Genomic DNA, 72,089 nt, shown 5'->3' with positions numbered 1-72,089 from the left:
CCCCTAGTGAAGCTCTGACATGTCTGATGCTCTACCGTGCCTAATCCCGGTAGACACCCTTGTCGTTTATTTATACAAACATGGGTAGCTATTGACGGGCACATTTAATACACATGCACACCAAGCCATTCAAAGGGGATTCGACAAAAATTCGACCAAAACTATGCAAGAAACCCCCCTCACAGTTAATAAAACACACATCCACTGCCGGATGTGTAATACTTTTTATTTTACTCTCTGGAAAGGGGACGAACATCACTTGCGAATCACAGCGCGCTCCTGACAGAGCCCAATGCTGTGTTACACCCACCATTGCCTGCCGAGTGCCACACACCTCTGTATTGTATTCCACTAGCTAGTGCATATGCTATGACACTCTCTAGCCCATGTGCACTGTAACACCACCCCGTGAAAATGTCATGCCACACTTGTCTTCGCACGGGTTATATTGCCCCATCTAACGTGCCTTCCTCGATGCCTATGTTATAACGCACAGTGCTATGCCATAGATATTACAATTTGGGATCCATATCTTTGTCACAGTGCATATGCAACGTTACACTCCCCAGCACATATTTTATATTACAACTTTAGAGACTAGTTAGGTTACACAACACTGCCCTGTGCATATTACACTCCAAGGCGCATATCGCATAGCACGCGCTAGTGCCTGTGCTATCTCGCGCTCTCCAATGAATCTGTCATTGCGCACAATGTATTGCATATTATATTTCACGCCTGGTTCATCTTATATCACACTTTTTGGTGCATAGTTTATACCATACACTATATCTAGTTTTCATTTTCAATCGTGCTCTCAGGACTATGTTCTATATAACACTGTGTTCACCTACCCTTTTCACGGGCATTACATTTTGCGATAGGGGGTGGAGGGTCAGGGGGTGTTTTTGCCAAGTGAGCCCGGAGTCACAGTCACTAACGTCTTCTTCTTCCTGAATAAAAGTGAGATTATGCTGCATACTTGTTCATATTTTAAGTAGTTTGCACAGACAAAATGTTTTAAAAACAATAAAGTTTCTAATACCCGCCTTCTCTGAACAGTTAGCTTGCTGCCCCATCCCCCTCCTCCCTATCCTCTGTTGTGTGAATCCATGGACTAGCCTCCTCCCTCCTGCCATGCATGGTCTGATGTGCTGCCACTGCCCTCAATTTAGTATGATGTACCAGTCCACTCCTCCTGCCCTCCATTGCCCAATTCTATGCCCCATCATTGACCTCCTGCTTAAACTCTGTGCTTAGCTTGCTGCCCCTATTCTCCTTCCCCCTGCCCTCCGATGTCTTTGTGCATGCCCCTGCTCCATCCTTTTTGCCCACCATGTCCCATGGACCTGCCACTCCTATCTACTCTGAGTGTTCTGTTGAGCTGCCACTCCCCTCCCACCTGCCTAGCATTGTCAGATGACTGTAACCTGTCCCTGCCACCTCCACCCTGCCTGTCCACATGCCATGCCTCTATCCTCTTCCTCCTGTCCTACATGGTCCATTGTACTGCCACACCCTTCTGCCCTCCCTGGTCTGTTGTGCTGCAACTGCTCCTCCTGCCTGCCCCGTGTGGTCTGTTGTGAGGCCCCTTCCCCTGAACTTTCTTGTCTGTGCACAGGTCCTGACCCTCCCTTCTATCCTCCATCGTCCTTTGTGCATGCCCCTGCACCCTCCTTCTTGCCCATCATAGCCATTGTGCTGCCACTAACCCTCCCACTTGCCATGCATGGTCTTCTGTGCTGCCATGGCCCCTCCCACCTTCCCTGTGTGGTCAGTTAGCTGCCCCTGACCCCCTCCCACCTTCCCTCCATGGTCTGTGTGTATGCCATCACAGTCTCACTGTTGCTCTTCATGTTGTGTCTTGCTTCTAGTGCCCATCCTGCCTGACCTCCATGGCTATCTTGCTGCTCCTGCCCTGCCCCCTTGCCCCCAGCCCTCTGTTTACATGTGCAGACCCCTACTCCCTCCCTCCTGGCTTGTCTGTTCCATTGTAATGCCCCTGATCCGTCCCTCCTGCCCTTTATGGTCTGTTATGCTGCAGCCTTCTCTCCTGTCTGTCCATTATGGTCAGCTAGCTACCATTGCCTCTTGCCCCTCTGTTCTCTGTTGTCCATGTGCATGGTCCTGTCCCCTCCCTCTTGCTTTCTATGGATTGTTGTGCTGCACTCCCGTCCTGCATGCCCTGTGTGGTGTATTGTGCTGCTGCAAACCCTGATGCCTGCCCTGCAGGGTCAGTTTGGTGCACCTCTCCATGTCTCTCCTGTCCTCTGTTATCCAAGTCCATGTCCCTATCCCATTTCCTTCCATGATCCAATGTACCATACTTGCGAACATTTTGAACTTGGTAAGAGGGAGATTTTGAAAAAAAACTGGGGTATTGATTTTCCCCTTTGAGTTACATTGAAAAAGAGGATATTGTAGACAGGAGACAGATCAAATAAAGCCCATTTGAGCTTAAAAACATTGGACGTTTCCTGGCTGAATTGGGTCTGTTGGCATGTATGGTTGTACTACCATTGCCTCTTCCTTCTGTCCACAATGGTCTATTACATTGCCACAGCCTTGAAGGAGGGTAGATTTTGTATCACAGGGGGCCCCTGGCCCGTTCTGTCCACACCTGAAGTATGAGACCCTTGTCCTTGCCCTGCCAGCCGCATTTGTAGGCCGTATTAAATTGACCAGCGGGTCCTGTGTTGCTATATAATTATCCTGAGACATCCTTACCACTCAGCCAGCATAAAACCCCTGTGTAGGCCCTTCTGTTCAATATGTAGGCCTCTTTGTTAAATTGACCATAGCTCTGCAATTTTAGTGTATAGCAGTCTGAAGGCAGGTCTGCGAGGCCTTCTGCTCCAAACTAGTAGCCTCCACCCTACCCGAGTGCTCCGTGCTCGGTATCAAAGTTCAACATCCCCCTGAAGCTGTCGACATACAGTAGGCTGCATCCTGGACTGGTACTTGCTTCCTGGGCAGGTTTCCCGCTTTTAAGGAAGTGGCAACCGCAGAGCGTCAAGTTAGGAGAACTGAGGAGATTTTATACATGAATATATTGAATTCCTGTACAATACCCATTATTTTCTGCTTGCTCTATGGAACTTACGATAAGCGATTGGCCTGAGAGACTGACCTTTTCACCCAGTCCATTGTCAGCATTAAGTGGGTAAATGACGAAATGTCTGGTAAAATCTGCAGACGAAGCTTTTGGGTAGCATACGTAGGTAGATGTAGCGTGCAAAGGAGCCCACAAAATTATATAAAAAGGGAGCACCCACAGATATCGACGGACAACCTCGCCGTCTGTATGTAGGTTAACAGGCTGTGCAGGTTTTCCCCAAGAACTGGGAGCTCTTGTCTTCCTTTGCTTAAAATGTCTTGCTCTGCTTTGCTTGAAGTATCTTATTCTATTTTACCTATATGAAATGTCATGTTATGTTTAACCATTGTTCTCTTTACTTTTGCATTTAAAAGATGTTGTATTGTAATTGCAGGAATGCTTGCTCTAAGAGTAAATGTGAGTGTCCCTAGGTAACATTTTCCTTGGTGTAACTTGTTTCTCATGATGCATTTATAGATGTGTTTTCTCTCTCTCTCTGTCAGTCCATTAATTGAGATACAGAGAATATCATGACAGCTGTATGATTATCTGGATTCTGTATTTTGTACTTTATGTCTCTATTCTGCGGTTTCTTTGAAATTGCATCTTCTCATTAAACTGCCATTGTATTCTGCCTCCAATTCCATGTCTCATATGTCTGTTTTCTTCATTTTTGGAGCAAGCGTTCCTAGGCACCCCGGCTCAAATTAAGGTGCCCCTTTTGTCCCTGACTCACTCTCCTGCTCAGTTCTGTGGTGGCTCCCGGGGCTCTGGGGACCGCCCCTAGCTTCCTTGACCCGTAATAGATCTTCCCTCCAACAGCCTCTCTTGCAAGTCCTGTATTGTTGGTTTGTTGCCCCTGCCCCCCTTTCCACTGCCCTCCATAGTCTGTTGTGCTTCCACGGCCCTTCCTGCCTGCTCAGTGTGGTTATATTGTTGCCTTTGCACCCTCCTACCTGCCTTCAATTTTCAGAGTCCGTGCCCCTGGCCTCTGCCTCTCAACAGTATCCTAATGAACAACTAGATTGCTAACATTCTATATTTATTACAAAAGTGTGGAACGCCTGACATCATCTTGATGTAATCAAAACTGTAATACCTAGAGCATTCCTTTAGAAATTGCATATATGAGAGGGTCTTATTGGCATCAAAATTATGGTTAGTGCTCTAAAACACTAAAATAAGGACATATTTTCTGAGTTTTCAAATAGCGACAAAGCACTTTTAAATTATTTGTTATCTTTATGTTTTTTTATCTAGTTGACAACTTGATTAAATGTTGCACTTAGGGGAGAGGATGTGGTGTTACTTCCAGAACTGCAGACTTTGCAACTGGGGAACCAGGTTGAAGTTTCTGCTTCAGCTCGACATTCTGTGATTCTGGTCAAATAACTTAGTCTCCCCATGTCTACAACCAAAATGAATTTGTTCTTGTGTGATGTAACCAAATGCTCATGTAAAGCACTCCAATACCTGACAAGTCTGCACTATATAACACTGCAAAAACACAAAATAATAAGTGTTTTGCACACTTCTGTCATTGGGCTATATTTGGGCTATATCTGGGTGATTTTGGGCTACATTTGGGCTCTTTTGTCTCCGGTGGCCATCTTGGGAGATTTATTTGTTATGAAGTTTCCTAATTTCCTCATGTACTGCAGTCTCCTCAGTCGGAAATGCTTTCAGTTTTTTACTTTGATTCAATCATGAAGGTATTCAGATATGTCACACATTTGCCATGAATTCTGAATGTTAGCACTCTAGTTGCTCATTAGATCACTGTAGTAAAACTACTGTTCACCATGGAAGTCTGCTCCTGGTATTAAAAGTGCATGTTTCAGTCTGCATGTCAGAATTTTTTAATGAAATAGAAGAGGATTTGAGAAGTCACTCAAAATGTGCCCTCATTTTCTTTCTTCAGCATTAATCATAATTTCTATGGCAAAATGAACCCCCTCATTGCGTTCCTTTTTAAATTAAATGTATTAAGTGTTACCAGTTTATTCCAATCAAGATGGCTTCAGGTGTGCCATACTTTTGTCATAATGAAGACAGTAAGTGCTCTAGTTGTTTTTAAGAACATTCTTGGACATTCTGTCATTGGGCTATACTTGGGCTACATCTGGGTGATATTTGGGCTACATTTGGGCTCTTTTGTCTCTGGTGGCCATCTTGGGAGACTTATTTGTTATGAAGTTTCCTAATTTCCTCATTTACTGCAGTCTCCTCAGTAGGAAATACTTTCAGTTTTTTACTTTGATTCCATCAAGAAGGCATTCAAATGTGTCACACATTTGCCATAAAATCAGAATGTTAGCACTCTTTTTGCTCATTAGATCACTGTAGTAAAGCTACTGCTCACCAGGGAAAACTGCTGCTGGTATTGAAAGTGCATGTTTCAGTCTGCATGTCAGGATTTGAGAAGTCACTCAAAATGTGCCCTAATTTTTCTTTCTGCAGCACTAATCATACTTTTTATGGAAAAATGAACCCCCTCATTTTGTTCCTTTTTAAATTAAATGTTTTAAGAGTTACCACTTTAATCCAAGCAAGATGGCTTCAGGTGTGCCATACATTTATCATAAGTAGGACGGTTAGCGCTCTAGTAGTTCTTTGGAACACTCTGGAAAGCTGCAGTAGAACACAAAGGAATCAACTGACAGTCTCTGCCCTTGTTGGATGTACATGTTTTACTGAGAATGTCAGACTTCATTCTCACATGACTGAGAAAGATAATGTGAATTTACAGAAAATAAGCTCTCAGTTTAGCTTATAGATCACCTTCCAAACCTCTGTGGTAAAAGCATGAGAAAATATTTTTCTCTCAATCATGATATCCCAGCAGAAGGCTTTTTCACATGGTGAAATCACCTTAGAACATACCACAATTCCTAAAATGAGTATGGTACCATCAACAAATGATTTATAATGTAACTAAAGTCTTAAAATCTTCTATTAACTGCAATGCTTTTTAATGAGGTGCTATCATGTATATTGGTCCCAAGATGGCTGCCAACACTTCTTGGATGAAGTGCTGACAGCCAATCAGATCTCAGGATGAGATGTGTGGTTAGGCTCCGCCCACATATATATATTGATTTAAATGCTATTTTCTCAGGAACTACTGAACAGATTTACACCAGACCTACAAAAGGCACTTCCTTGACCTGAGGACTACCTCTCTGCCAAATTTCAAGTAACTCTGTTCAGCCGTTCGGGCTGTAGCTGTGTCTAAAGGTCCTATGGAAAAATGCATGGGAAAAACGCGTTTTGGGACCCCCCTTTTTTCTCAGCCCCCGCTTGACGAATCCCCCCGAGACTTTCAGGGTAGGAGCGGAGCGTAGCGCCCCACCTATTTTGAAAATTTCGCGAGGATTCATCGACCGGCGCCAAAGTTATTCCAAATAGAATGTTGCGGATTTCCTATGGAAACAGGGTCCTAACTATAACTATCTACTGGCGACCGCCAGTAGATAATATATATATATATATATATATATAAAATGTATGGGTTGGGGTAAATAGAGGTATTGGGTGGTAACTGTTTTTAGGGTTTATAAGTGGGAAAGTCGATTGGGTGGTAAGGTGTTTTTACAGATTAGGGGTGGGTGGTAAGGTTATTTTTTGTAGGGTTTAGGGGTCAGTAGGGGTAATGGTTCGTAAAGGTCCCCCAATTTAAAAAAACTTTTTTTATATATATATATATATATATATATATATATATACAAAAAAAATTCAATACCCTTACCCACTCGTAAACCATGAAATCACCCTTACCACACAATGCTTCTACCTACCCCATAACCCTAAAAATACCCTTACCACCCACTACCCTTACCCACCGCTAAACCCTAAAATCCCCCTTACCCTCTATACACCTACCCTACCGACATATATATATATATATATTACCTACTGGCGGTCGCCAGTAGGTAGTTATAGTTAGGACCCCTTTTCCATAGGAAAACCTCAACATTCTATTTTGAATAACTTTGGCGCCGGTCGATGAATCCTCGCGAATTTCTCAAAATAGGTGGGGCGCTACGCTTCGCTCCTACCCTGAAAGTCTCGGGGGGATCCGTCAAGCGGAGGCTGAGATAAAAGGGGGGTCCCAAAACGCGTTTTCCCCATGCATTTTTCCATAGGACCTTTAGAACGAGCTACAGCCCGAACGGCTGAACAGAATTACTCGAAATTTGGCAGAGAGGTAGTCCCTAGGTCAAGGAAGTGCCTTTTGTAGGTTTGGTGTAAATCTGTTCAGTAGATTCTGAGAAAATAGCCTTTAAATCAATATATATATCTGAGCCCGCTTACGGTACGCTTACCGTACGCTTACCGTAAGCGTACGGTGGCGTGCGCGAGCGCGATTCTGATTGGCTCTTAGATCTTAGTAAACATTCGAATCGGCCGAAACCAGGAAGCGGCGGCCGCCATTTTGTGTATTTCACTCAGAAAAAAAAGAGTGAAAACAAGAAAAGGGGGCAATGAGGAGAGTTACAGACCCCCTTACATTTGTGAGGGGGTCAAAGAAGGACTGTAAAGTACAAAGAAAACATTTATTGATTTTAAAAAAAATCACGGGGTACGCGTACGGTAAGCTTACGGTAAGCGTACGGTAGAAAAAAAAAAAAAAAAAAATGAAAATCAGATTTAAGTGTTTAGATATTAGGGGGCTCTAAAAAGAGCCGTTGTGTTTATGAAATGATTTTTTAGTGGTACCTACAAGTAAGTACCGATGCAGAGTCTAAGGTTCAAGAGGAAGACTCTGTTCCCTTCATCATTGAAGTGCACACCATCTCCTCTATAAATGTCTTGCATGTCATAACGCAAGTTGTTGTGGTAAATGGCACCCATACCATAGTCACGGAGGAAAGCAGAAACAGATTTGTTGACGTGCTTTCTTGCTTTGTCATCGCACCGCGTGCCCACCGTGCGTGCACGGCACTAACTGCGTAAAGTGGGCGCGCGGTGCGCGAAGCGCACCGCGCGAAGCGCACCGCGTGCTCAATGTGCGCGCACGGTGCGCGAAGCGCACCGTGCTCGCACGGAACGAACTGCGTTAAGTGGGCGCGCACGCCACGAATGGCGTAAAGTAACTTAGCGTTTAAAAAACCTTGCAAATTCACTGAAAAAACCATAGGTTTCACACATGTTATAGTTAGCGGAAATTTTACTGATAAAAAACCAATGAAATTCCCCCGTTATAGTTAGTGCAGGCAACTATAACTCACGCGACCGCAATCTTCTGCTGATGACATATGTGTCTTTATGAAAAAAAAATATTTGTAATATATGTATAGCTAAAAATGTATGGAAGAAGACATGGGCAAATAAGTGTCTAAATACAGTATTAGCATCAGCAGAGGATTGCGGTCGCGTGAGTTATAGTTGCCTGCACTAACTATAACGGGGGAATTTCATTGGTTTTTTATCAGTAAAATTTCCGCTAACTATAACATGTGTGAAACCTATGGTTTTTTCAGTGAATATATATATATATATATATATATATATATATATATATATATATATATATATATTCATAAACATGGGAAGTCCAAAACGAGATGCACTCGAACACAGATGCGCTTTCCCCACACCTTTATTGCCGAGTGCAACTGTTTTTATCAAATAAAGCTGTGGGGAAAGCGCATCTGTGTTCGAGTGCATCTCGTTTTGGACTTCCCATGTTTATGAATCTATGAGCGGCCGTCCTGCCGCTGAGTTTGCACCGCCTCAGAAGCAGGGGACCACGGAGCCATGAGCACGGAGGTCCGACTGTGGGGCACAGATGATGAATTTTAAACAGCTGCACTTCTCAGGGCTCATGAAGAGCTTACAGCATAAATGGAAGAGCGCATCTATTCAAGATGAAAATACGGACCTCATCTCCCATAAGGCAACGTTTTGCCTCATTCAGAGCAGCCAATCATTGGCATACGATAGAGCCAAATAGGAAGGTGGGGCCTGACATGCGCTTTTAGACTGATAAACCGCCGAAGAAGGGATTTGCCCGAAACATGTCCGGAATACAGTCTGATGCTACATTGACTGTCGAGTGCAACTGTTTTTATCAAATAAAGCTGTGGGGAAAGCGCATCTGTGTTCGAGTGCATCTCGTTTTGGACTTCCCATGTTTATGAATCTATGAGCGGCCGTCCTGCCGCTGAGTTTGCACCGCCTCAGAAGCAGGGGACCACGGAGCCATGAGCACGGAGCTCCAACTGTGGGGCACAGATGATGAATTGTAAACAGCTGCACTTCTCAGGGCTCATGAAGAGCTTACAGCATAAATGGAAGAGCGCATCTATTCAAGATGAAAATACGGACCTCATTTCCCATAAGGCAACGTTTTGCCTCATTCAGAGCAGCCAATCATTGGCATACGATAGAGCCAAATAGGAAGGTGGGGCCTGACATGCGCTTTTAGACTGATAAACCGCCGAAGAAGGGATTTGCCCGAAACATGTCCGGAATACAGTCTGATGCTACATTGACTGTCAAGTGCAACTGTTTTTATCCAATAAAGCTGTGGGGAAAGCGCATCTGTGTTCGAGTGCATCTCGTTTTGGACTTGTTTATGAATATATATATGTATATATATATATTCACTGAAAAAACCAAAGGTTTCAGAGGCGTTATAGTTAGGAATTGGCATTTAAAAAACCTTAGAAATTCACTAAAGAAACCATAGGTTTCAGGGGCGTTATAGTTAGCTGGACATTTCCCTCGTACAAAACCCTAGAAATTCCCGCATTATAGTTAGTTCAACTAACAATAACTCGCGCCCCCGCAATGCACTGCTGATGACGTCACATATTACATCACTCATGACATGGTCAGTGACATCACTGATGACATCACTGATGACATCTCAAATGACATCACTGATGACATCACTGATGATGTCATCCAGTGAGTCTGTGTTTCTGTAAAGTTTTAATATGTTTAATATATATAGGGAAAGGCCTGTTGAAGAATGAGTGGGTGTAAAAGTGTGTGAATGGATGATTTTCTAGGTGCGTAACTGACTCTATAAGTGAGTCATTAAATGTATCTTACTGCAGACTAGTGACTAAACTGTGTGAATGTCTGTATGTGTCTGTGTGTTGGTGTATATGTGGCTGCATGGTTTTGTGAATACCTATATGGGTGTCTATATGGGTTATTGATTGGTTGTCTGAGTATCTGTATGGGTGCCTGAGTGTTTGTGTGGGTAGGGTGTGTGTGACTCTGTGCATAGATGTGTGAGTGGGTGATTCTATGGTGCATGGTTTTAAGAGTGCAACTGTGATGGACTGTTTGGTTGGGTGAGTGTATGTATGAGTTGTTAGTGACTGAATGTATATCTCAGTTGTACATGTGTCAGTAACTACATATGTGAAACGCAGTGTATATGTGTGTAAGAGTATATAACTATCTATATGTGAGAGTGTGTGATTGAGGGAGTGCCTGCATGGATGAGTGTGTGCTCGTATTAGTGATTGTATAAGAGTGTCAGAATTTGTTAGTATTTTTATGAGTAAGTGAACTTGAGTGTGTTTAACTGTATAGGTGAGTAAATTGGACTGTGATTAATTATTTGCATGACTGACTAGGTGTGTCAGTACCTCAATGATTGGCAGTGTGTGTGCATATGATAGTCCTGTACGGAGTGACTGTAAGTATGAGTGACTGTACAGGTGAGTGAGTGGAGATGTATGTAGACCTAAGAGTCAATGAGTGGGTATGTAGTTATTGGTATTGGAGTATCTATGGTTTTCAAAATGGCCTTCTGAAATTTTGAGTCGGTGTATCAAAGGTTATATTAGGGTGTGTGAAGATGCACTAATTTATCACATGGATGACGTCATCAGTGATGTCATCAGTGATGTCATTTGAGATGTCATCAGTTATGTCATCAGTGATGTCACTGACCATGTCATGAGTGATGTAATATGTGACGTCATCAGCAGTGCATTGCGGGGACGCGAGTTATAGTTAGCTGAACTAACTATAACGGGGGAATTCTAGGGTTTTGTACGAGGTAAATGTCCAGCTAACTATAACGCCCCTGAAAACCTATGGTGTTTTTAGTGAATTTCTAAGGTTTTTTAAATGCCAATTCCTAACTATAACGCCCCTGAAATCTTTGGTTTTTTCAGTGAATTTCAAAGGTTTTTTAAATGCCAATTCCTAACTTTAACGTGCATGAAACCTATGGTTTTTTCAGTGAATTTCAAAGGTTTTTTAAATGCTAATTCCTATCTATAACTTATCTCTGAAGATATCATGTTTAATGATTTTGATTGGATTTCTATATTTTTCAAATTCAGTGTGTCAATTTAATTAATTATCTTTTTTTAAAAATACTTTTAAAATCATTTTTTAGACTTATTTTTACAATTAATTCTTTTAAAAATTAACGGTTTTTTCAAACATTTTTTTTATATTTTTCAAAATATTTTTTTAACTATATGTTCAAAACTGTATTTTATATATATTTTTCAATGTTTTTGGGTCCGCGCACCCTATGCGCACCGATCTCGATCCCTACGCGATAGCATCCGTGCCTGGTACGAGTTGGGTTCGTGTTTAGTGTGCGATCGCAATGCGACAGGTACGCAACTCCCAGCCTATACGCGACACGTTCGATGTACATAACGCAACGTTTACGCGCTTCCGCGATGCGTCATGTGCGTCTATGACGCGGTAGGTGCGCGGATCCCGCGAAATATTTAACATTTAAAAAAACATATATATATGTATATCATGTGAATATTAATTGAAGACAAACTCTAAACTAGTCTTAAAAGTAATATATTTTTACATCTAATCCTATATTTCTTTTTAATTCAATTTCGCGGATGCGCGCTGGGTGCGTGCTGCGTACGCACAGGGTGCGCGGATCCCATGTGACCTGCAAAAAACGAGATTTGATTGGTTCATTACACTTCCTCTTCTAACTATTGAAAGACCCCACCCATTTCAATCATTCTTCTTTGACCTTCTTTAGAGCACCATCTCTTTGGAGAGAAGAAGAGTTTTTTAGACTAAGTTTACACTTAGCTCTAACTTTTTTCAACCAAAAATGGTTTCAGTGCAGCAGGCATCACCTGCATCACCTCATACTTCTGAGGATGAATTTTTGCCAGAGGCACCACCCAAAAAACGTTTTTCTTCAGTGGTGTGGAAATTTTGTACTTTTCCGGAGGGGCAGAATAAGACCAATGCCACCTTGGTCACGTGCAAGATTTGCAAAAGAGTCCTATCGAGGGGATCCTAACAAGAAATACTCTTGGGGCACAGCAAGTATGATGAAGCACATGAGGACCCTTCATCCGAATAATCTTGCACAAGAAGAGTGCCGACGGATGAGAAACACTCCTGCTCCTGCGCCATCCACCTCATCGCAGCCGAGCACATCAAGAGTGCATCCATCAGCCCAAACCTTGGACATCCGTATCAATTTCAATTTTTAAAAGTGCTCTGCACTAAGTGCAATAAGACTTTGTGCTATGGTGAGCAGTCGATAGATCTGATCTGCCGCCGGCAAGAAAGTCTCACATTTGCTAGTTTTTTTTTTTTAATTGTTCCCTGAAGTTCATTGTTTGGTTTCTCTTGTTGTTTTTTTTTTTTTGCAGAAAAACCCCAAAAATTAAAAAATTGTTCAGAAAACCCCCCAAAAATTATAAAAGAAGAAAGAAGTACAAAAAAAGTTCTTGTAAGAACTAACTTTCCTGGTTTAAAAAAAGAGCTAAATTTCTTTGTTAGTGTTAGTTTAGATGAATGTATGTGTAGTATGTAATTGACTGAATGAATGCATTAGTAGCGTATGGTGAATGTATAAGTGCAGAACAATGAGGAAGTGCTGCAGCATCACACAGTAACCTCTTTAACTGCAGTGTGATGTAGTACTTCCGAAGCACAGGGATGCAACATATGTACATAAATATGTTGCAAACCTATGCTTCTCTCTGCACGGCTGCTTAAACTGCAGCCATGTGGTGACACAGGCACCCTTGCACCATAGTGCAAGGATATCTGTGTCATGTGCTGTTTGTTTTTCTGCAGGAAGACACACCTTCCTGCACAAAAACAATGAGAAAATGCATTTTTCTTCTTCAATGTATGCTGAACATTTCAGCATGCATTAAAGATATAAAAATGTGGAGAAATTAAAACAATTCTCCTTGTTGTGCTTTCCTACACCAATTTTAGAATGGTGCAGCATTCACACACATATCGATATTTATGATTTCTGATAAATCTAGACATGTGTCTTGTTCTATGAGTATTAAGTGCAATCATGCACAACAACACTTATAGAACACCCTTTCAACACAAAGTGGTGTGCATGATGAGGTTATTATATTTACATGGAGTATAAAAAGTGCACAGAGTGCCTTTTCCTCTCTTTGTAAATATGAAAGAGTATCTTGCACAAAAACTATGTTACAAAAAGTGACATATTTCCGTTTTTAAATTTCCTTGCGAATGATAGAAGGTAAGCACAGAGTTTTGTCTGCAAAGATGTTCAAAGAAGAATGATTGAAATGATTGTGGTCCTTCAACAGCTAAAATGGGAAATATTATGAACCCCTCAAATCTCTTTTTTTGCAGGTCACATGATATCTGATTATGGTCAGATTTCAAAACGACATAAACAGAGGTGCCGATCACGATCCTGTAAAAACCGGGTACGAGCCGTCAGACGGAGCATATTCTCCGTCCGACGCGTACCCGGTCGTAACAATATACAAACATGGAAGTACGATTCGCACGGAAATACTATTTCCGTACGAATCATACAAAACCCCGACCGACGAAAATAAACATACAAATGTGATCCGGGAAAGCGCCGACATGACGTCGGGACGCACGCAGCCTGCCATTCACGAACAAGGAAGTACGATTCGCACCGACATCATCCTGCACGGACAATATTTTCCGGCAGCCAAAAACTGCCGGGAAATCAGGACGACGCGAACAAGGAGTACCTGCACGCGACGGACAGACATGGACCCGAACCTACGTGTCATCCCGGCCCTCATAGCAGTCGACCTCCTCTACAGGTTACGACGCAAACGCCGCAGAAGGTCAGAACAACAAAGGGAGGGGGGAAAGGGGGGGCAGGAGCAGAGGCAGGCCACAAAACCCCCACCAAAGTCACACAGCACACATGCCCTGGACATACCTGACCCCCAGGCCCTGGTCACTACGAGGGGGTGGGGGCGTGTCCAGCAAAGCCAGCGTCCGCCACAACGGAAGTGGTTGATGACGCGAACCGGCAACACAACAATACAGGTACGTCCCGTACCCACGTCTTAAGAGCGTGGGTACGAGTCGTACCACGCCCACACCTACGTCACCCCAACAATAGCGGGACGGCTGTACCCACGTGGCAAAGGCCTGGGGACGGCCCGCACAAGCATTCCATAGCGTGGGTACGGATATGTACGGACCGTACCCCCACCCCCGTATGCATGGAGCGTACCCCCCACCCCAACCGTGTATGTACGACCCGTACCCCCACCCCAACCGTGAATGTACGACCCGTACCCTCACCCGCGTATGTATGGAGCGTACCCCCCACCCCAACAGTGTAAGTACGACCCATACCCTCACCCGTGTACGTATGGAGCGTACCCCCCATGCCAACAGTGTACGTACGGACCGTACCCCCACCCCGTATGCATGGAGCGCACCCCCACCCCAACCGTGTATGTACAACCCATACCCCCACCCCAACCGTGTATGTACGACACGTACCCCCACCCCAACCGTGTATGTACAACCCGTACCCTCACCCGCGTATGTATGGAGCATACCCCCCACCCCAACAGTGTAAGTACGACCCGTACCCTCACCCGCGTACGTATGGAGCGTACCCCCCATGCCAACAGTGTACGTACGGACCGTACCCCCACCTTGTATGCATGGAGCGAACCCACACCCGTGTATGTTCTAAGCGTACATATCCTGAAATAGGAGGGTTGGGTGCAGAGGCCTCCCAGCAGTGCCCAGTCACAAGAGGGGTGTGTGCAGAGTCCTCCCAGCAGTGCCCAGACACAGGAGGGGTGTGTGCAGAGTCCTCCCAGCAGTGCCCAGACACAGGAGGGGTTGGTGCAGAGTCCTCCCAGCAGTGCCCAGTCATAAGAGGGGTATGTGCAGAGTCCTCCCAGCAGTGCCCAGACACAGGAAGGGTGGGTGCAGAGTCCTCCCAGCAGTGCCCAGTCATAAGAGGGGTGTGTGCAGAGTCCTCCCAGCAGTGCCAAGACACAGGAGGGGTGTGTGCAGAGTCCTCCCAGCAGTGCCCAGACACAGGAGGGGTGGGTGCCTAACACTCCCAGCAGTGCCCAGTCACAGGAGGGGTGTGTGCAGAGTCCTCCCAGCAGTGCCCAGACACAGGAGGGGTGTGTGCAGAGTCCTCCCAGCAGTGCCCAGACACAGGAGGGGTGGGTGCAGAGTCCTCCCAGCAGTGCCCAGTCACAAGAGGGGTGTGTGCAGAGGCCTCCCAGCAGTGCCCAGACACAAGAGGGGTGGGTGCAGAGTCCTCCCAGCAGTGCCCAGACACAGGAGGGGTGGGTGCAGAGTCCTCCCAGCAGTGCCCAGACACAGGAGGGGTGGGTGCAGAGTCCTCCCAGCAGTGCCCAGTCATAAGAGGGGTGTGTGCAGAGTCCTCCCAGCAGTGCCCAGTCACAAGAAGGGTGTGTGCAGAGTCCTCCCAGCAGTGCCCAGACACAGGAGGGGTGGGTGCCTAACACTCCCAGCAGTGCCCAGTCACAGGAGGGGTGTGTGCAGAGTCCTCCCAGCAGTGCCCAGACACAGGAGGGGTGGGTGCAGAGTCCTCCCAGCAGTGCCCAGTCATAAGAGGGGTGTGTGCAGAGTCCTCCCAGCAGTGCCCAGACACAGGAGGGGTGTGTGCAGAGTCCTCCCAGCAGTGCCCAGTCACAAGAGGGGTGTATACAGAGTCCTCCCAGCAGTGCCCAGACACAGGAGGGGTGGGTGCCTAACACTCCCAGCAGTGCCCAGTCACAGGAGGGGTGTGTGCAGAGTCCTACCAGCAGTGCCCAGACACAGGAGGGGTGGGTGCAGAGTCCTCCCAGCAGTGCCCAGACACAGGAGGGGTGTGTGCAGAGTCCTCCCAGCAGTGCCCAGACACAGGAGGGGTGGGTGCAGAGTCCTCCCAGCAGTGCCCAGTCACAAGAGGGGTGTGTGCAGAGTCCTCCCAGCAGTGCCCAGACACAGGAGGGGTGTGTGCAGAGTCCTCCCAGCCGTGCCCAGACACAGGAGGGGTGTGTGCAGAGTCCTCCCAGCAGTGCCCAGACACAGGAGGGGTGTGTGCAGAGTCCTCCCAGCAGTGCCCAGACACAGGAGGGGTGGGTGCCTAACACTCCCAGCAGTGCCCAGTCACAGGAGGGGTGTGTGCAGAGTCCTACCAGCAGTGCCCAGACACAGGAGGGGTGGGTGCAGAGTCCTCCCAGCAGTGCCCAGACACAGGAGGGGTGTGTGCAGAGTCCTCCCAGCAGTGCCCAGACACAGGAGGGGTGTGTGCAGAGTCCTCCCAGCAGTGCCCAGACACAGGAGGGGTGGGTGCAGAGTCCTCCCAGCAGTGCCCAGTCACAAGAGGGGTGTGTGCAGAGGCCTCCCAGCAGTGCCCAGACACAGGAGGGGTGGGTGCCTAAGACTCCCAGCAGTGCCCAGTCACAGGAGGGGTGTGTGCAGAGTCCTCCCAGCAGTGCCCAGACACAGGAGGGGTGGGTGCCTAACACTCACAGCAGTGCCCCTGCAAAGAAAAGGGTGGAGTACCCACAGATCCAATGCCCACAAATGTCAGTCAGGTGCACAAAGATCCTGCAGTACATATACCACATGTGTGCGAGGCTGGGAGTATACACATGCATAGCGCCAAAAAGAAAACATGTACACATGAAGTCATGACAACAGTCTACATACACAAGTACAGTGACCACCAAGGACGCCACGAATGATGCAGGTGGAGACATCGCTCAGCATGCATGGCCCAAGTCTAACGAGTCCGTCACACACCCAGCCAATGTAGACACAGCTCAGCACCACATATTGGAAAGACCCTGCAGGGAAGATGTCAGGTTACACAGAGGAAGGAACACACCTTGGGACGATGTCACCATGCAGTAACTGCTTACATGAACAAAGTTATGTAGCCAACAGCTTGTGATGGCACACAGATACCAGGATCCACCCTATGACCCGCACAAGACTACAATTCCCACACACCCAACACATAATCACCACCCAAAATAATGGGGCAGGTCGACCAACAGCAATACCAGACAGACAGTAGTGTACTAAGGAAAAATAAATTGCTTTATTCAGCATCCAAAAATCAGTTTGTCCCTTGAAAGTTCAAAATGTACAATGCCCATAGGGCAATCCAAAGTTCAAATCCAGGTGGGGGACACAGTGGGACGCGTGTCCCCTAGCTTGCCTGCACAGTCAGACTCCTTCGTCTTCCAGAGCGGGGAGGGCATCATGTGGGGGGGGAAGGACCAGGCACCCCAGGGACATGAGGGCGAAGGGTAGGCGTCATGAGTGCAGGGATGGAGGACTCCACCTTAGGGGGTGGGGCAGGCCCAAAGGCGGTGGCCAGGATGGCGCTGCACACCTTAGCAAGGTCCTCCAGCGACTCCCCTGCACCCGAAGGAACCACAGGCCCCAAGGAGGGGGGGGGCGGAGGGATGGGTCGCAGCGCCACTGGGGGAGGGTGTGGACAGGGGGGGGACTCAACCACCCTGACTGGGGACTCCCTTGACCGCTTGCGGGGTGGTGTCACTGTGGGGCTCAGGGACAGAGCGGCCATGAAGGAGTCTTTGCCGGATATGTGGCCAGGAGAGCTGAGGGGAGGGGATTTGGAGGGAGTGGATTTGGTGGAATGCGGACTCCCACTCTGGCTGCGTGTCTTACGTTTGCCCCCCGACCCAGTGGGTGTGCCTACTTCACCCTGTGTGTGCGTGGCAGGAGGTGTGCGTTTGACCTTCCCTGCTGGTGTGGTGCCTGTGTCTGTTGTGGTGGGTGCATGCTGACGTCTGGGTGTACGTGGGACAGGCATGGGAGTGGGAAGTGTGGATGGGTCAGGGGTAGGGGGTTGGACGTAGCGCTGCAGGAGACCCACTGCTGCAGTCAGTGTCGAGTCAATGGACCTCAGCAAGTTGCGTTGGTCAGCCTGCGATGAGAAAATGCCCTCCAAGTATGCCTCCATGTTGTTCAGCACTTGGCTGTGGCCATGGAGGACATTAAGCATCGCAGCCTGACCAACCTGCAACTGCCGCTGGATGTCCACAGACTCGGCATTGGCGGCAGCAGTGGAGACAGGGGCAGGGGGTGCGGTGCCTGGCAGGAAGGAGACATGTGGTGACTGGGCACGCTGGGAAGGGACACGAGCAAGTGGGAGGTGGCTGATGGCAATGGAGGGGGCGGGGAGAGATGTTGTGCCACTGTCAGCTGCTGGTGCAGCCTCCGCCCACTCGGAGAGATCATCCTCGGACCCGTCAGCTTCATATTCTATCGTGCCAGTGGACAGGTCCTCGGCCTCACTCTCCTCCGCCTCAGTTCCACTCGATGTGCCAGCCACGATGTCACCGCTGGCACTGGTGCTCGGTCCCTCCGCTCCGTCTGTGCTGATGTCTCCCTCCGTGTCCCCCGACGATGCTGTGGGCAAGGTGAAGAGACAGCAATTAATCATACACCTGTATACATATGTCACATGAGTTCAATCTACATAGGTTGCAGTGCATAGCCTGAAAAGAAAGATGAGTAACATCTACAAAACAAGGTACAGATGTAGGGCATGCAACACACAGTTGGTTGACCCACCATGCCACTGAAAAACTATGGAGAGCATGACACAATAGCAAATGACATGAAATGGAGTTTGACAGAGGAGCCAGGCCCTGGGGACAATCCAGCACTGCTTCTGCACCACACAGCGTTGCCGAAAATAGGGATGAGCAGGGACCATATCCATGAACTTGAGGCACATGCTGCATAGGTAATACTGAAAACATGCCCACCATGACTGGCTCACTGCACCTTGAGTGTATGTGCAGACAAACATCACACACTGGCCAGACCTAGCAAGGAGATATCAGGTTTTGACATGTAGGCTTTGCCCGCACCAACCACCCCCTACATGAGACAATTTGTTGAGACACAGGAAGCACTTACATCTCTTAGTCTGGGTGAAATACACATGAGCTGGATAAATGCAAGATTGGACACAAAATACCCAAGGTGCGCCTGTCCAAATAATCATGTACAAATGGTCACCATCAGATGATTGTAACAAGACACACAGGCACTGGCCACCGTGAGTATGAACAAGGAAAATCAGGTCAGGCTGTACAGTGGACACTTGTACAACATTTTACGTCAATATACATGGTGCCAGGGGACAATGGCACAGAGCACAACCTATGCTGTAGACACTGAGAGTGTCCACATTTTGTGATGACACACATGACACCTAGGAAAATATGCCCCAGGGGACAGTAGTGGCCACACAACTCCATGGTCCTGAATGGGAATGACTGCAACACACGCCACCATCCCTGCACTATGCGTATCGCACAGTCATGCACATCATGTCACAGGCCACAACATAGGACATGCGTGCTGTAAGGCATGACACTTGAGAGACTAACTCCCATGTCTGAACTCAGCATCAGTGCCAACTGACATGGAACCCACAAGTACTGAACTGGACAGGGCACAGGCAAGGTCCCAAAACCTGTTACACACCACCCCCACACATGATGCTACAGGCATAGTTCACGTGGATAAAGTGCCAGCCTACATAACCTTGTGAAGGAGTGACTACACACAGACCAGGGAACACATTGCAAGGAGGGGAAGGGAGGCAGGAGAGCACCGCTATACTGTGGGTAACAGGATCTGCACAGCACCTTTAAACCCTGGCAGTGTATCCATGCAACTGTGCACTTACAAATGCTGGTGACACACAACAAACACACATGTACCTACCCCCTTCCTGCTGCTGCTTCTCCTGTAAGCGCCTGTCCAAGTCTGGAAATACCACCGCCAGCACACGCTAGTGGATGTGGGTCAGACGGCGGCGCCCGCGGTTCTTATGGGTCTCAGGTGAGTCCCCCAGCAGGACCCGTGCGATCCTCCGCGTCCAGCACCGGATATCCTGCCAGTGTTTCCTCACCTAGGCCAGGCGCCGCTTGCGACCGTCCGTCCTCCTCACGGCACTGACGGCATTCATCCAGATCTGCTTCTTGGCAGAGGCGCCTACCTGTGAGGATGAACAAGTGACACTACATCAATACACCTGGCACATGTCACAGAGACACATTTTAGAACAAATTTGCTGCTTACAACAAGGCATAGTATGCATCCAACGCATTGCACCTTTGTCATAGGGACATGATCCTCTGGGGAAGGGCAAAAGCAGTACGTGCCATTGAAAGTACACAGGTGGAATGAGGGCAACGACACAATCAATGATCCAGGCTCACACTGTGCATCACAAGCTACACCAGGATAATGTGCAGCACCTCTAAGCAGTCACATGCCACAGGCCACTGACGCTACCTCAGCAGAGTACACAGACACACACAGGCACAGGACATTCACCTGCCATTGCCAAATGCAGCGACAAACCTCACTCTGCACATGTGCCACTAGACGGTGGGGGCTCACAGGTGTGGGGCTGGCTCTGCACGTCAGACACACAGCACTTCTCCCTGCTCACATCACATGGGCAGGGTATATCCATCCCTCATGCAGCCTGGGTGCCACACTCCACATATGCACCCACCCACATGACAGGGGACTTACACACACACCGATGTCCAGGGTACGAACACATCATGTGGACACTCTCAGCACAGGTACACAGAACTAACACACATCTGTGGGTACAGTCACCTGTCACACTGGGCTGACCACATAATCAAATGAGGACTGTAGAGGCTACATTCCCAGGAGGACAAGACAGGCAGAATGTGGCATGCACCATGCAGTGATTGTCACAGTAAACACAATGCAAGTGAGGACGGCAGACATGCACCACAGCATGCTCTGGCTGGGAGACATCAGGCATTCCCCCCCCTGGGACCCCCTCTACAGTACATAGCATGTGTGTCACACCTGGACACAATGCCAGAAGTCACAGTCACAAACAAGGGACACAGTCTGTGCTAGTAGACTCTGCACTCACCTGATACCCTGGTCGTCCATACAGCAGGGGGTACTGTGGGAGGATCACATCCAGCAATGCCAGGTTCTCCTCCAGGGTGAAAGGCTGTGCCCTCTCCACAGACCTTGACATGGTTCCAGGGAATCAGTAGCAGCAGCTGGGTCGTAGAATCCAAAGATGTGCAGGCAAGTGCTCCCTCATGGGACCTGGCTGCCTTATATCTGCCTTGCTGGCCTGTTTCATGCACAGGAGTACAGAGTGATTGGTCACTCACATTTGCATCCTATGTTTCCTCCAATCCCTTCAAACCTAGCACAGTCAGTGGGTTCTTATTGTGTTTTTTTCTTGAGCATGATGTCAACTCCAGAACCACATTGCAACAAAGTAGATTCATTCAAACTGACTTCTGCTGTGCACCTGCTGAAAAAAATTCAAACTTTAAACTTGGTCTCCATGACAACCAGCATGCATGTAGGCCTTTATACTTGTCCCTCATGTGTCCCCTATGTAATTTGGAGTTTCACACACAGGTACGGTGCGTACCGGGGCCCTAGGGCACCCCAAATGCATAGCAACGGCCCGTACAGGCGTGTGTACGGTCCGTATCACTATGGGTGTGCTCGCATATGCGTACCCATAGTGATAGTGAGCGTACAGGCGTGTGTACGGTCCGTATCACTATGGGTGTGCTCGCGTATGCATACCCATAGTGATAGTGAGCGTACAGGCGTGTGTATGGTCCGTATCACTATGGGTACGCATACGTGAGCACACCCATAGTGATACGGACCGTACACACGCCTGTACGCTCACTATCACTATGGGTACGCATACGCGAGCACACCCATAGTGATACGGACCGTACACACGCCTGTACGCTCACTATCACTATGGGTACGCATACGCGAGCACACCCATAGTGATACGGACCGTACACACGCCTGTACGCTCACTATCACTATGGGTACGCATACGCGAGCACACCCATAGTGAAATGGACCGTACACACGCCTGTACGCTCACTATCACTATGGGTGTGCTCGTGTATGCGTACCCATAGTGATACGGACCGTACACTCGCCTGTACACTCACTATCACTATGGGTGTGCTCGCGTATGCGTACCCATAGTGATAGTGAGCATACAGGCACGTGTACGGTCCATATCACTATGGGTACGCATACGCCAGCACACCCATAGTGATACGGACCGTACACGCGTGCGTACGCTCACTGTCACTATGGGTACGCATACAGCAGCACTCCCATAGTGATCGGGAACATACACAGGCCCTCTGAGCGAATGTACGGTGCCTTTCACACATCACAGTGGTGACAGGCAGCACACAGGAAGGAATAGAGCTGACATACTTGTCCATGGATGGACATCAAGGCATTGTCTGGGCATTACTACATGTGTGGGGCACAGGTGTGAAAGTCTGTGATGTGGCACATTACTCCTGAGTCGAGAAGGCAACAGATGTATGATGAGATGTGTACAGATGTTATGTGTGACGGTGCAATGTGTGCCAGGCATGCCCTTAACTCCTTTGACATGTGTGCATGTCGTACTGCACATTTGGGATGAGCGTCACTGGCATGGCACAGTCAACAACATACGCAAGTGTCCCCTGATGCCCGCTACAGGGGTTACCACACCAGACATGTCACTACCCACGGTGCACGATGTGTCTATGTCATGTATGTGTGGTGTGTTCCCATTAGCTTGATGTTGGTGCTCCCTCAAAAGCATCAGCTGTTGCAGCAACCAACATGTGTCTGTGTGTAGATGGACATGGCACACTGTTACGCACACCAGGCCACATGTGGTATCGGATGTGAGGTGCGTATGTATGCATGGGACACGGAGTAGCGTAACAAGGACATGTCTGCATCCTCTCAATGTATGTGTGGTGAGTCATTACATGTACACCTTATTGGCAAGGTGTGTGGGCTGTCCTAGTGTAATGTCATGTGACCTGTGGCTCTAGTGTTCCGCTACCTGTCTCTGAAATCGACATCCTACTTCTGCTGATGTGTTGATGTATGTCACTCCTGTGTTGCGTCTGGCTGTTCACTTACACTGGGACACAGCTAATCCCATGCCATGGCATGTGGAGGTTCACAATCTCCGTGTGTAGCTGGGTCTTGGTAGGAGTGTCACCTGGCAGCCATACGTGTCCAGGGCATGTGGCACATACCTGACTCCGTATGTAGCATATGTGTATTGACAGATTAACATGTGCTCAGTACAAATAAATTGTTGTTGTAGTGCACTCACTCTTCCTTGTCACTTCCAAATTACTGCAGAGCGCCGCCTCTTCCCCGACCAATTTCGGACTTGGCTGACATGCGGGAGAATGACTGTATCCGGTGCTACCGCTTCCCCCAACCGTTGATTGAGGAGTTGACGGCAAGGCTGGCACCACACCTGCAACCGCTGCACAGGTATCTTACGGCACTGACACCCAAGCTGAAGGTAATGGCAGCCCTACATTTTCTTGCCACGGGTACCTTTCAATATACCATAGCTCATGTTGGTGGCATGTCCCAGAGCATGTTCAGCCGTGTGCTGCATGATTTCTTAGAGGCCATGTTGCTTCACCTGGATGAGTTCATCCATTTCCCAACTCCTGAACTGTTGACTGGGGTCAAGCGTGGATTCTATGCCCTAGGAGGGATGCCCCATGTCATTGGGTCCATAGATGGGACACATGTGGCTTTGGTACCACCACAGGCACAGGAGGTAGCGTACAGGAATCGCAAACACTACCACTCCATCAATGCCCTTGTGGTGTGTCTGTCCAACATGGTGATTTCACATGTCTGTGCTCGTTTTCCAGGATCAGCACACGATGCCTACATCATGAGGCATAGCAGGGTGCCTGAAATGATGACGCAGCTGCGCAACGAACGAGCATGTGTTGTTGGTGGGTACACTCTGTCTGTCCTGTATTTTGCGTAGACTTCCAGCACGATCGCTTCTCCTGTCCTACTCATGTCCATGTGGTTTCCATGTAGGGGACGCTGGCTATCCCAACATGCCATGGCTGATCACACCTCTCCGCAACCCCATCACGCCGGCCCAGCTCCGCTACAACACCGCCCATGGCCGGACAAGGCGAGTGATAGAGAGGACATTTGGGGTGATGGTGCCAGTGATGAGTGTATTTCCCCAGTCATAATTGTGACCTAGCATGTTGTCATCCTTACATGTGTCGAGTACATGCACATGCAAGTGGCTGTGCTTTTTGTGGCTGACTTCTTGTGTGTCTCTCATCCCCAGGTACTTGCGCATGCCGTCTGCTGGTTGCATTGTTGTGGCACTGCTATTCCTCATGGACACGTCATCGTGTGCTGACTCAGCGTTACACGCACGGACAAGTTTGGAAGTCTCCTTAGGGTAAGGGATGCATCAGGGGTGTATTGGGTGTGGCTGTTGTTTCCGATGTGTGCACACTGCCCCTGTCGATGTTTGGTTCCTCTGCAGACATGCCGCATCACCATGGTACACATGACATGTAGCTGGGTACACCTGAATAGATGGTCAGACTTGTTGACAGTCATCTGTGATGGGATAGTGGATTGTGATGATGGCATCAATGTGTGTAACACTGCCCTCGGACACATACGGTTTGCATTGGCTTGAAATGGTGTGGGACTTCCACATCAGAGGATCAATGGTGTATGGCAGCCTCTCCGTGAGCAGCAGGGGGTGTTTAGCTGTTACCCGACACTTGTGTGCCAGTTCCATGGCTATCACGCATTTGTGCAGCAGAAGGGGGATTCCAGTGTTGGACCCACATGTTACTCCACATGACCTGTTTATGTGTACTCCGAGTTGCCTCTGCATTCCCGAATACATGAATAATAAAGGTGTCCCTATGCCTCCAAGGTGCCTATTCTCAGTCAATGCTGGTGTGTTGCCACGGTGCATACAGCATGTCTGGCATGGTTTTCCGTGATAGTGGCTATGTGTCTATGTGTCGAGTAGCAAGATGCAAGCTGTTTGTGTGGGATTAGACTGTGTATTGTGCATGATGTCCATGACTGTGTGGGTATTGTGACATGTGCCATCCCCATGCATCCAACGTTGGCCAGGCCACCATTCTCTGCATCCACCTGACTCAGGCTTGCAGGACATGGTTCTGCCACCTGTCCACACATACCTGGGTGCCCCCCAGGACACTCCACATGATCCCTGACCTCTGCGCATGGCTGTCGCTGTACTCAATATGTCTGTCGGCACGGTTGTGTGGCCACCCCCTCAGCTGGTTGGGCCCATCACGGGTGTGTATGGTGCTCCATGTGTGTCTTGCCTAATACATTGTGACCCATGTGTGTCCTGTGCCAGACTCAGGCCCCAGGGTGTGGATGGTTGGAGTCATATGAGAACTCAGGCATGGTTAGACTTAACAAGACACATGTAAGGTAATAATGCAAAATGTAGGCATCATATCTTTATCGTGTAACTTTTTATTTTTGTTGGGGTACGTGGGGGGGGGGGTATGACATGAGGGGCTTTCCGGGTTTTTGGAATCCAAAGTTCACTAGGGGAGTTGGTGTCCTTGCCATTGGAAATCCTCAGAGTCCATGCCACAGTCTTTGTCAACATTGGTCAGACAGTGACCAGCAAGTCCATGTGGCAGAGAATGTCTTTTGCTGATGTGCTGCTGTTGGTCCAGTGGGCCAGGTGACAGGCCAGGTGTCCTGGGAGATGGTGCTGTTGCGCCGACCCTCACGGTCTTTTCCGTTGATGACCCGCCCTCCTGCGGGAACCCTCAGAAGCAGGCCGTGATGATGTTTGGGATGCTCCGTCGGATGTCTCCTCCTCCTCCTGATCCCTCCCTGTGGGTGGTGATGTTCTACGCCTGGCGGCACAGGGAGGGTTGCCCATGTTGTCGGCTATCCGACGGAGTGTACTGTGAATTCCCGTGAACACCGTCACGAGCTCAGCCTGTCTGTCCTCCATCCGCCCTTGGTGTCGCAGTAGACAGGCATGTTGCTCCACATGTTGCTGGGCCTGCTGGGTCTTGATCTCCTCGAGGATGGACACAACCTGGGCCATGCCCGTGGTGTCCTGCCGGTATGTGTCCAGGATGTTTCTGACATGGGCATATACCGGTTCCGCAGCCAACTGGTCAGGCTCGCGCCTCCGCCGTCCTCCACTCCCACCACCCCTGCCCACTTGCACCTGGCCTGCCCTTGTGGGCACATCGGGTCTCCGGGACCCCTGAGGGGTGGCATTAGCATTGTCGCCTGCCTCCTCCTGGGTGCCCGGTACACCGTGTCCCTCCTGGTGAGCCTGGCTGCATTGTGGTGGTGGGGCAGGGTTCCTGGGTGTCTCCTGGGATGTGGCAGGAGTGGGGGTGGTGGTTGGCCCAGTTGTACCTGACGCAGGTGCTGCAGGTGGTAGGACACCAGAGGGGCCAGGTTGGTCGGGGTCGTCCACAGAGTGGTGAGAGTCGTCGCTGCCGGTGGGATCGGCATCCCGCAGAGCCGGGTCCTGTGAGTCTTCCCCCCCAGTGTTGGGGGGGGGATCCACAACGTTGACCTGTGTGTGAGAGAGACAATGTTATTTGTGTTCCATGCAACATCCATGTTTCATTCGTTTCAAAGTTGGCACATTTCCTCAGGGAATTTGGATATGTCTTGCATTCCATTCACAGTGCACTTGTGCATGGGTATGTCCCTTGGCCACAGCTTTTGAGACTTTACCTATGTGTGGCACAGTCTTACTTGCTTTGTCAATTGTGACTGCAGTCAGCAGTGGAGTGAGCAGGTGTGGCGAGCCATGCATTGGCGCCTTCCGTGTTGCACTGTACGTGGGCACATGGAGTTGTTCCACACACTTATATAATGCAGGTAGCTGGCGTTGTGCACGTGCACAGGTTGAGACATGGCCCTGTGTTTTGCCATGGAGAAGAGAGGGGGATTGAGGCACTGGCCACCCTTGTCTACATGCACGCAGTCCACCTGCTGACGAGCAGACTTTCCCACACCCCACAAGGCTGAATTGGTCTCCCTGTGTGTCCCTTTCTCACTCCCTCTCTGTCCCCCTCTCCCTCCCTCCCTGTGTCAGCCTCCTCCCTCTGTCCGTCTCCCTGTGTCTCCCTCCCTCTCTCTCCCCCTATCCCTCCCTCTGTGTGTCACCCTCTGTCACCTCAGCCCAGCTTCCTAGGCACACACTTTTAGCAGATCTTTGAATGGCCCTTGGCTTGTTGATGTGAGTTTGTTTCTGATCTCCAGGCACCCATTGGGTGTAGTGTCTGTGTCTACGCTGCTGCTGTGGTGGTGTGTGCTGCCACTCTTTCACAGTGTTGGCTGTTCATTAGCTGCTGTCATGTGCAAAAAGTGCCTTCACCCCCATGTCTTAATGCAAGGCGTCCGCCATTTGCTGGCAAGTCTTTCCTGTGTGGGGACACACTGTTTGTCTGGCTGTGACCTAGGCCATATGGGCAGAGGGCATTGTTGTCTGCTTCTGAGTTGCACTATGTGATTTTTGGGGCCCACACTCCCACCATCCGGCTTACCGTGTCTTGTGTTGGTGTTTTCTGTGGCCTGTGACTTGGCATTGTCCAGCTGGGTGCATGGGGCATGGTGGCGCTAGTGGCATGTGCGTGTTCATGGAGTGTGGTTGAGTCATGCGATAGCTCGGGGTGGTTGCGTGACTGATTGTGAGTTTGGTTGTGGATGACGTTCCCTCCATGTGAGGTGAGTTGTTTGTGTACTCACCCGGGTCTCGGAGTCCTTCTAATCCGTCCACTGCCACCACCGGCAGTATGGCCATCACTCTCTCCTCCCAGGGATGGTATTGTACGGGTCTGCGGGGCGGCCCTCCTCCAGTGATGTTGGCCTGGTTGTGGTCGTCGGTCATTTTGGCTCTGACCCTCCTCCGCAGATCGTACCACCTGGCTTCGCATTCATGCCTGGTCCTTCTGGTGGACGCAACAGCATTCACAGCATCAACAATCCTCTGCCACATGGCTGTTTTTTTGGAAATGCTGGTCTGTCTGACCAATGTTCCAAAGAGGTGTGGCTCGACTCTGAGGATTTCGTCGACAAGGACCTCCAACTCTTGGCTAGTGAACTTTGGATTCTTGTTAGTGGGCATGGTGAGGGGTGTGGGTGTGGATGGTTGTGGGTGGTGTGGGTGTGGATGGTTGTGGGTGTGTGGGTGTGGTTGTGCAGGTGTGTGTGAATGTGATGAGGGGGTGTTTGTGAAGGTGTGTGTGTGAAGGTGTGCAAGTGTAAGGTGTAGTAAAGGTTCAAGTATGGTGCTGTAGGTTGTCTGTGGGGTCTGGCAGCAGTGAGTCTGTTGCAAAGGCTCATGGTTTGTGTCTGTGGGCCCTTTTTATTGGTCCATTGGTGGGTGTGGCTGTGTTTTAACTTTGGGTGGGTGTGTTATAAGGAGAGGTTGTGTTTTGGGCCTCTGTTTGGGATTTTGGCAGTTGCAGGTCAGTGAATGTGTTGTATTTGTGCTTGTTGGACATGTTTTGTGGCTTTGTGCCATTCGAATAGTGTATTCTTGTGTTGTTGTGCTTTGTCCTGGTTGTGTACGTGCGCTTTTAGCGTGTGTACGGTGTGTACATCGGCAATTTTGTTGTACAGTGCTGTCCTTGTGTCTGGCTTGGTACGACTCGTACATGCGCGATGTTGGGTGAAGGTGCTGGTGTTGGGGCCTGGGGTGCACTCCGTACTTAGAATGTTGGGGTGGGGGTACGCTCCATACATACGCGGGTGAGGGTACGGGTCGTACATACACGGTTGGGGTGGGGGTACGCTCCATACATACGCGGGTGAGGGTACGGGTCGTACATACACGGTTGGGGTGGGGGTACGCTCCATACATACGCGGGTGAAGGTACAGGTCGTACATACATGGTTGGGGTGGGGGTACGCTCCATACATACGCGGCTGAGGGTACGGGTCGTACATACACGGTTGGGGTGGGGGTACGGGTCGTACATACACGGTTGGGGTGGGGGTATGCTCCATGCATACGCGGGTGAGGGTACGGGTCGTACATACACAGTTGGGGTGGGGGTACGGTCCGTACATACACGGTTGGGGTGGGGGTATGCTCCATACATACGCGGGTGAGGGTATGGGTCGTACATACACGGTTGGGGTGGGGGTACGGGCCGTACATACACGGTTGGGGTGGGGGTACGCTCCATACATACGCGGGTGAGGGTACGGGCCGTACATACACTGTTGGGGTGGGGGTACGCTCCATACGTACGCGGGTGAGGGTACGGGTCGTACATACATGGTTGGGGTGGGGGTACGCTCCATACATATGCGGCTGAGGGTACGGGTTGTACATACACGGTTGGGGTGGGGGTACGCTCCATACATACGCGGGTGAGGGTACGGGTCGTACATACACGGTTGGGGTGGGGGTACGGTGCGTACATACACGGTTGGGGTGGGGGTACGCTCCATACGTACACGGGTGAGGGTACGGGTCGTATACACAGTTGGGGTGGGGGTACGCTCCATACATACGCGGGTGAGGGTACGGGCCGTACATACACTGTTGGGGTGGGGGTACGCTCCATACGTACGTGGGTGAGGGTACGGGTCGTACATACACGGTTGGGGTGGGGGTACACTCCATACATACGCGGGTGGGGGTACGGGCTGTACGTACGAGGGTGTACATACACGGGTGGGGGTACGTCTTGTACATACATGGGTGTACATACACGGGTGTACATACACGGGTGTACATTCACGGGTGGGGGTGCGTCTCGTACATACACGGGTGTACATACACGGGTGGGGATTCGACTCGTACATAGGAGGGCTGGGGGAGTGTTGGGCGCGTATGCGGGCACATGTCTCTATGGTTGCTATTGGAGTTCTGTGCGGACGGTGTTTTTTCCATCCGGTTGTAACATCGGACGCACGGGATGGATCGTACTAGCGCGGTCGGACTTCACTTTTCACATTTGTACGGTAAATCGTCCGAGGATGTGTCGGACACATTTTCCGACCGGAGGACGTGTGGGGAATAATTCCCAATGCGATTCGTATGGTCTTTTTCCCATGCGAATCGTACTTGGCAGTTTGTACGGCACTTGTACGATTCGTACGGTAAAAAGACCAGATACGAGTCGTACGGGGAATTTTTTTACAGGATCGTAATCGGCACCAGAGTGTTTTTAGAAACGTGTTTCCACTTTGTAGCTTCTTACAGGCCTCTTCATTCTGCATATTGAAACTTAGTTAAACTTACCTTCACAGTAATAGGAATAAAAAATGGTATACATTTTTTTCTGTTTTTCATTCAAATATAAATTCATATAAATTGCTTATTTTAAAATTTGGATCTGTGAAAGAAAAGTAAAAAAAAATTATGACATGTAATAATACATTTTTTTACAACACAGCATAATTTCCACAAAGTAATTTTTTTGCCTTTTTTGCTGTTCTCAGAATATATTAAATCTCACTAAAAATAGTGATTTCAATCGTACTCATCACTTAACAGGGGGCAAAAAAAACACAATCTCAAAGATTGTTAAAAAAAACCAACATGCCATTCTCAAAATACAAATCACAGAAATATAAAATGCACACAGCTAACACATTTTTTTAAATTTAACTTACAAAAACTGTAAATGATGTCCCTATAAAATATTCACCAATTCTAAAGTTGGATTTTTGGAGGATGCACCATGCCCACAACGTTTTCCTTCAGTGATGTGGAAATTTTCTACTTTTCTCGAGGTGCAAACAAAGACCAATACCACCTTTCTCATGCACAAGATTTTCAAAAGAGTTCTGTTACGAGGGGATCCTAACAAAAAATACTCATGCGGCACAGCAAGTATGATGAAAAACCTAAGGACCCTTCATCCAAACAGTCTTGCACGAGAAGAGTGCAAACAGGTGAGAAACACTCCTGTTCTGTATCTGTAAAAAAGAATCACAAATAAATGTATATTAATAACTTTCAAAATTATACTATTCCATTACTGTACAAACACATTTTATATAAATACTGACTATGGCCCTGAACCACAATTGTGACGATGGTTAAAACACTACATGCATAGTGCATACTACTTTGAAGCAGTTCATGCCCTAAAGCCTACCTCACTAAAACTCGACATGCTAACTGACTAAATGATTACAGTACTATAAGGAGACACACTGGGTGAGTGACAGGGTGTTTGCTAGAAGAGTATGGATACATACTAGGGAATTGAAGGTGTGAAACACAACTGTGTAGGTGATTAGAGGACTGCATCCATACTGCATAGGAATTTAAAGCAGTCCATGTGCTAAGGCCTGGCTCACTGCATGACTACTTGGGTACTGACTGAATGATTAGAGTACAGCAAGGAGAGTGCCTAGGTGAATTTATAAGTGCTAGGCTTTTCGCACAGGGAATGGATTAGTACTTGGTACTGAATGGGTCACTAGAGGAGTGCAAAGGCAGTGACAAGATGTTTGCAGGACTGTATGGATACTGACTAGGAAATTGAAAGTGTGAAAGACAAGTGTCTAGGTGGTTAGAAGACTGCATGCATAGTGGATAGGGGTTTGAAGCAGTCAATGTGCTAAGGCCTGGCTCAGTGCATGAATACTTAGGCACTGACTGAATGATTAGAGTACTGCAAATATAGTATCTTGGTGATTTTATAAGTGTTTGAGTTTTCGCACAGTGAATGGACTAGTACATGATGCTGAATGGGTCACTAGAGGACTGCAAAGGGAGTGACAGGGTGTTTCCTGGAAGTGTATGGATACTGACTAGGGAATTGAAGGTGTGAAAGACAATTGTGTAGGTGGTTAGAGGACTGCATGCATAATGGATAGGGGTTTGAAGCAGTCCATATACTAAGGCCTGGGTCACTGGATGAGTACTTGGGTACTGACTGAATGATGAGAGTACTGCAAGGAGAGTGCCTGGGTGAATTTATTAGGGTTTGGCACAGTGAATGGATTAGTACATGATGCTTAATAAGGTCACTAGAGGAGTGCAAGGGGAGTGACAGGGTGTTTGCTGGATGTGTATGGATACTGACTGGGGAATGGAAGGTGTGAAAGACAAGAGTGCAGGTTGTTAGAGGACTGCATGCATAGTGGATAGAGGTTTGAAGAAGTCCATGTGCTAAGGCCTGGCTCAGTGCATGAATACTTAGGCAGTGACTGAATCATTAGAGTACTGGAAAGAGAGTGTCTTGGTGAATTTATAAGTGTTTGGGTTGTGGCACAGTGAATGGATTAGTACATGGTGTTGAATGGGTCACTAGAGGACTGTAAAGGGAGTGACAGGGTGTTTCCTGGAAGTGTATGGATACTGACTAGGGAATTGAAGGTATAAAATACAAGTGTATAGTATGTTAGAACACTACATGCATACTGCATAGACATTTGAAGCAGTCTATTTGGTACTTAGAAACTGAATAAATAATCAGACGACTTCTAGGACAGCGCTTGGGTAAAACTTTTAAATTTTCAGGTCTGCCACAGTGAAGAGAATAGTACATGGTTCTGCACCTTAGTGTCAAACCCTGACTCATTTTATCAATGCATAAGCAAAGACTAGCTTCTAATGCTACTAAAACTTGACAACATGACAGGTTTTAAAAGAGTTATCTGCTAAAAAATACACGATGTTACCAAATGCTTCTCTCACAATGGTTCCCAAATGCACACAGACTCACATTGTGATTCTAGACAACAACCATTATACCTAGGAGTTTACCAAAAATCATTCACTATTGTGGAAGTGGTAAGGGAACTGCACACAATCTTCATATTTCAGGACTGCACTTTTGTGTCAAAGCCTGACTCATTTAATCAAAGCATAAGCAAAGACTGGCTTCTAATGCTACTAAAACTTGACAACATGACCGGTTTTCAAACAGTTATCTGTCAGCAAATACACGATGTTACCAAATGCTTATCTCACAATCCTTACCCAAATGCACACAGACTCACAGTGTGATTTTAGACAAACAACACTATCCTAGGAGTTTACCAAAACTCATTCACTAGTCTAGAAGAGTTAATGGTACTGCACACAATCTACATATTTAAGTACAGCACATCAGTGTCAAAGCATGACTCATTTACTCAATGCATAAGCAAAGACTGGATTCTAATGCTGCTAAAACTTCACAACATGACAGCTTTAAAAAAAGTTATCTGTCAGCAAAAACATGATGTCAGCAAATGCTTCTCTCACAGTGATCCCAAATACAAACTAACTCACAGTGTGATTCTAGACAAGCACCACTATCCCTAGGAGTTTACCAAAACTCATTCACTACAGTGCAAGTGGTAAGGGAACTGCACACAATCTACATATTTCAGGACTGCACTTTTCTGTCAAAGCCTGACTCATTTAATCAAAGCATAAGCCATAACTGTCTTCTAATGCTACTAAAACTTCACAACATGACAGGTTAAAACAGTTATCTGTCAGCAAATACACGATGTTACCAAATGCTTCTCTCACAGTGGTTCCCAAATGCACACATACTCACTGTGTGATTCTAGACAAACAACACTATCCCTTGCACTTTACCAAAACACATTTCTTCATCTAGAAGTAGTACTACATTTTAGTATAGAAACATAACATAACTAATTTCACAAATTCATAAACAATGACTGGTTTCTAATTCTACCAAAATATAAAAACAGCACAGTTATCTGTCTGCAAACACATGAAAAACACAAATGCTTATCACAGAATGGTTTCTACATGCACACACACTGTCAATAAGATTGTAGAGAAAAAACATACTCCCTACACTTTAGCAGGAGAAATACATTAGTCTGATTAAAATCAAAATAGTCTACATACATCCCCTCACAATTAAATAACTCATCTTTCAAGTTCTTTTGTAGATTAAGAAGTATATCAGTCACTCACCATATTTTCTTTTACAGAATCTCTGCACTGTGCACCTCTCATCAAAATCAAAGAATGGAAAGGTTTCCCTTTCATTTTCCACACATATACATGTAAACATCAAATCACAATCCTTCACACATAAACTCAAAAGCAAACACACATTTCTATTGGTTAAACATTTCAACCCTTTCCAACTGAAATACATTTCAACCCTTCCCCCAATCTGCCTTCTGCCTGTTACCATAGAAACAGGTCATGGAACACTGCACTGAGCACACAGGTCAGAAGTTCAGCACACAATGTTCCTACACAAGAGAGGAAGTGTGCTTCACTTTTCAACATATCAGCTAATCATATATAATGTTCCTTACAATCTGTTTTTGTTAACCAATAAGAATCATACCTTTAAAAAACAGAAATATACACCCTACCTTTCAGTGTACAAAGTAGTCATACAACCAATGATTTCTTGTCTTTTTTTTAAAAAATTCAGTGGATCCGCGCACCCAACGCGATAGGATGCACGCTCCGTGCGCGCATTTCGTCGATTAAAAAAAAAAAAAAGGGGGCCCCAGGGGGTCCTTCTGGGACCCCCTAAGCACCTCTAGAGGGTCAGAGTGTTTCCACTCTGCCCCCTTTATATGTTTTACACACTTATTCCCCTTGCTTCTTCACCTTCGCTTCTACCGAGGCAGAAAGTGGCCGCCAACAGTTCCTGGTTTCGAATGTAGAGAGACACTCGACAGCCAATTAGCATTCAGCGTACGATCGGGAGGGTGCACGCTCGGTTTGGGGAGGGTGCGCTCACGGTGCGGGTAGGGTCCGCGGATCCTCCGCGGCCATAGATATTTATGTACTTTTATCTCTAATTTTCTCAGGAACTACTGAACGGATTCACACCATTTATGCAAAAGGCACGAGTCTGAACTGAGGACTACCTCTTTGCCAAATTTGGTGTCATTCCGTTCAGCGGTTCGGGCTGTAGCTGTGACAACAGGTCCTATGGTAAATTGCATGGGGAAAACGTGTTTTGGGACCCCCCTTTTTTCTTGGCCCCCGCTTTACGAATCACCACGAAATTTTCAGGGTAGGAGCGGAGCTGGCCAAAAGTTTGGAAAATTTCGCGAGGATTCGTCAACCGGCGCCAACATTATTGGGAATAGAATGTTGTGGATTTCCTATGGAAAATAGGTCCTAACTATAACTACCTACTGGCGACCGCCAGTAGGTAATATATATATATATATAGTATGGGCTGGGGTAGATAGAGGTATTGGGTGGTAACTGTTTTTAGGGTTTATCAGTGGGAAAGTCGATTGGGTGGTAAGGTGTTTTTACAGATTAGGGGCGGGTGGTAAGGTTATTTTTTGTAGGGTTTAGGGGTCAGTAGGCGTAAGGGTTTGTAAAGGTCCCCCAATTGAAAAAATCGGTTTTTTCAATATATATATATATATATATATATATATATACACAAAAAAATTCAATACCCTTACCCACTCGTAAACCATGAAATCACCCTTACCACACAATGCTTCTACCTACCCCATAACCATAAAAATACCCTTACCACCCACTACTAAACCCTAAAGTCCCCCTTACCCTCTATACACCTACCCTACCGACATATATATATATATATATATATATATATATATATATATATATATATATATATATATATATATATTCACTGAAAAAAACAAAGGTTTCAGGGGCGTTATAGTTAGGAATTGGCATTTAAAAAACCTTAGAAATTCACAAAAAAAACATAGGTTTCAGGGGCGTTATAGTTAGCTGGACATTTCCCTCGTACAAAACCCTAGAAATTCCCCCGTTATAGTTAGTTCAGCTAACTATAACTCGTGCCCCCGCAATGCACTGCTGATGATGTCACATATTACATCACTCATGACATGGTCAGTGACATCACTGATGACATCTCAAATGACAGCACTGATGATATCACTGATGACGTCATCCAGCGAGTCTGTGTTTCTGTAAAGTTTTAATATGTTTAATATATATAGGGAAAGGCCTGTTGAAGAATGAGTGGGTGTAAAAGTGTGTGAATGGATGATTTTCTAGGTGCGTAACTGACTCTATAAGTGAGTCATTAAATGTATCTTACTGCAGACTAGTGACTAAACTGTGTGAATGTCTGTATGTGTCCATGTGTTGGTGTATAAGTGGCTGCATGGTTTTGTGAATACCTATATGGGTGTCTATATGGGTTATTGATTGGTTGTCTGAGTATCTGTATGGGTGCCTGAGTGTTTGTGTGGGTAGGGTGTGTGTGACTCTGTGCATAGATGTGTGAGTGGGTGATTCTATGGTGCATGGTTTTAAGAGTGCAACTGTGATGGACTGTTTGGTTGGGTGAGTGTATGTATGAGTGTGTTAGAGACTGAATGTATATCTCAGTTGTACATGTGTCAGTAACTACATATGTGAAACGCAGTGTATATGTGTGTAAGAGTATATAACTATCTATATGTGAGAGTGTGTGATTGAGGGTGTGCCTGCATGGATGAGTGTGTGCTTGTATTAGTAATTGTATAAGAGTGTCAGAATTTGTTAGTATTTTTATGAGTAAGTGAACTTGAGTGTGTTTAACTGTATAGGTGAGTAAATTGGACTGTGATTAATTATTTGCATGACTGACTAGGTGTGTCAGTACCTCAATGGATGATTGGCAGTGTGTGAGTGTCTATATAGGTGTATGAATGCATATGATAGTCCTGTACGGAGTGACTGTAAGTATGAGTGACTGTACAGGTGAGTGAGTGGAGATGTATGTAGACCTAAGAGTCAATGAGTGGGTATGTAGTTATTGGTATTGGAGTATCTATGGTTTTCAAAATGGCCTTCTGAAATTTTGAGTCGGTGTATCAAAGGTTATATTAGGGTGTGTGAAGATGCACTAATTTATCACATGGATGACGTCATCAGTGATGTCATTTGAGATGTCATCAGTGATGTCATCAGTGATGTCACTGACCATGTCATGAGTGATGTAATATGTGACGTCATCAGCAGTGCATTGCGGGGGCGCGAGTTATAGTTAGCCGAACTATAACGGGGGAATTTCTAGGGTTTTGTACGAGGTAAATGTCCAGCTAACTATAACGCCCCTGAAACCTATGGTGTTTTTAGTACTGCACCTTAGTGTCAAACCCTGACTCATTTTATCAATGCATAAGCAAAGACTAGCTTCTAATGCTACTAAAACTTGACAACATGACAGGTTTTAAAAGAGTTATCTGCTAAAAAATACCCGATGTTACCAAATGCTTCTCTCAGAGTGGTTCCCAAATGCACACAGACTCACAGTGTGATTCTAGACAACAACCACTATACCTAGGAGTTTACCAAAAATCATTCACTACTGTGGAAGTGGTAAGGGAACTGCACACAATCTTCATATTTCAGGACTGCACTTTTGTGTCAAAGCCTGACTCATTTAATCAAAGCATAAGCAAAGACTGGCTTCTAATGCTACTAAAACTTGACAACATGACCAGTTTTAAAACAGTTATCTGTCAGCAAATACACGATGTTACCAAATGCTTATCTCACAATCCTTACCCAAATGCACACAGACTCACAGTGTGATTTTAGACAAGCAACAGTATCCTAGGAGTTTACTAAAATTCATTCACTAGTCTAGAAGAGTTAATGGTACTGCACACAATCTACATATTTAAGTGCAGCACATCAGTGTCAAAGCATGACTCATTTAATCAACGCATAAGCAAAGACTGGATTCTAATGCTACTAAAACTTCACAACATGACAGGTTTTAAAAAAGTTATCTGTCAACAAATACATGACGTCACCAAATGCTTCTCTCACAGTGATCCCAAATACACACTAACTCACAGTGTGATTCTAGACAAGCACCACTATCCCTAGGAGTTTACCAAAACTCATTCACTACAGTGCAAGTGGTAAGGGAACTGCACACAATCTACATATTTCAGGACTGCACTTTTCTGTCAAAGCCTGACTCATTTAATCAAAGCATAAGCCATAACTGTCTTCTAATGCTACTAAAACTTCACAACATGACAGGTTAAAACAGTTATCTGTCAGCAAATACACGATGTTACCAAATGCTTCTCTCACAGTGGTTCCCAAATGCACACATACTCACTGTGTGATTCTAGACAAACAACACTATCCCTTGCACTATACCAAATCACATTTCTTCTTTTAGAAGTAGTACTACATTTTAGTATAGAAACATAACATAACTCATTTCACAAATTCATAAAAAATGACTGGTTTCTAATTGTACCAAAATATAAAAACAGCACAGTTATCTGTCTGCAAACACATGAAAAACACAAATGCTTATCACAGAATGGTTTCTACATGCACACACACTGTCAATAAGATTGGAGAGAAAAAAAGGACTCCCTACACTTTAGCAGGAGAAATACATTAGTCTGATTAAAATCAAAATATTCTACATACATCCCCTCACAATTAAATAACTCATCTTTCAAGTTCTTTTGTAGATTAAGAAGTATATCAGTCACTTACCATATTTTCATTTACAGAATCTCTGCACTGTGCACCTCTCAGCAAAAACAAAGAATGGAAAAGTTTCCCTTTCATTTTCCACACATATACATGTAAACATCAAATCACAATCCTTCACACATAAACTCAAAAGCAAACACACATTTCTATTGGTTAAACATTTCAACCCTTTCCAACTGAAATACATTTCAACCCTTCCCCCAATCTGCCTTCTGCCTGTTACCATAGAAACAGGTCATTAAACACAGCACTGAGCACACAGGTCAGAAGTTCAGCACACAATGTTCCTACACAAGAGAGGAAGTGTGCTTCACTTTTCAACATATCAGCTAATCATATATAATGTTCCTTACAATCTGTTTTTGTTAACCAATAAGAATCATACCTTTAAAAAACAGAAATATACACCCTACCTTTCAGTGTACAAAGTAGTCATACAACCAATGATTTTTTGTCTTTTTTAAAAAAGATTCCGTGGATCCGCGCACCCAACGCGATATGATGCACGCACCATGCGCACATTTGGCCGTTTTTTTTTTTTTTAAAGGGGGCCCCAGGGGGTCCTTCTGGGACCCCCTAAGCACCTCTAGATGGTCAGAGTATTTCCACTCTGCCCCCTTTATATGTTTTACACACTTATTCCCCTTGCTTGTTCAGCCTCGCTTCTACCGAGGCAGAAAATGGCCGCCAACAGTTCCTGGTTTCAAATGTAGAGAGACACTCGACACCAATTAGCATTCAGCGTGCGATCGGGAGGGTGCGCGCTCGGTTCGGGGAGGGTGTGCTCACGGTGCGGGTAGGGTCCACGGATCCTCCGCGGCCATAGATATTTATGTACTTTTAACTCTAATTTTCTCAGGAACTACTGAACGGATTCACACCATTTATGCAAAAGGCACGAGTCTGAACTGAGGACTACCTCTTTGCCAAATTTGGTGTCATTCCGTTCAGCGGTTCGGGCTGTAGCTGCGACAACAGGTCTTATAGGAAATTGCATGGGGAAAACGTGTTTTGGGACCCCCTTTTATCTCGGCCCCCGCTTGACGAATCACCACGAAATTTTCAGGGTAGGAGCGGAGCGGAGCTTGCCAACAGTTTGGAAAATTTTGCGAGGAATCGTCAACCGGCGCCAGACTTATTGGGAATAGAATGTTGCGGATTTCCTATAGAAAATAGGTCCAGCTATAACTATATATATTCATAATGGGGCCGATTCACAGAACTAACTTAAGACAAAATCCTAAACTTACTACTTTTGGTATTCACAGAAGTTAGGGTTTTGTCTTAAGTTTGTCTTAAGACAAACTTAAGACAAACTTAACACAGACTTAAGACAAACTTAAGACAGACTTAAGTTAGTTCTGTGAATCGAGCCCAATGAGTCTGTTGTTGATTAGCCAAGAACTCCAAAGAATTTCACAGCGTCAATTCCACTCGGCTTAGGAAACAGAACACGGCTGTCTAAATTGTTGTTCAAACCGGTTGATTTTTACATGAAATTCATTACACTGGGTGCATCATAGCAGCATGAAGTGGCTATATATATATATATATTTGCACAACCTACTACTGCACCTTAAACCTTTGTAAACCACCAAGCATTTACAAGGTCGGGATATTTCCGTGAACAAAGAAAGGTATTTAGAAGCAGGTATATCTAATGATACAACTATGTAATACCTCAGACCCATGCTGTCACAAGTACTAACATATGTGTATTTGTTATATGTTTTTCATCACTAAAAAATTATTTTTAGACCAATGTATTTTTTCCATGTCTATGGTCACAAGCATCACGAGATTATAGAGTGCTCTCGAATTATAAAAGCTAAATGAATCAGCAGTTACTTCATGTGATCAAGGCCATCTGGTGGCCGAAACGCGTAATGGCGTGCTGTGTGGGTGCTGATTGTCATTAAAAACCTGTGAAGCACGATTTGGTGTCCGTGTGCTTCTTCCTCGCCGGTCGGAGACAGCCTGTTGGATTATACATATATATATATATATATATATATATATATATATATATATATATATATATATTCTCTCGTCAAACGGCCCAAAAGGAGAGCGCTCTTTCTCATAGCAGGTGCTAGTGTCGAGAACGGGCCAGTTCTCGTAATCAATTTATCACCAATTTCCCTCAAGAAGGAAACACTGCACACCAAGGAGGTTGTTCGTTTTGAAGATTTCAGGGGTTTTATTTCCGTGCAAATAATCACCAACATCCACCACCAACGCGTTTCAACCACAATCGGTCTTGCTCACGGTGTGTGAGTCCATTTTCAGTGTTCTTTATTTATAGTTCTGCCCCTATTGACCATTTAGGAGGAATTATGGGAGATGTAGTTTATACTCCTTATACCGTTTTTCAGCATGTTGAGTTCTTTCTTTCTGGATATATTTCCATTGTTTCAACAAGGGAGGTTCCCGTATCCTTATATTGTGATTATTTACATACAGTGTTTGTAGAAATAAATGTAATTAATCGGGATGATACGAATTCCTGTGATAACACTCAGTGTGTGTTATGCTTGAATTAGATTGCTGTTTGTCGCATCCTTGGAAAGGTGATTCATTCCTTACAGTACTCCCGGTAACATATTTGCTCAGTGCATGATTCCTAATAATTCTATGCTCAGTGCATGCAAGGAAACACTATGTATTTTATTCAGTTCATCAGACAAATACGGATACAAGTTCTTATTGGATTGCCCTTGATTTATTATCCATTGTGAGTTCATGTAACGCAGCAAGATCACAGATGGCTATGTAACTCCTCATCGCCATTGAGACCAAAGGGGACCTTAGTCTTGAATCGTATGATCATTTTGGATTCCAATCTTCGTAATTTCATTGTTCTGTTTCCTCCCCGCACACTTTTCGGCACAGTTGTCAGGCCAAAGTATCTTATGTTTTGTTTCATGTTTTCTTTATGGGTTTTTAGATGTTTAGCAATTGCATAGTTGGTGTCTTCATTCTGCACAGCTCGTAGATGTTCCAGGATTCTCTTTTTTAGCGGGCAGATGGTACTGCCTATGTACCAGAGTCCGCATCCACAGACAATAACATACACAACGTATGTAGATTCACAGTTGATTCTTTCTGTAATGTTGAATGTGTTACCCATGAAATCCACTGATTGTTTCATGTTTATGCCATGTTTACATGCCTTGCATGTGTTACAGCGTACGAAGCCTGTCTGTTTGGTCTCCAACCAGTTTTTTACTTTCTTGCTGGTTGTCATGTGGCTTTTCACCAATTTGTCTTTCAAGGAAGGTGCTTTCCGATATGAGATATTGGGTTGGTTGCCAATTGTGTGTCCAATATCTGGGTCCTTCTTCAAGATATCCCAGTGTTTTTTTAGGATATCTATAATTTGATAGTTTTCTTTGCTGTACGTTAGAATTACTCGAATCATGGCATTCTCCTCTGTTTGTTCTTTTTTGTATTTCAAAGTCTGTGCTCGTGGAATGGCTCTCGCTCTTTCCTGACCCTGATTGATGTCTTTATCACAGTATCCTCTTTGTTGAAATCTTATTGCTGTTTCCTTAAAGGTTTTTTCCATTTCTAGATCGTCAGAGCAATTGCGTCTCATTCGCAAGAATTCTCCATAAGGGATACTTTTTTTCAATTGAGGGGGATGGAAACTCTTTCCATGTAAAATGCTGTTTGTCGCAGTTGGTTTTCTGTATAATTTCGTTTTGATTTCATGGTTTTCTATGTACACTGTTACATCCAAGAATTGAATTTCTTGGTTGCTGATGTTATGCGTAAACTGTAGACCTATTTCATTGTTGTTCAGAATGGTCATATACTCTTCAAATTCCTTCTGGCTGCCACTCCAGATAAGGAATAAGTCGTCAATATAGCGCAACCATAATTCTGTTTTGGTAGTGTGTACTTAATTTTCATCTCTCCAAGCTATTAGTTTCTCCCACCAACCCATGGTGAGATTGGCATAGCTTGGAGAAAATGAAACTCCCATGGCGGTTCCGCACTGTTTGGAGTATATCTGACCGTCAAATATAAAAATGTTGTTACGAATACAAAGCTCTTTCATGTCTAAGAGCATTCTCGTGTGTTTTGATTGTTGTATATTGCGTTGTTTCAAGAAATATCCAACGGCTTGTAGTCCAATGTCGTGGTCGATGGAAGTGTACAATGATACTACATCGATTGTGGCTAAATAATAGCCTTCATGCCATCCAAGGTTTGATAGAAATCTTAAGAAATCCCCCGTGTCTTTTATATATGATGTTAAATTCGTTACTAGCGGTGCCAGGAAGAAATCTACGTAGTCTGATACATTTTCATACAATGAGTTGCAGCTCGACATTATAGGCCTAGCTGGAGGATTGATTAGGGTTTTATGTATCTTCGGTAAGAAGTACATCGTAGGCATCACTGGGCTTTCATTCTTTAAGAATAGAGATTCTTCTGATGTCAGTAATCCCTCTTCTTGCCACTTTTTAATTCTTAGCTCTAAATTTAGAGTTAACTCATTTAGTGGATTATGAGATAGTTTCACATAATTCTTGACGTCATCCAGCTGTCTGATGGCCTCTTTGATGTAGTCGGTTTTGTTTTGAATGACCACGTTGCCCCCCTTATCTGCAGGTTTGATTATGATCTTATTATTGTTCATAAGGGTATCAATTGCTTGTCTTTCCATTTTGTTCAAATTTTCTTTTTTATGGTTGTTGCTTACTTTGATCATTGTCTCCAAATCACTGACCACTAGGTCATGAAACGTATCTATTCTATTGCCTGGACTAAGGACAGGACAGAATTTCGATTTGGGTTTAAAAGTAGTGGGTTCTCTGTCATTGGTACGTAAGTTCAAATTCTCCAGAACTTGAGATTGATGTCATCATCACTGGTCATTAGTCCGTGTGTTGTGACTAAGACGGGTATGTCATTAACTGTGAGGTTACTTGTCTCAGGTGTCTTGTTTCTTTTGCTTGGTGCTTTTAAAGTTCGTAAATTTACTAAAGAATTTGGCAAGTTTCAGCTTTCTGACGAATTTGTAGATATCAATCCTGGTATCTACATGATTATAATGTTGTTCAGGACAGAAGCTTAGTCCTTTATTCAGTACATTCTGTTCATGAGAATTCAGTTTATAGTCAGATAGGTTGATGATTAGATTCACCTTCTCCTTTTTCAATTTTTTCAGTGTATTTACTTCTTCAAACGATTGCATAGAGGGTAGCTTTTTGTTTGTTCTGCCCCCTCTTCTCGTTTTTCTCCTTCTTTTGAAGATTGATGATAGACTCTTCCTCTCCCTCGTCCTCTTCCTTGACCTCTTGGGTTCTTCTGATCGATATACATCAACTTCATTTCCTCTAAAAAAAGACAGGTGTCCTGTTCTGGTTGTTCTTTCCTCTTCGCTTAAGTCTGACTCTGATTCGCTGGTTACTGGGATGCGACAAACAGCAATCTAATTCAAGCATAACACACACTGAGTGTTATCACAGGAATTCGTATCATCCCGATTAATTACATTTATTTCTACAAACACTGTATGTAAATAATCACAATATACGGATACGGGAACCTCCCTTGTTGAAACAATGGAAATATATCCAGAAAGAAAGAACTCAACATGCTGAAAAACGGTATAAGGAGTATAAACTACATCTCCCATAATTCCTCCTAAATGGTCAATATGGGCAGAACTATAAACAAAGAACACTGAAAATGGACTCACACACCGTGAGCAAGACCTATTGTGGTTGAAACGCGTTGGTGGTGGATGTTGGTGATTATTTGCACGGAAATAAAACCCCTGAAATCTTCGAAACGAACAACCTCCTTGGTGTGCAGTGCTTCCTTCTTGAGGGAAATTGGTGTAAAAAAAAAAATATATATATATATATATATATATATACAGATGCACACACACACACATATATACATAAATATATACAGTTTCACTTACCTAATATATATTCTTACCTTGTGTTGTTAATGCATGTGTGGTAAAGGTGTATGCGTGGTAAAAGACTGCTTTGTAAAGACAATGCTTGGTAAAGGCATTGTGTGGTAATGGATGCGGGTAAAGGCATACATTCTAAATGGAGGCATGGTTCTGTCATAAAACGCCCTGGCGTCAGGGATGGCTGGCTAGTGCTTGAACGCAGAACTTCTGCGCCCTCCATTATGGGGGCATCATATGTTGACCCCTCTCCACTATCCGTGTCATGTGAGAACGGGGCCATGAGATCGATAAGCCTCCATCAGAGCTGCGTCATCGTCTTGGTCACAATACAGGCAGGCACTTCGCCGGAAGTGGCACACCGCTACCCAGGGATACCTATATGAATCTGAGAATTGGCGGGCTGTGGAAAATCAGAGGCGAGGGCATTTGGGCTGGAGCCTGCTTCTGAGGCATAACATGAGGATAGGAAACTCCAAAGGGGCAATACTGCTTCTAGTCCTGCGAGCTTTTGGGCCCTCTCCCATACCAGTAGCCAAAGGCGGCTTAGAGCCTTGTGTCATCCAACAAGACACTTTTACAAGGGCCTCAGAGAGCCCATCCAACCGTTCTCAACACTGCCATGCCCATAGATGACATTACAATTACCAACTGCAAAGAGTGTAGCCCTCCCACATCTTCTCTCACAGTGGCAGGGAAAAGTGTAAAATCAAAAAAATCCCTTGCACATCGGAAGCTCCAGGCGGTGCAGAGATAAAAGCCTGTGATATTCTGTGGTAATACCATCTTCTGTTCCAAGACGTCACCCTTTACCCCCTAGATAAACACAGAGAATTCAAAGATGTAATCGCCTACCTTGCTGAGAGAAAATATACCCAACAGCTGATGGTATCCTTTCTGCCTTCACTTCACCCTCAAAGCCCATTGACTCACCATTAATAGCCTCAAAGATGTCTGCGTGGCACCAGGCCTGGTGCAGCCTCCGCAACATCAGAAACAAACACAGGACAGCTCAATCCCAGAGAGACCAGTAACAAATGGCAGCTTTCCCAATCTTTCAAATCACTCATAGGAGAATGACTGATGATTGCTGGAGAAAGAGGCTCGCCCTCCATTATCCGATCAAAATGGACCGCCCATGGGGTATCTCACCCAGGTGTATCAGAGTGCTGATCATGGTGACCGAGTGTTTTCCATCCATCTCCTGGTATGGCTCCCATAGATTTCAGCTGGGCAAGGGTGTTGGAGACCCTACCAGATTGAACAGCGTTATAACCAATTTTTGACTTGACTGCTGATTCTCAATGTGGTTCTTAGATAATTTATTATTGGATGGCCACCTTCATTCAGACCAGTTGGTCTCTCTTCAAAGGAACATTCTCCTCGGGCCTACTAGTTTAATAAACATGCAAAGATGACCTCTACCGGTATGGATGCCCTATTCCACTGCCGTGCACCAGGTCGTAAAATATGGTGTGTATCTTCTTCCCAACAGTCTGGCAATTTCTCAGCGTGCTGCAACCAATCCTACATTCCTAAAAGCTTGACATAAATCAAGGCAGGATTCTAAACATCTGACATCCCAAACAACATTACCCCAGTATGTGAAGGCACAGAGACGTCAGTGATGCTACTGAGGCATTCCACAACCTCCTTCCAAAACACACGTAACTACGGCATTCCAAATTAAGAAAAAAGTACATGGTTGGCTACATCCTCTCAAATGCAAATGATTATTCATTTTATCCAACCATCACATCTGTATTTGAGTGTAGTAGATTAGGCCTGGGCAAAAATTTCGTTCCGTTCGCGGAAATTGCGATAATTTGACATTTTTGCGTTCCGCGGAGAGCGCGAAAATGTCAAAAATTCCGGTTTCCGCAGCTTGGCGATAATTTGTTTCTTGCTCGCGCTGTAAAATGATACATTCTCGCGCGCGCGCGATCGCCTTACCTGAATCCCTGCGTTCGCCGACAAGTTTTCTTGATCCGGTCGCGTTCTCCATGAGATGTTGTATTGTTTTTAGCCATTTGCGCTGTCTCGCGACAGTTCGCGCCCGCAGTGACGTCATGCGTCGCGCGATCACGTCTTTCTTCTCGCGATCATGCACCGCGAGAACAACTCAAAACAAGATGGCCGCGCCCGCAAGCAACCACATGGGTAAGTTGGCGACCCGCAACCATGCAGAAAATCTCGCGAACATGCCGGAAAAAAACTTCCGCATCTTCGCGATATTTCTGCTTGTTTGCGATAATTTTAAACATTCTCGCGATAATTTGCGAAGGTTAATTCCGCAAATTCCGCCCACCCCTATAGTAGATACAGGCTCTCATTATGAGCTGCCCTTTAAATTTCAATATTTACAGTAACTCCAAATCCTGCACATATATGTATCAGTAGTAATAAGTAGTGAAATAAAAATCACATCCTCTGGATAAATTTCAGCAGGTCAAACCTGTGGATATTACTTGGAAGGGAGTGATGCCTGTAAATACCAGAACATGCTGATTATGATGTAGTAAGGACTAAAATCTGCGCATTATTCCCTATTATCGAGGAAAGACTCATAATTGGGTGGTATTTCTGTCACACAATAAATTCCAACTCAGAGTAGTTGGATTTTATTCGGAGTAATACATTTTGCACCAATTACTTGTAATCATAGTCTCTATGTAAAAGTTTATATTTTACCTGCCTGAAGCTTGGACGAATCCTCACAACTTTAGGCTACATCATTTATTCCTAAACAGTTTTCTCAATATGGCCTAGATCAGCTAGCCATTGAGCCTGGAGACATTTCAGACTACATGGTTGTTGTACAGAGGTTTGTAGATCTGGATACCATTTTGTATGAAAAGAATAATTTAACACGTTAAACTTTATGTGCGAGATGTCCTTTGCCTCACTCTCAATACCCCAGACCTACAACTCTTTTGTGGCATGGCGCAGATGCAGGTAACGAAAAGCCTCATTATCCACCATCTCATATTCAATTTTTAGTAAGTGAAATGCTTTTATACTCTTTGGTCCACATGGCGTCACTTCCGGGATCCCAGAGTTAGTGGCACTCATTGGGCTGAGCGGGTGTGCAACCTGCGATGGTGCCGGGTGCACTGGTATGTCCTCTACCATGGAATAATCAAGACCCAGCACCAAACTTGAGACATGTTGGGCTGCGGAGAGTGGCTGCATGGTGTGGAGGGTGCCATGTCCGCGGGCCCCGTGCTTGTGGCTTGCAGTGGCACGTGGTGGGACCTCCCGTCTACGCGCCGGTGGCGGAAGGTGAGCAGTGAGGCCTGGGTGTGCATGGGCGGGCATGCTCCGATGGGCGGCGGGAGGGGTTGGGGTGCCTCTGCCTGGGTGCGCATGGGCGGGCAGGCGATGGTGTCTTGTGCAGGTGTGTGTACTGGGCCAGTCATGTATCTGAACTCTGCTTCATCTGGCAGCTCTGACTCAGATGTGTGACCTGGTGAACCGCGATACATACCTGCACGTGGTTGGAGACACACCGGTGGCAGCAGGTCAGCAGTGTGGCCTGGGTGCGCAGGGGCGGCACTGTCTCTCTCTCTCTCCCCTCTCTTATTCTCTCTCTTCACCTCTCTTCTTCTCTCTCTCCCCCTCTCTTTTTCTCTTTCTCCCCCTCTCTTCGTCTCTCTCTCTCTCTCTCTTCTTCTCTCTCTCCCCCTCTCTTCTTTTCTCTCTCTCTCCCTCTCTCTTCTTCTCTCTCTCCCCTCTCTTCTTTTCTCTCTCTCTCTCTCCCCCTCTCTTCTTCTCTCTCTCTCTCTCTTCTTCTCTCTCTCTCTCTTCTTCTCTCTCTCTCCCTCCCCCTCTCTTCTCTCTCTCTCCCCCTCTCTTCTCTCTCTCTCCCCTGTCTTCTTCTCTCTCTCTCTCTCTTCTTCTTCTCTCTCTCTTCTTCTTCTTCTCTCTCTCTCTCTCTCTCCCCTGTGTTCTCTCTCTGTCCTTTGATGTGTGGAGGACACACCTTCTCATCATGATTTTTGTCTTGCAGGCTAGGACCTACGGATTGTCCCGAGGGGAGTGGCCATGTGTCTTCATTTCATTTCAGTGTTCATTTTAATAAAGTTTCATATGATGCTTTGAAAGTGAATGTGTGCTGCTCTTTTCTGTGTTGACACATGCATGTCACCAATTGTGATTGTGCGACATCAGGCGGTATTATTTTGTGCATGTTTAGGTGTAGCTGATGTGGCATGTCTTTGGTCGGTGGGGTGCCAGGGAGGGGTGGTCCTGGGGGTGGTGTCGGTGAGTGTTGTGTCTGCTCTGTAATCGTATTGTGTTGTATTTGTAATTGTATTGTATTTGCGCTGTAGTCTGTTTTCTCCTGCCCCTGTATTTCCTTCTCTGTCCGTTTTCCCCTCAGTCCTTCTTTGTGTTTTCAGCCGTCTCCTCTCCCGCTGCTGCGTCGCCTGTGGCCCCGCCCCCTCGCTCGCACAATCGCTCCAGCCTCCCAGCTGCTCCTCCCTCCCACCTCCCCTTCTTAGGGCGGCCGCTGCGCGGTGAAGAGAGCGACCCTGTTGTAGGCAGGTCGCTCCTCACGCCGCACAGCTCCACCAGTTGTGCCCATGTCCCTTGCTCCTATCTCTTGCTGCTGCTGCTAATTCGAGACCCTCCTCCACCTGCAAGCTCCCGCCTGCGCCTCATCCCTGGTGGCCCAGTGGTGAGCCGTAAATATCTGTCTGGTCGCTCTGTCCCTTGTTTGTATTTCTTTTCATTTCTTCTTAGCTGTAATTGTACTGTGTTGTATTTGTATTGTATTTACGCTGTAGTCTGTTTTCTACTGCCCCTGTATTTCGTTCTCTGTCCGTTTTCCCCTCAGCCCTTCTTTGTGTTTTCAGCCGTCTCCTCTCCCGCCGCTGCATCCCCTGCAGCCCCGCTCCCCTCGCTCGCCCAATCGCTCCTGCCTCCCAGCTGCTCCTCCCTCTCACCTCCCCTTCTTCTGGCGGCCGCTGCGCGGTGAAGACAGCGACCCTTGACCCTGTTGTTGGCAGGTCGCTTCCCACGCCGCACAGCTCCACCAGTTGTGCCCGTGTCCCTTGCTCCTATTACTCGCTGTTGCTGCAAATTCGAGACCCTCCTCCATCCGCAGGCTCCTGCCTGCGCCTCATCCCTGGTGGCCCAGTGGTGAGCCGTAAGTATCTGTCTGCTCGCTCTGCCCCTTGTTTGTATTTCTTTATTTCCTTTTTTCTTAGCTGTAATTGTACTGTGTTGTATTTGTAATTGTATTTGCGCTGTAGTCTGTTTTCTACTGCCCCTGTATTTCGTTCTCTGTCTGTTTTCCTCTCAGCCCTTCCTTGTGTTTTCAGCTGTCTCCTCTCCTGCCGCTGTGTCCCCTGCGGCGCCGCCCTCCTCGCTCGCCCAATCATTCCCACCTCGCAGCTGCTCCTCCCTCCCACCTCCCCTTCTTATGGTTGCCGCTGCGCCTAAGGCAAGCCTGTCTGCACCTGTCCGGGCCTGGACCACGGCCAGCACCAGACCCCCTCACCCCCGTGAAAGCCACAACGCTGCTACGCCGCCAGCACCCTCCACACACTCGACTCCGGCCGATAACACAACTACTTCCGGGCCACCCCAAAGCGCCCCCATGGACCCTTCTCCTGCCGGAACTGCAGCTTCACCAGCCTCCAAAATACCACGACGCCCACCAGAGCAGGACGCAACAGCCTCTGATGCATTCTACACAACACCCGCTCCGCACGCAAACACGCCATCGAACTCTGAGACCTACTCGACTCCTCCTCCCCAGACGTTGTCTTCCTGACGGAGACCTGGATGAACCCCTCCTCGGCACCCGACATCGCCATAGCCATCCCTGATGGCTACAAGATCACCCACAGGGAAGGCTCCAACAGAACAGGAGGAGATATTGCCATTGTCCACAGAAACACCCTCAGAATATCGACCAGCACCGACGACACGCTTATCGCCGCTGAACACCTGCACTTCCAGATCCACACCGACCCCAACACCAACCTCAGAGGAACCCTCATCTGCAGACCCCCCAGCCCCCGGCCACAGTTCAGTGACTCCATCGCCGACTTCATCAGCGCGCACGCCCTGGCCTCCTCGGAGACCTGAACTTCCACCTTGAGAACACCAACGACAGCAACTCCACCACCCTGCTCGACTACCACACCAACCTCCGACTCAAACAGCTCGTCTCAACTCCCACCCACTCCGCCGGACACCCGCTTGACCCCATCTTCTCCACCAGCAACCACGTCACCTTCAGCCACACCATCGAACTCCACTGGACCGTCCACCGCTGCATCCACTTCACCTTCGAGAAGCCTACCACACACCACCGCACACAACGGGCCCCTCGCCGCAGCTGGAGCAAAGTCACCGAAGACAAGCTAGTCACCACCCTCGCCCGAAACCCTCCAACGGACACTACCGACACAGACTCCACTGCCCGCAACCTCAGGCAGCGGATCGACCACTGCGCTAACACTCACCTCAATCAAGAAACCCTCGAACAGACGCACCAACAGAAAAGCCATCTGGTTCACCGCTGACCTCCAGGCATCCAAGCAGGCCTGCCATAGGCTCGAGAAGAAGTGGCACCACGAACAGACACCGGACAGCAACACAGCCTACAAGAGCGCCATCCGCAGACAACACCAACTCATCCGAACCGCCGAAAGGACCTACTTCAAAGAGCGCATTGACAACTACACACAGAACAGCAAAGAGCTCTTCAATATCGTGAAGGAACTCTTCAACCCCAGCTCCAACTCCAATTACATCCCGCCATCACAAGACCTCTGCGACTCCCTAGCCACCTTCTTCCACCGCAAGATCGCAGACATCCACAACAGCTTCAGTAACCAGGCCCTCCGACAGACACAGATACCTCAGACTCACCGCCCCCCAGCCACATTAACCACCTGCTTTCCTGGACCCCCATCAACGACGAGGACACCATCAAAATCATGAACACCATCCACTCTGGCTCACCATCTGACCCTTGCCCTCACCACATCTTCAACAAAGCAAGCTCCACCATTGCACCCCATCTCTGCAAGATCATCAACAGCTCCTTCGAGACCGCCACCTTCCTGGAGAGCTGGAAGCACGCAGAGATCAACGCCTTACTCAAGAATCCCAAAGCAGACCCCAAGGAACTCAAGAACTTCCGGCCCATCTCCCTTTTCCCTTTCCCAGCAAAAGTCATCGAGAAGATCGTCAACAGGCAACTGACCTCCTTCCTCGAACGGAGAAACCGTGGCCCTCATCCTCCTGGACCTTTCAGCCGCCTTCGACATAGTCTGCCACCATACCCTCCGCACACGCCTCCACAAAGCAGGGATCCGTGACAAAGCCCTGGACTGGACCACCTCCTTCCGCACCGGCAGAACCCAGAGTGTCCACCTCCCCCCATTCCATTCTAAAGACACCAAGATCATCTGCGACGTACCCCAAGGATCGTCCCTCAGCCCGACACTCTTCAATATCTACATGGCACCGCTCACCAACATCGTCCGATCGCACGACCTCAACATCATCTCATACGCCGACGACACCCAGCTGATCCTTTCCCTTACCAAGGCCCCCACCACTGCTGAATCCAACCTCCACAAAGGAATGAAGGCCATCGCCGAATGGATGTTGAACAGCCACCTGAAACTGAACTTGGACAAGACGGAGGTCCTCATCATCGGATCCACCCCCTCCGCCGACTCATGGTGGCCAACCGCACTGGGAGATGCACCGATGCCCACTGACCACGCACGCAACCTGGGGGTCATCCTGGACTCAGCGTGTCAATGACCCAGCAATTAAACGCCGTCTCCTCCTCCTGCTTAAACACCCTCCGCATTCTCCGCAAGATCTACAGATGGATCCCCACCGGAACCAGAAGGATGGTCACCCAGGCCCTCGTCAGCAGCAGACTGGACTACGGCAATGCTCTACACAGGAACCTCAGCCAAACTCCAGAAATGACTTAAACGCATACAGAACACCTCCGCACGCCTCGTCCTCGACATCCCCCGCCACAACCACATCACAGCCCACCTGAAAAACCTGCACTGGCTCCCAGTCAACAAGAGGATCACCTTTCAAGCTCCTCACCCACACACACAAAGCACTCCACAACACCAGACCAGCGTACCTCAACAAACGACTCACCTTCTACACCCCAAACCCCCTGCTTGCTCCGCCGACCTCGCCCTCGCCACCATCCCCCGCTTCCGACAAGCGACCGCCGGCGGCAGATCATTCTCCCACTTCACCGCAAAAACCTGGAACACCCTCCCCATCCGCCTACGACAGACCCAGGACCTGCTGGCCTTCAGGAGACTCCTCAAGACCTGGCTGTTCGAGCAGTAGCAGCACCCCCGCTCCCCCCCAGCACCTTGAGACCCTCACAGGTAAGTAGTGCGCACTATTTGTAATGATTGATTGATTGATTGATTGTGGCACTCTTGGGTGTCCGGGCCACATGATGGGTGGCTCCATGGCTTCTCTTGCCCTTCGGGTGGGGCCCTGGGCTGGTCTCCCTTTTTTGATGCAATCTGCCGTCCGACTTTACACCAGGTCAGAGCGTGTGTAGATTTCCTGGTGCTAACGTGCCTTATCGCCTGTTTTGTGTTTTTATCACCGATGTGGCTGGTCGTTGAGAATGTTGTGTTATGCTATTGTCGCGGATTTTGGCACGGGAACGCCCACTCTGCATATCAGTAGCGATAATTGCGCGGGTCCTCTGTGGCGATGTTTTTTGCGGCTGCTATCACGGGTAAACTGGTGCTGGGGCTGTTAACACAAGCTTGTGGTTGGGGCAATGGATTTATCGCAACTTTGGCTGCGATAAAGTGCCGTTGACTCGGCAATAGTTTCTTGTGAATATGCCCCTTAGATTACTGCAATAGCGTGTTCATGGAACAGGTGTGCAAAGGAGATTTGTATTGGGATGGAAAGGGGGGTGATTTTTCTAATGCTTTGGAGCTGATACTCTGTTCCTAAGCTGTGGAGGAGATGATTCCTCAATTGTGAATCAATAGCATCAATAATCATTCACTCGTTTCTCCCCGTAGAGGATGGAGTGATGGTCTCTGAGATGGGAAGGAGATGAGAAGGTTCGTGGAGTTTGGAAGTTTATCTATTTGATTTTACAGCATTAATTAGAAGGAAGTCCATGGCGATGTAGTAGCAAATAGTTAGGAGACAGGTAAATGAAAGGTAGAGATGTAGGAAGGTACCTTTAGGGTGAAAGGGGGGAAAGAGAAGATTTCAGTATCATCCACATTTATGAGTATAATACACCAAAGCAAGAAATAAGTGCTGCCTAAGAGGAGTTGTAAAGCATTCTCATTGTGGTGACCCCAACAGGATGAGAGATGGATGCTGAATAATCCGATATTGCAAAAAACAATTGGAGAGTTCAAAAGTGAACCACTCGAGCAACCCCATCGGTGACAAGGAGTGAGAAGAATTATTGGCTATGTGAATAACACAGAGTATTTTAAGATCACAGTAAGGATTCACATAAAATAAAAAGCTACAGATGTGTGTATGTTGGGTGCATAGGATGAAGTGAAGCAAAAAAAATATTTTGAGAGTGTGGGGAAGGAAAAAGGACACTGCAAAACTGTGTAGAAGTGCAACAAATAGATGTATGTGAAAATGTACAAGACGGTGTTAGAAGATTGTAAAAATAAGAAAAATGGGAACATGGTTGGCATCCATATGATGGAGATTAGAAAGAAATGGATAAACCACACTGTGTTGCTCAATATAAATGAGGGACATTTTGAAGATTCTGTAGCTTGTACACACTGATGAGCAAAGAATTATATATTCACATGCTTTATGTTTCTGATGATGGACTGGAATTGCGAAGGGCATAAACTCAATTGAAAGTATGATCAGAGAGGTGATGGAAACAGACCTCAGAATATTGTTCTACTTGTGGACAACGTCTTGAATGTAGTTGAAACGCAAAGGAAATTAATGCAACGATGGGTTTACATGGGATCATGTGTGCACAGAAAGGATTGAGAGCATAAAAACGATTACGAGTGAAGATCCTGTGTTGGTAATTTTGGTGCTAAATGTCGCACTACGTTTACCATGGATTCTAGTAATGTCTGTTTTTGAGGTTTTGGACACAGCTAATGGAAGAATAAAAAACTTGTTGCATTTGTCTCGTGGGGGTGAGTGGTGACGTATGGTATTCTGCAATGGATATGGAGGCATTTGAATATTGTGGATCAATCATTCAGTTTAAAGCTAAACTGATTTCAGACAAGAACAGCCAAAGGAATCAACTCTCTATAAAGAAGAGTCTAAGAACAGGGAATAATCCAGAAGTGTGACCACTGGACGAGGCAAAAGAATAAGAAGAGTGGCTATACTAGGAACACTCATTAATATAGGTTTTCTGAAATTGTATAATTATACAAAGGCGTCTTCACTTGATGAAGAATGAAAGTCTTCCATGTGATGGTGTCGCCAGTCGTGCGATGCATTTTCTTTCGATTTCCACGGTCTGCACTCGTCTTCAAGTTTGATAAAAATTGTATTATGTTTGTTACATGAGGGAGGGTTCTCATGAGAACCCTCTTACCTAAGCTAAGGATGCTATATACAAGCAAAAGGGGTATCGGGTAAAGACAGATTGCACCAAATCCTTTTGGTCAGGTCAAAAAGTGTCAAAACAATTCGGGTGCCTAGGATCATGAGGTTAAATACCCCTAAACCTCCTTAGGGCCAAACGACCCTATAACTATCAAACAATTCACTGTGATCCAGCACTCCATGAAATTATTTAATAATCGTAAAATATGACTGTCCATACGGCAGGTGTTACTTCAAAAGATTCTTTCTTTATTAGGTTCTTCTTTTCTTCACATATAGAAAAGATACATACAACGTAGCCAATGTTGCCGACGCGTTTCGTCCAAAAGGACTTCTTCAGGGCTACAACAGACAATTACAGAATATTTTTACCTACACAGTTTACAAAAAATATCACTAAATATATACATAGCATTAAAATATCATGTACTTTTCTAGATACATATAAATGCATTTCCTATATACAATATTGTTAAAAATACACCTGGTGAAGTTCTATAACTCCCTATACATATTACTCTGATCATCCAATAATACAAGATAAGTTCTCTAGAAATCTACACCTGCCAGAGAAAAGATATTAACATTTTTTACAAACATTTTAATTTACAGTTAGCATCAATTCTTTGGATAAGTGTCCAACCAATGGATCGAATGAAGGCACAAGGATAAAAACTGTAGTTAAATCTATTCTTTCAATAGAGACTTGAGTCTATTTTTTCAGTAGGGACTTAATTGTATATTACATCTTAGTATTTCTTATCAATCTATTCAGCATTTGACTAATTCTTACCAATTAGAGTTGGTTTTAGATATGAGACGGATGACTTTCCATTCTCCTCCAAAACGGGAAAAATTAGTGAATCTTCTTCTAATATGCCGTGCTAAATCATGCACCTTATTTAGATAAAAGAGAAAATATATATATGTGTATTAGCCTACCTATCAGATGATATGTTAGTCACTAGGTTAAACTTATTTTAAGATATATAAAAAGACCCACCAGTGCCTTTATTGTTTTATATGGCTAGAGTTTCTTCTCGTTATTTAAGTAATTAATCACCATATGTAAAATCCCTAGAAAGATCCACAGGTCAATTTTCTTTTTCGTGAGTTGCACCAAGTTGGCTATCCTAATGTAAAAGAGAAAATAATGCATGTTTCCCATATTAGCAAGGGATTTCATTAAGTTTCTCCATTCAAAAAGACACAAATTACCGGCAATGCCTACCTACCTGATTATTCTACATTTAGATATTCCAATTATATTGTGGTTTCTTGTTCTTCAATTTTAATTCACCCTTATACGGTTTCCTTCTGTGGATTCTAGGGAGAATGAGAAAACCCAAATTAGAAGTAATGTTCATACTAACTGTAGTATGAACTGACATAAGGGTTATAATTTTCATAACTAAGTTCAACCCAGACATGTGTTGAGGTCTTCTATTATTTTCTCTTTATCTCCAGATAGATTTAAAAACTAATGGATATCGCTCTGTTAAGTTTAAGTAAAGAAAACATTACAATTATGTCTATTTTTAGCAGAGCCAGGTCCTTTAAATATCAAGATTATGCTAGAAATATCTAAAGTTTCATGTGGGAAGATAATGTAGCAATAGGATTCTAATTAAAAGGACTAAAGTTTTTCCAAGTTCGTGTGGCTTACCAAAGATTCAGGAGCCGATTCCCTCCATCTCCAGGTCCTTGCAGTACTAATCTGCGTTTCTGGACCACCTTAAATACCCTAGAAAGGTACACACCTGAGGTGTGTTCAAAGTATAATTGCCTTAGGTCGTCAAGGTACGAAGGCGCCATCTTGGAATGGTGTATTAAGTCTCAGTACCCTGATTAGTTCTACACATATAATGTTCAATTCGTCTTCCCAAACCATGCAGCTAGAAGAAAAATCATCTCCCCTTGTTTTGTATGCTTGCTCGATTTTAATAATCTACATTTGACGTGTTTAAAGAAATCCAATTAGAAAACATCGTGGGTACGGTTGCCTTAGATCCTACGCATACGGAGCCGCCATTTTTAAACGTTGTGTTTGCTCTCGATATCATACTGTTGCCGCAATTAATTCTACTCGTTCAGAATTTGATTAATATGTTAAAACCCACCGCTCCAATAACGATAGGCTCACCTCATCTCACATAGTTGCTAGATTGGAATAATTTACATTTGGCGTGTTGAGAGGTTTTCTTAAATTAAACACAGTCGTGTATATAAGCGCCATATTGTAATGGTCAAAATACCGAACCGCCATCTTTGAATGGTGTATGTTCTCACCATATTAACCAAACTCTGATTGATATACCAAGGCCACTTCACATTATGAGCGCTAATATTTAAGAGTCTCACAAGGTTATGTGATCCTAATCATACACATTTGCCGCGTTAAAAAGATAGTTAATTAAATACGATCCTGTATATAGACGCCATATTGTAATGGTGTATAGTATTAACGCCATCTACCATATTTCATGGTACTATAGGTATAAATATTTAAATTCGATTAATCTGCCAAAGTCACATAGCTTGATGACTAATAGTCTTACCTCAACTCACCTGGTTATTCAATTTTAGTGATTTGTATTTAACTTGTTGAAAAGATTACTTTTATTAAACATATTCATATATATAAGCGCCATATTTTAATAGTCAAGATATCGAGCCGACATCTTTAGATGGTGTCTGTCCTTTCAATATCGACTAAAATTAGATTAATATTTCAAACCCACATAGGCTTGATAAGAGATAATCTATCCGAGTTTCACATTATTATGTATTTATAATTATAGACATTTATCGCGTGAACAAATTAATCAATTAAACAAGATCATGTCTATAAATGCTATATAGTTATGGTGTATAATATTACCGCCATCTGTTCATATAGTGATGAAAAAGGAATGTATATTTAAGAATACAGATTTATGGCAATGTCTATAATTTATATGATTGGCTCTAAGATTCTTAGGTTTGTTTGTGTATTAAGACCACACACAGCTCAAAGTGTAGAACCTAACAGCATTTCGTTATTAACATAATGTATTAAATTAGCTTTGGAAAACGGAGAATGAGACCGGTCATACACAGATTATCATAAAGTCATCTTGTGTAATCCCGCTATGGGTAATACAATAGTTAAAACACGAGATCATCACCCTATGATGTTATATAGTATTACCAACATTTTATGATGGAATACTTCCCCATTTTATTTCATCATAGACTCAGATAGTTTGGTTGAGGTTAAATCAAATCGGGCTGATGTGTTGACAGACATCCGATAAGGATATTTTACAGCCCTAGTATGTAGGAAAGGACCCACCTTTCATAGAAAGTGATACATTTCATTATTGATGTTCAATCCTCTACTGATAGTTCTAAGGCGGCAGATCCAACTTGCTTCAGCTTGCCTAAGTATCTTCTCTCTATCTCCACCCCTCTCTGGCACTTTTATGTGATCAATAGCATGAAACCAGATTGTTGTTTCTTCGGGATGTGATTCAGAGATATGGATGGCAATAGGATATTTGGTATCCCTATTTCGTATCGCTCTTACATGTGCCTGTATTCTAACCTTGAGGCAGCGAATACTACTGCCCACATAGATTTTAGCACAGGAACATCCAATTACGTATACAGTGTGTGTCGTGTTGCAGTTGATGGTGTTAATCCTGAATTCTCTTTCTGTGTTATATTTAAAACTAGATTTTTTATGTACCCCGAATCGGCAGATATTACACGATCCACATACAAAAAAGCCCAAAGGTTTTTGAGGGATCCATGTATTTGCTTGTTCTTTTCGTTGTTTCACATAGCTGGGACATAACACATTTTTAATGGTTTTGCCCTTTTTATAAACTACCATGGGTTTAGCTGAAATTGTACCAACTGGGAGTTCCGCTTTCATTAGTAAATGCCAGTTCTTTCTTAGTATGTTATAAATGTGACTACTCAAAGCATTACATTCAGTTATAAAGATCACCTTATCCCTGACTGTCTTGTTCTCATATTTATTGTCTTGTATAAGGGTGTTTTTTCTATCTAGTTTTCTAATTTTGGTCTCTGCAATTTTCAAAGTTTCTTAGAATAACCCCTTCTCATGAAATTGTTTTTTAGAGATCCAAGATTGGTATTAAAGGAATCGTCTTCACTGCAATTCCTACGTGTGCGAACCATTTCACCATAAGGTATTGCATTAAGGGTTGCACTGGGGTGGGCACTCTCCGCATGAAGCACACTATTGCATGCCGTTGGTTTTTTATGTACCTCACTTTGTATCTTTTGATCTTTTATATATAGTCTCAAGTCTAGGAATTCAATTTCTTTGTGAGAATGATTCATGGTTAGTTTGATATTAAACCTGTTCGTGTTCAGATAAGTCTGGTATTCTACAAGTTCTAATTCAGTGCCGCACCATACCATTAAAATGTCATCGATATATCTACCGAAGAATATGACATTATCGATCCATTTCTTTGCACCTGATCCCCAGGCATGCTCCACATCATACAAACCCATAAAGAGATTTGCATAAGACGGAGCAAACCTGGATCCCATGGCTGTGCCCTGTTTTTGCAGATACCAGAGACCATTGTGTAAGAAGACATTCATTGTCAAGATTATATGTGACATCTCCAAAAGCATGATGGAATGTTCGAGATGTTGAGCCTTCCTTTTATGTAGGAAATGTTGTAAAGCTTCCATACCACGTTCTGTGTGTATACATGTATAAAGGCTTTCAACATCCATAGTCACGAACCTAAGATTAGAGCTAGTCCATTCAAAATCTTCAAGTTTGCAGAGCACGTCCCTGCTGTCCTTGAGATAGGAGGGTAAATTCTTTACAAATGGTTGTAAAAAACCATCCACATACTCAGAGAGTCGCTCAGTGGGACCACCATTGCCAGAGATAATTGGTCTCCCAGGTGGAAATACTCCCCCTTTGTGTATTTTGGGGAGTATATATATACAGGGGTGTCTTGAATTATGTGCCTGTAGATAACGATACTCATGATCTGAAAGTAGTCCTGTTTCGTGCCAATCACATAATTTGGCATTAATAATCCTTTCTGTTTCTAAGATGGGTTTAGTAGTGATTCTCTCATAGCAGCTATCATTGCTAAGTTGTCTATCTATTTCACCAAGGTAATCCTTCAAGTCCATCACCACTACATTCCCCCCTTTGTCAGCTGCACGTATTACTAATTCTGGATCCTCTTGTAGATTTTTTAGAAGGGCTTCCTCTGTTTTTGAGAGATTGTGACGATGTAAGCAGTACGAGTTCTTTCCATGTCTATCATCAAGTTTATATAATTCATTCGTTACTTTTTCAATAAACTCCTGAATATAGGTATCTTGAGCTCCAGGTGGCATGAATCTGGATTTGTTCCTTAACCCACTGTCTATGGTGGTGTCTTCCCTTATGTCTAAGAGGCCGGCCATCTGTCTTATATCAACATCCAAATCATCCTCGTCAAGTGTGGCTAACAGGTGTATATCATGTCATTCTCTTATTGTCAATGACATTTCAGAATTATCATTTCTCAAAGCATGAGTAGGGATACATGGGTGTTCCGAAAAATATCTTTTTAATTGTAACTTACGTACAAATTTGAATACATCTGTATGCACATTGACAAAGTCACAGTTCTTAGTTATACAGAAGTTAAGACCTTTTTTTAGTACATTTTTTTCTTGATCATTTAAAGTTCTTGATGATAAATTTACAACATTTAATTCTTTATCTCCAGATTTTTCATCATCACTACAGCCATTTCTTAAACAATCTGTTATTTCCTCCCCTGTGTTATTCTGCTTTGTTGTCTGGTTTGCATTCCCATTTTTGCGCCTCTTCCCTCCCCGTCTTGTCCTTGGTTTAGATTTTTCTTTTGGTTTCCCAGCCTGTAACGCTGGACCTCTCGTAAAAAAAGGGAAGTGGAGGGTGTTCTTTCTAGGTTACTCGGTCCCTCCCCTGGGTCACTTTCTATTGATGATATGGAGGTGTTACTAGAAGAGACACTAGATACCTTCTCTTTCGTATTTGACTCAGTGCTTTGTTTGGGGACTATATCATCATACTTCCTTGAGAAAGTGAAGATCCTTCCCTGTTCGTAATCATTCTCATCTCTTATGATCTTTTTTTGTTTTTTATCCTTTATGTAAATCTGATAGCTAGTTAGTTCTTTTTTCAAAATCTCATAGTTTTTTGTAGTCGCCTCCTTTAAGTTCATGTCGAGAATTTCTTTTTCTAATGTCAGAATTTCTTCCCTGATCTTTTTCACCTTTCTCTCAGAGTTGGTGATTAGAATTCCCATCATTCTAAATGAGGAGTCATGTAGGCCCTCTTCCCACTCCTTTAGTAAGTCACTATCTAGATCTTCATAGTTTGGGAATATTAAGATTCTTAGTCCTCGGGGGATTCTCTTATTTTCCAAGTACTTTTTTAAGGTGGCCCCATCCCACCATTTCCCAAGTTCTTGTTTCTAAAGTCTTTCCAAACGAAAGAATTTATCCTTTAGGCCTTCACTCTTCTGACTACTGTTTTTTGAGGTCTCTGTTGTGGGATGTTCTTTATTACTATTCTTAAATAATTCCCCCAACAGTTCTTCTCTATTATCCTCAAAGTCCATTATCTATTCTGTTGTAAGACCCTTGATTGTGCAAATCCACCCAAATATAACACAATATACAAGCAAAAGGGGTATCGGGTAAAGACAGATTGCACCAAATCCTTTTGGTCAGGTCAAAAAGTGTCAAAACAATTCGGGTGCCTAGGATCATGAGGTTAAATACCCCTAAACCTCCTTAGGGCCAAACGACCCTATAACTATCAAACAATTCACTGTGATCCAGCACTCCATGAAATTATTTAATAATCGTAAAATATGACTGTCCATACGGCAGGTGTTACTTCAAAAGATTCTTTCTTTATTAGGTTCTTCTTTTCTTCACATATAGAAAAGATACATACAACGTAGCCAATGTAGCCGACGCGTTTCGTCCAAAAGGACTTCTTCAGGGCTACAACAGACAAATACAGAATATTTTTACCTACACAGTTTACAAAAAATATCACTAAATATATACATAGCATTAAAATATCATGTACTTTTCTAGATACATATAAATGCATTTCCTATATACAATATTGTTAAAAATACACCTGGTGAAGTTCTATAACTCCCTATACATATTACTCTGATCATCCAATAATACAAGATAAGTTCTCTAGAAATCTACACCTGCCAGAGAAAAGATATTAACATTTTTTACAAACATTTTAATTTACAGTTAGCATCAATTCTTTGGATAAGTGTCCAACCAATGGATCGAATGAAGGCACAAGGATAAAAACTGTAGTTAAATCTATTCTTTCAATAGAGACTTGAGTCTATTTTTTCAGTAGGGACTTAATTGTATATCACATCTTAGTATTTCTTATCAATCTATTCAGCATTTGACTAATTCTTACCAATTAGAGTTGGTTTTAGATATGAGACGGATGACTTTCCATTCTCCTCCAAAACGGGAAAAATTAGTGAATCTTCTTCTAATATGCCGTGCTAAATCACGCACCTTATTTAGATAAAAGAGAAAATATATATATGTGTATTAGCCTACCTATCAGATGATATGTTAGTCACTAGGTTAAACTTCTTTAAAAATATATAAAAAGACCCACCAGTGCCTTTATTGTTTTATATGGCTAGAGTTTCTTCTCGTTATTTAAGTAATTAATCACCATATGTAAAATCCCTAGAAAGATCCACAGGTCAATTTTCTTTTTCGTGAGTTGCACCAAGTTGGCTATCCTAATGTAAAAGAGAAAATAATGCATGTTTCCCATATTAGCACTGTACAAGGGATTTCATTAAGTTTCTCCATTCAAAAAGACACAAATTACCGGCAATGCCTACCTACCTGATTATTCTACATTTAGATATTCCAATTATATTGTGGTTTCTTGTTCTTCAATTTTAATTCACCCTTATACGGTTTCCTTCTGTGGATTCTAGGGAGAATGAGAAAACCCAAATTAGAAGTAATGTTCATACTAACTGTAGTATGAACTGACATAAGGGTTATAATTTTCATAACTAAGTTCAACCCAGACATGTGTTGAGGTCTTCTATTATTTTCTCTTTATCTCCAGATAGATTTAAAAACTAATGGATATCGCTCTGTTAAGTTTAAGTAAAGAAAACATTACAATTATGTCTATTTTTAGCAGAGCCAGGTCCTTTAAATATCAAGATTATGCTAGAAATATCTAAAGTTTCATTACCTAAGCTAAGGATGCTCTTTAAACTCATTGTTTAGACAAAAGCTAGTCAGCAACGGAGAGACAAGTATATATTTTATTCGGAAGCAATATTTTACAAAAGTCTATGTCACCATTTATTCTATATAAATCTAGTAAGCTCATAGTATTCTATTGCAATGATCTAACATGGAGTGAAAGGTTAAGCAAACATCTTATAGTCAGCACATTTCTAAGATGACATCAGTGCTAAGCAGACACACAGTACAGCTCCACTATGAGCAAAGGTTGAAAGAAATTCCTTTGGGCCTTGTTACTGTTCAGGATTCAATATAGCTGCCTGGTACATATTTTTTGAAAAACACTAATTTATCAATGAGTGATTTTAAAGACATCTTAAATTATTACATTAAGAAATAAAATACATTGCACAGTTTATTGATTAACATTCTATCAAAGTGCATTCATGTATCTGTATGTCTTCTTCCATGGCAAAATTTCATCAGCATTTTGATTATCTGATTTCAGAATGGGATGACATTCAGTAGTTGAGGTTGTGGGTTAAGGATGTGAAAGAAGTGGCTTTTGGCGTTTGTCTTTTGGGGTGTAAAAGTGAAGAAGATTGGTTAATATAGCAGTGTGGCAGTCATGCACATATTTGAGTGAGATTATTCAACAGGTTCACTGGCAAGAAGTGCAGAAGATTTGTTAGAATTGAGAAGTTGGGGAGCAGTAATGTTAAGGTAAGAGATAAAGGTTTTGATAAGGCTGGAATGAAGATGAGATTTCAGTATTAGTATGATTAGGTTTTAAACAAGAGAAGTGGTGAGGACAAGAAGCAAATGTTTTTTAAGATTTCAGGACTTTGATATTTTTTCCAGCTGCACATCTTGGATCGCACTTTAGGTATTAAAGATCAGTGCCAGGAAAGATCCAGGGTAATGTGCTTGTAATGTCATAGTTCACAAAGGGAAGTGTGAGTCTAATGTTAAGTGTAGTGTGTTGTGAGGTTACTGTAGGAGTTGGGATCAGGTGAAATAATGAGATTGTTGTGCACTGTGTTGTGGTAATCAGCGATGTCTGGAGATGGGTGATTTAGGTGACTACTGGGTGGAGGTACTGTGAGGAACAAGTGGATGAGGATGTGGTCAAAGGAGGATAATCACAGGAAGATTTGAGAGTTATTGATGTGCTGAGTGATTTTTATGCTGTCAAGAGGATTACAGTGTGATTGAATGGAATATGTAATGTTTAGCTTACGGTCAACAAGAAGTTGTGAGAAGAGTGTGTTTCTTTTGTCGTTCTTTAGTTGTGTACAGTCTCCAAATATAACCAGTGGCAAAGGACTTTAGTTTATCTAGTATGTTGTTCTAGATTCTTGAAAGTCTGGGTGGATGGGCAGATGACAATGTGTACCTAAAATGGGACAAAGATGCTAATGGTCAGTTGTTCAGGTGTCACCAAGTTGAAGTATGGACAGATAGCTCTCAATGATTTGTTTAGAAGAAGGCCTACTTTGTAGCCTGTTACGCATTATTGAGGTGAGTATGTGAAGGGCTGGTAATGTTGAATTGCTGTTATGTTGATTGTATGCCTTGAGGCAGATGCTGTGCAATAGTTCTGGTTATACGAGTATGGGGTGAATACGAGAGCTAGGGGTATTGTACACAGAGTTGTCAATGTGATCCTGATATAAATGTTCTAGTAGAAATATTTATCAAAATTGGTGGCTGCAAGAGTTTCTGAAGTGACAATATAGAATTTTGGAGGACAGTGATTGTAAGGAATGAAGAAGACATGTTGGATGAATCTGGATCGAAGATAAATATTTGTGGTTTTGTCAAGTTATAGCAAGGACAAGGAGTGGGCTTTTGTAAGTTTCCAGGTATTGAGGGGTACAGGGTTGATTCCAGCACTGCACTTGGGATTGTAGCATGCCGTTCAGAGATTGGACATCAAAAAGGATCCATTGCTCTGCTTGTGGTGCTGGAGGGTTAAAGGTTCTGACATGCAAGTGTGGATCTAAGAGTGAGGGAAGTGTGTTTCTGAGGTCATAGAAGATGTTGTGACTGGGTGAAGTAGAGAGATTGTTGTGCACTGTGGTACAGCAAGCAGGGAAATGGTACAGGATTTTAGAATCCAACTTTTTTATTGCGTGGTTGCGAGATCAATTATACACAGCTTAGCTACCTACATCAGGGTGCCGGCAGAGTGCAAAGCAAGGAGAATGACACAGCGTGAAGGTCTACATCCCGGAGGACGACCACGCGTTTAGTTCAAGCAAAAGCAAAATGCGGAGGCATCTAGCGAAGAAACCACTTTTAGTAACACATAAACAACAAAAACCACCCACCCTCCTTCCGCATCAGTTCGAGCGCGACCACCAATTACACACCACAGCCCCCAAGAAATGGACCATCATCTAGCTACTCCAGCACTGGATACTCCAGGTGGCTCTAAGGGAATGAGCTGTAAGATTTGCAAATATTTCGGGCAAGTTACCTCCCTCATGTCTCTAGTGAGAATCTTCAAGAACGAAGCCCACAGTTTAGCAAATTCCCTGCCTTTCCCATCTGCACTAAGCGACAGACGTTCCATAGCCAATCTAGAGATCTTCGTGGAAGTAGTGTAACTGGTATGTGCATGCAGGCATGATCAGAGGGATGTGGACACAGAGGGCCAGAAGTAGCCTCTGTGTCCAGAGGTCAGTGTGAGGTTGTTGTGTTGTGAGTGGAGCACGCATGACTAATAATGAGTATCTGGTCAGCATAAAGTAGAGAGGAGATTGTAATCTGTATGTGAGTGTTTGTGTATCTGTTACACACCCAAACCCCAAGAATTTACAGAGGGACCAGAGTGTGAAGGTGATCTAGAATGTTGTCAAGATCTTAAAATAAAGCTTTTGTGGGTTCAGGTCTATTGTACATAGCATGCGCATGTAATGGGGTGGTGACGGTGTCAATCAGTTAGTCAAGTGTTAGTGAGATATTGTTTTGGCGTATGGTTGGGAAAGTTGTCAGTGATGTTGTCACACAAAGGCTTAGTTAGCCAACTTTACATGATGATGGAGGGAAATAGTTGAAGTTTGCATGGTGAGTCACTAATGCAGAGTGTATTCAGAATTCTAGGCTTGACATTGACTTGCGAGAGGTACTGGACTTATGCTGGTCTTGAACTTCAAGGGGCGCACCAAGCGAAATCCTCATGTTGACAACTGGACTACAGTCCCGGTCAGGTGCTTCACATGTGTGGCACAGTGGTTGCAGCGTTAGTGTTCTGCTGGTCACTGTGATCTTGGGTCGTAGCACCAAGATCCTATGCACTTAAGCATGTGCGTGTATGCTAGTGTGGTGGTGTGCAGTGTATGAGTTAACAGAGTGCCACAGGTTAGAAGCCCTTGACTGTTCATATACACAACATGGCTATAAGTATGTTTTGCCAGTGGAAATGTATTGCTGACATTCCTGAGACTGGAGGAAGGGAACCCAGACACTGAAGTGTGAAAAGTTGAGACAAGCCTCCCCCTTATAATTCCGATCAGGTCTTCCTGATACAGAGAGCTGCTGATGGAACGGTCATTTGATGGACGGTAGGGTTGTGGAACTGCAGTATCTGTTAGTTGTAGTTCCCAAAACACTCTAATTTCATCCTTTTTGAAACTTTTTCCAATATTTGTTCGCATTCGTCTGGTAGGCCTTCTGTCTACAAGCCTTAAAAACATGCTAAAGGTTCAAGTGGTATGTAGTTGTTTTGGTAATCATGTATCAGGCTTCCTCAGCTGAGAATAGTTATATTTTATATTTCAGAAATATAAGATCATCTCCCCTGAAGCACACAGTTTGTCCGAAATGCATTGGTAGTTGATTGACAACAAAGGAGGTCTCTTAAGTTGTTTTGAGATAATGTAATATACTTGGGAAACAGTTAGTTAAAAAGATTTGTAAATAGTTGCACCATAAATAAAGCATTGGATAAACTTGGATTCACAGATGAATAATTGAAATTGGGCACAGCCTATCTCATACAGTGCAGTCTGAGACTATAATTGCTCGCCAATTAGTGCATTTGGCCTGCAGTATCTGATCTCAGGTTGTGAAAATTCCTTAGAAGGTGAACAGCCCATTGTCTCTCTTCCTGATGTCTATCAGTTTTGGCTGTTTATAGTGGAGGTGCAGACTGCTCACACCTCCTCTGTGCTTCTGTTGTGGGTGCTTCTGCCTCGAGCGAATCCCGCTGTAAGGAGCATCACTCAAGACAAAGGCTTAGGGGGCGATTTATATTAAGGCGGATGACCCGTAAATCTCTAGAAACTTGGGAGACAAATGTGCCACGACAGGCTGTATTTTGAACAGTCTGTCATGGTATGGGTGATCTTGGGGCAATGCAGCTGAATTATTATTGAAAAGCAACATAGACTCCAAAATCAAAAACCTAGCTGTGCTCATGACCAGTGCAAAGATGACATCAGTGCTAAGCAGACACACAGTACAGCTCCACTATGAGCAAAGGTTGAAAGAAAGTCCTTTGGGCCTTGTTACTGTTCAGGATTCAATATAGCTGCCTGGTACATATTTTTTGAAAAACACTAATTTATTAATGAGCTATTTTATAGACATCTTAAATTATTACATTAACAAATAAAATACATTGCACGGTTTATTGATTAACTTTCTATCAAAGTGCATTCATGTATCTGTATGTCTTCTTCGATGGCAACATTTCAACAGCATTTTGATTATCTGATTTCAGAATGGGATGACATTCAGTAGTTGAGGTTGTGGGTTAAGGATGTGAAAGAAGTGGCTTTTGGCGTTTGTCTTTTGGGGTGTAAAAGTGAAGAAGATTGGTTAACATAGCAGTGTTGCAGTCATGCACATATTTGAGTGAAATTATTCAACAGGTTCACTGGCAATAAGTGCAGAAGATGTGTTAGAATTGTGAAGTTGGGGAGCAGTAATGTTAAGGTAAGAGATAAAGGCTTTGATAAGGCTGGAATGAAGATGAGATTTCAGTATTAGTATGATTAGGTTTTAGACAAGAGCAGTGGTGAGGGCAAGAAGCACATTTTTTTAAGGTTTCAGGACTTTGATATTTTTTCCAGCTGCACATCTTGGATCGCATTTTAGGTATTAAAGATCAGTGCCAGGAAAGATCCAGGGTAATGTGCTTGTAATGTCATAGTTCACAAAGGGAAGTGTGAGTCTAATGTTAAGTGTAGCGTGTTGTGAGGTTACTGAAGGAGTTGAGATCAGGTGAAATAATGAGATTGTTGTGCACTGTGTTGTGGTAATCAGCGATGTCTGGAGATGGGTGATTTAGGTGACTACTGGGTGGAGGTACTGTGAGGAACAAGTGGATGAGGATGTGGTCAAAGAAGGATAAGCACAGGAAGATTTGGGAGTTATTGATGTGCTGAGTGATTTGTATGCAGTCAAGAGGATTACAGTGTGATTGAATGGAATATGTAATGTTTAGCTTAAGGTCAACAAGAAGTACCGCATGAGTAGAAGAACTGTACAGTTGGGTTTGTGTAGGTTTACCATGCTCAGTGTTAGACTCAGAATTTCTTTTAACTCCACAAGTGAAGTGTGAGTCTCCAGGTGTGCCCCAGAATACCTCCATGATTCCTCAGAAACTGAAAGGCATGTACATTTGTTTGGTGCTTAATTTCCTCAAAGAAATCTTCCTCCAGAAAAAGATGGAAGTAGTTAATGGAAACAAAATGCAGTATTGACCTTACATCCCAGCACCAACAGTGAGGGAATCTGTGCTTGAACTAAATTAGGAGTCTACCAAGTGAGCACTCTGCCTGTACTCTGCACAGTGCCTGCCTGCCTGGACTCTACAATACCATGGAAAACTATCTGAACATTGTAGGAAAGTGCCCCTTTTTGCATTTTTACCCCCTAACGTTTTGCCAGATACATGTTGCCAACTTGACTGAGTGTGCCCTGGGTCCCTGCCAATCAGACTCCCAGGGCCTGTGTTCTTTCCCAATACTGTACCTTTTTCTCCACAATCGGCACACCTCTGAGCCACATGCAAGTCCCTTGTAAAAGGTACCTCTGGTACCACAGGTCTTGTGACCATAATGAGCCTCTGAGGGCTGCAGCATGTATGATGCCACCCTCAGAGACCCCTCACCATAACACCCATAACCTGCCACAGCAGGCAACGTGTTTTGTTGCAGACCAAACTGAAGAGTTGACATGGCATACATCCTTGTGTGCCATGCCCATCCACATTGCCTGTGGCATGGGTAAGTCACCCTTCTAGCAGGCATTACAGCCATAAAGCAGGGTGCACCATACCACAGGTGAGGGCATAGCTGCATGAGCAATATGCTCCTACAGTGTTCTGTGCCATTCACAGACATTGTAAGTGCAGTGAAGCCATTTTTAATACGTAGGCTGATAGTTTGTCAGAACGAACTCCACAGCTCCATGGTGGCTTTAATGAAGACTGAGAAGTTTGATAATAAACTTCTCAGCACATTAAACCCACATTGATGTCAGTGTTGGATTTAATGTAAAATGCACTCATAGGGCTTCTTAGAGATTCCCCTTGGAAAACAACAAGCCCCTTGTGTGGTTCCTGAATGGCTACCCATCATCTACCACCTCTAGACAGTTTTCTGGCCCCTGCATTGAGAGCCTCTGCTCTCTGGGTTCTGAAACAAAGCACAACCTGGGCAGAGGTGTCATGCCTGCTCCCCCAGGATGGGCAGGGTCCACGAAGAGGATGCTTCAAAGGCCAGCTGCCTTTGTTAGCTACCCCTGCTGCTATCATCAACTGGCTACCACTGGCTCTGATTCCCACTTTGGGCAGGAGAATCGGCAGGAAAATTAAGAGGGAAAGGGAGGTGTGCCTGCCTTTGTCAACCCCACCCCTCAGGTAGGGGAGGTGAAGCAAAGCACACATCTCAGTCCCCTCCAACTTGAAGGTGAGGGGACTACCCCAATCAGGACGAGGCATATGCCCACCTCCCCCCCCACTGGATTGTGGCATATGAGGGGGTGTAGACACCCCAGGGAGGGGACCCTGTTACGTCCCTTAGTCTAGGTATTTAGTGGCACCCGTAACCTTGTTCCTTAGATACGACAACCTAATAAAAAGAAGGCCGGAAGAGCCGTGCTGCAGAGAAGAGGATAACAATACTGTTTGACCCCCGCTCTACCAGCCTGTCTCCTGCTTCAGAGACCCTGCGAGCGGAAACTGGTGAGTCCTGCAGCCAGCAGCCTCCAAGAACACTAGAGACCAACCCTGTCTTTGAAAAAGACTCTTGTATCCCGAGGACACGAATTGTCCAACAAAGAAACTCCAACTTCAAGAACTCTGAATCCAGGCAGATCCGTGTCCCCAGCACACTCTGCACCTGAGGCCAATGGCCCGAGATCAAGTGACTCACCTATTCTGTGAAGTCTCCCCAGCGATCCTGACCTCGTCTGTATCAGTGGCTGACCAATGCAGGAACACCTCTTCCCCTCGATGCCTGCAGCCCGACTGTGACTGGAACCAGTGCGAAACCCCAACACCAAAAGGCACCCGTGCATCTTCCGCCCCCTGACTTTATGGAGCCCAGTTGATGGTGTCCCCCAGCTATCCAACTTACCTGCATAACCGTAGGTCACCTTCATCCAGCCTCCTGGTCCAAGCCTGCAGCCTCTTTCCGAAAACGACGACCTCCGTTTGAAAGCATCGGTTGCCCGACACTGATTTGAACTCTACACCCAGCCACCCCTGTGCCGCTGGTGGTGTAGCTTTGGTGCTGCTTTGTGGCCACCCTGTGCTAACTTTAATCCCCGGGGCGTTTGCCCTAAGACCGTGGGTACCTACCAGCAAATCGTGCCTCTTCGAAGTACCCCCAGCCTCTATTGGATAACATTTTGTGCAGGGACCTCTGCATCCGGCTGCCTTATTGCTGCTCGTGGTGCAGTACCTACCTGGTCTTGAACCTTACCCTGTGTTGTCCTAAACCCCCAAGGCCTAGGGAAGTAAGTTGAGTACTTACATGCAAACTGTTTAACATTGTGGGTACCTACCTTCAAACTGTGCCTCTTCGAGGTACCCCTTGCTTCATTGGATAACATTAGGCCCAGTGACCTCTGCACTCAGCCGCCCAAGGGCCGCTGTTAGTTCAGCACCTACCTGGTCTTAAACCTTGCCTTGTGTTGTCCTAAACCCCCAAAGCCTGGGGAAGTAAGTTGAGTACTTACCTTCAAACTGTTTAACATTGTGGGTAGCTACCTTCAAACCGAGCCTCTATGACGTACCCCTCGGCTCCATTGGATAACATTAGGCCCAGTGACCTCTGCACTCAGCCGCCCAAGGGCCGCTGTTAGTTCAGTACCTACCTGGTCTTAAACTTTGCCTTGTGTTGTCCTAAAACCCCAAAGCCTGGGGAAATAAGTTTAGGTACTTACCTGCAAACTGTTTAACATTGTCTTCCTCAATAGATTTGCGTTGTAGTTCTATGTATTGCATTGAACTGTCAAACCTTATCACTGCAAAAGCATACAACTGTACTTGATTGACATCTACAGAAAACATTCTTAATATGATAAAGTAT

The sequence above is a fragment of the Triturus cristatus genome, chromosome 3_2 (assembly GCF_964204655.1).
Source record: "Triturus cristatus chromosome 3_2, aTriCri1.1, whole genome shotgun sequence".
Classification (NCBI taxonomy): Eukaryota; Metazoa; Chordata; class Amphibia; order Caudata; family Salamandridae; genus Triturus; species Triturus cristatus.
Note: the sequence above shows the minus strand (reverse complement) of the source record.